General features: G+C 36.9%; 5 protein-coding genes across 5 annotated transcripts; 1 reads left to right on the forward strand and 4 right to left on the reverse strand.

The window, feature by feature from the left end:
- The first annotated feature begins 19,685 nt into the window (after positions 1-19,685).
- LOC132268804 (fumarate hydratase 1, mitochondrial) lies at positions 19,686-30,150 on the forward strand. Its single transcript, XM_059769650.1, has 18 exons — positions 19,686-19,863; positions 20,021-20,206; positions 21,886-22,003; positions 22,410-22,559; positions 23,477-23,587; positions 23,707-23,790; positions 25,283-25,381; positions 25,513-25,563; positions 25,703-25,752; positions 27,288-27,369; positions 27,580-27,674; positions 27,755-27,821; positions 27,975-28,025; positions 28,257-28,352; positions 28,944-29,042; positions 29,156-29,185; positions 29,313-29,378; positions 29,728-30,150. Exons 2-18 carry the CDS (start codon positions 20,049-20,051, stop codon positions 29,812-29,814), a joined length of 1,494 nt encoding a protein of 497 aa, XP_059625633.1. The 5' UTR covers positions 19,686-19,863; positions 20,021-20,048; the 3' UTR covers positions 29,815-30,150.
- Positions 30,151-31,357: 1,207 nt separating this feature from the next.
- LOC132268504 (putative receptor-like protein kinase At3g47110) lies at positions 31,358-38,428 on the reverse strand. Its single transcript, XM_059769341.1, has 3 exons — positions 37,729-38,428; positions 31,775-31,990; positions 31,358-31,662 (listed from the first exon to the last, which is right to left on the reverse strand). Exons 1-3 carry the CDS (start codon positions 38,426-38,428, stop codon positions 31,358-31,360), a joined length of 1,221 nt encoding a protein of 406 aa, XP_059625324.1.
- A 6,174-nt stretch (positions 38,429-44,602) lies between these two features.
- Positions 44,603-48,332, reverse strand: LOC132268805 (probable LRR receptor-like serine/threonine-protein kinase At3g47570). Its single transcript, XM_059769651.1, has 2 exons — positions 45,483-48,332; positions 44,603-45,272 (listed from the first exon to the last, which is right to left on the reverse strand). Exons 1-2 carry the CDS (start codon positions 48,190-48,192, stop codon positions 45,148-45,150), a joined length of 2,835 nt encoding a protein of 944 aa, XP_059625634.1. The 5' UTR covers positions 48,193-48,332; the 3' UTR covers positions 44,603-45,147.
- Positions 48,333-49,522: 1,190 nt separating this feature from the next.
- Positions 49,523-52,744, reverse strand: LOC132268807 (large ribosomal subunit protein eL19y-like). The gene is made up of 5 exons (XM_059769652.1): positions 52,593-52,744; positions 51,588-51,710; positions 50,736-51,049; positions 49,894-49,958; positions 49,523-49,814 (listed from the first exon to the last, which is right to left on the reverse strand). The coding sequence occupies exons 1-5, from the start codon at positions 52,702-52,704 to the stop codon at positions 49,790-49,792; spliced, it is 639 nt and encodes a 212-aa protein (XP_059625635.1). The 5' UTR covers positions 52,705-52,744; the 3' UTR covers positions 49,523-49,789.
- Positions 52,745-55,900: 3,156 nt separating this feature from the next.
- LOC132268505 (subtilisin-like protease SBT1.5) lies at positions 55,901-58,207 on the reverse strand. Its single transcript, XM_059769342.1, has one exon. The coding sequence runs from the start codon at positions 58,205-58,207 to the stop codon at positions 55,901-55,903; it is 2,307 nt and encodes a 768-aa protein (XP_059625325.1).
- Positions 58,208-72,089: the final 13,882 nt, after the last annotated feature.

The following is a 72,089-nucleotide window of genomic DNA, read 5'->3' on the forward strand; positions in this document are numbered from 1 at the left end:
TACATTTCCCAAAATAACAACATCAACAACCTCCTCAAGATGGCACATCATCATCATCTCATTCAACACAAAATATTTACATCGTCTAGCTTCCCTTCAAAATACCAACAAAAGTTGTTGTTTACAATACATAACCATGGCGTGCAAAATGCATACACTTCACTATGGTTTTGAGATTTTACAAAAATGTAGCAAATATACAAAAGATAACAATATATATATATATATATATATATATATATATATATATATATATAGTCCTCCTTAAGTTTGTGAAGGGTCTGCATCTCCTACTTCCTTCCCGAGTCCTGAAAAAAATGTTAAATAATGGGGTGAGCAATTTACTCAGTAGGTGGTGCCTAAGACACACTTCTTGTGATCCCGTGAATCCAAACAATGAATAGAAAGAGGAAGCGGGGTCATACTATGCCGGGAAGGAATACAACATTAATTCCTATTCCAAAATAACAATGCCGTGCCATGATCTGTGATGCTATGAATGTCGCTCCCCATTTTCAAAATCCAAATCCATCATTTTTCAAACTGTTAGTATAACCCGTCCGTTGGTGACTCCGCAGCGACATGAGAGAAAGATTGGCTACTGTCCCTGACCGTTGATACCTCCGCGTTGTCATTTGGAGCCAGATAACTCAATCACACTAGGGCAATCTCCCTAATTCCCTCTAGGTTATATTAACACCACGGCCCTTTGGTAGCTCCACGGCCACCAGGTTTTCTCAAAAACTATTTAATCAAAATTTCTTCCCAAAAATCCCTTTCACTTTCATTTCAAAACACTTTCCCCTTTTCTTTCATACCCAATGCTATGGATGTATGCCATGTATTTTTTTTTCAATAGTATGAAAATAGAGGAAATTTACACTTCACAATTAACATGCTTCTTTATAGAAATTTATAGGAAAATAATAAACACTATGACATGGAAATTAACATTTAGGCATGCTTCTCACATAATACCATCAACACATATAAGCATAAACTTTCTATTACAACAATTATATCATTTTCAAGGTAAACAATTTAAATAAGGTGTGATACCCCTCGGATCCGAGACACTGGTTGATCAGGCCCAGGCCCAAACCCGAGGGAAATATCATATAATTAATTTGTAATGTGAACACAGATGACAAAATGAATTTAAGAAATAAAGTTTAATAAGCTGAAAGAAACTAAAAGACAATCCTTGTAACATAGTTAATCAAATCCGACAATCCAAAACTCCATAAGTTTACAACTTGGGAATCCATCCATTGGACCCCTTATTAAAAATTCTCAAACCAAACTGAAATAATAGAAATAAAATCCAAAGTTAACATAGAGAAGATTCCTACATAATCAGAGGAATGAATATCAGTATCTGCTCTGCACGTCTAAGCTCTAACCCTGGAACTGACGAACACCTAAAAAATAAAGGAGTGGGTCAGGCCCACATGCAAGTCCTGATTTACTACAATCCAAACAGTAATTCGATACGCAGATACATCCTATGAAGACTCAATAATATCTAGAGTAGTCCATATATATAAATAATACATACTATAGGACGCTCGCTAGTCCAGTAGGTCTGTCTCAACCTGAATAGAAGACAACATGCAAATACGTACCCTAAAGTGGGCATGAGTTCATAGACCTATCAGGGAACAACACCTATGTCTAGTTATCCATCCTAGGCAATATATGCGCCCTAACCATGGTCATGAGACTCAAGCTCATACCACGGCACCATATAATATATATATAAAGTCTGTACTCCTCCTAATACAGAATATCTCCATCTTTGTAGTGGTCTGATATATGTATAACAAATCCCTCCTAAAACCATAGTAGGTCATTCAATTCACAATTGATATGACACATGTAGGTGATGGACTTAACCTTTTATGATTAATTCATACCTTAATCCAAATTTAGGTAGGGCTTAGTGTCTGAACTAATCCGTACCTAATATGACACCGTCACATACCGGTACATACCATCCTCCAGTTTACGTAATTAATAATACAGTATAATTATTTATTAACCACATTCCAGAATGAGCATAAATATAGTTTAGCATGTGTACAACCAATTTATGCATCCAATATAAGATTTAGTACCCCAATTACAGTTTGTTAAATTGATAAAATAGGATTACACAATCTACATCTCCAAACTGTACCATAACTGATGCAATGTAAAACAGATTTTAAACATCAGTTAATTCCAACCAAGCATACACATATTTAACTACTATATGCTTATATCACAGCTAAAAACATGTCTCGCAATTTAAGATTTTGCAGAGAAACAAAATTCCAAAAATAGTAGACAATAGAAATTAATTTTCAAATCATCCACACATGGGTTCACTGTTTAATCTTAGGTTAATCCCGTCCTCAATTCCTACTTGTAATCATGCTTCCCAACATTTTTATAAGTCTTAAACATTAAATTACAACATCCAGTAGCCTTTAAATAATTTTAGAAAATCCAATTTCAGCCAAAAAGTCCCTAAAACTTCAATTCTGTGCGTTTTAAGATAGAGCAGGCTCTAAAATTTGGAGCCTGCTCTATTTTTCTCTCGGAGCCGGATCTAAACCACTTAGAGCCGGCTCAAAGACACTTAGAGCAGGCTCCAAGTCTTTGGGAGCCGGCTCTAAGGAATTTGAGAACCTGCTCTCTTTTCCCTTAGCAACCGTTGTCCGTTCTAGCTTCGTCTTCTCCAATTCCGGTGATTACCAGAGCCTCTGTAATATGTTTTAATTCTTATTCTAGGTTCAATCTCAGTCCTAGGTACATATTTAACCACTGATATTCAATGATAGCATGCATGGAACATAGGTTTAGAAGCAACGATCACAGAACCATAGTCTAAAATTTTAAGCAACCCACAACAGATTAATTTGGTGAAATTCAATACTATGTTAATTACGTATTCAAGGGTTCGTTTAATGTCTCAGACCAATCCTCAAACATAAATATATATTCACAACAAGAATTTAACACAAGATTTAAAAACAATCCGCAACAAGATTTCAGTTAGCACTTTTAAGCAACACTAAAACAGATTAATTCAATGGAACTAAAAACTGATTTAAACATGCATACTAGATGAATCATACATTCGTTTCATCTATTTTAATCTTTGATTAATCCCTGGAGTCTTAACTAGGCATGCACAGAACACGAATTAACGGGAGAGAGAAGAACAGAGACTTGCCTGTAGTTTCAGATTTTGAAACTGTAATCCACTGTCTCTAAAGTTTCCGACAACGTCCTAGACTATCGTTGATAAGCGCCGAATATTGCATATTCAAGCGCCTTTAGCTGCATTAGTTAAATCCATTATTTGATTATTATTTAAAAATTATCTTCATTTGCGCTTTTTTTTTATTATATATTTTCAGGTTCATTGGCCAAAAAGGAGCAAAAATGGTGTTTTATTCAATCTTTGAATAGCAATGTGCTCAAGGCTAAGTTCTGGCAGCAGTGGAATCTGACTTTGCTTGCCATTTTTGACCAATCAAACTCGAGAACTGGACTTCCATTAAAACATGACATATTTATAGCTTTGAATTAGCTTTCCAAATCTTCAAACGGTTTGTCATTTGGAGTTCGGAGCAGAAAGTTATGGCTATTCAACCAAAGTAGTGCAAAACAGGTCAAGAGGAAGGAGTATACTGGTCCAACTTTGAGCGCTTGAAGTGCTTAGTTCGAGCGCTCGAACTATGGGCAGACTACTCTCCGGGAACCATCACTTCAGCCCACTTACACCTTGTTTCCCTCATCTCTGATTTCCATCTTTATGGGTTGGTTGGAGATGTCTTTTGGTGGGGTTTTGAGCCTTGTTTGGTGGAGAGGAATGTCTACAAAAGGAGGAGGACCACACATAATAAAGATATATCTCATCTTTGTAAGATTTTTGGAGGGAGAAAGAGGAGAAAAAGATAGAGTTCTTGAAGCCAAGGGAAGGGAGCTCGAAAATGGAGGTTGCATCCAAGCTTCTTCCTTCTTCTAAAGCTCCCATGGGTAACTAAACCTCCATCTAGGGAGGTGATGAGGCCCCTCCCTTGTAAGCATGTCCTAATTTAGGCTATATTTTGGGGATTACAATGTATATTCTTTGGTCTTTTCATGGTCTAGAGCATTTTGCCTTTTGTAATGGATCTTCATGTATTTAAATGATTAATGTTGAGTCAATTATCTATCCTTGATGGTTTATTCTTTTAATCATGTTGCTTGCACTCTCATGGTGACAATGGTAGTGAGATCATGGAATTGTTTTAATGGCATGGAGTTGGAGGACTTTGATAGATCATTGCTTAGGTGAAACCTTTGATGATTTATACTTATTTCTTACCTTCATGTGCTTCATCATTTTATCTAGGGCTTGATAGTCTTTCATTCAAGTAAATGTGGTTAAGCTACACCTTAGTTAGGTAGTCTAAACATGTTAACCTTTGATGGATTATGCTTACTTCAGATTTAATGAACTTCTTGAAGATATTATAACAACCAAGTGTTGCTATGTATCATGACCATAGTATATATTGTTTTTCCCCCAATTTAGCTTTAACCTAGCATGTGTATATGGATGGAGGCGGATTCACTTTCCTAGTCTTCTTTACTTGTATTTCTTCTCCCTTAAACTCTTGCAAATTTTTAATTTATGCACCTTAATTTCATAGTTTAAGTGACAATCAACAAATCCTCTATGAACACCCCTATCATTCTAAAAAGACTCTAGACACTTAGGTTGCCATAGATTAACGCAGTCCTAGTGGTTCGACTTACCCGACCAATAGCCCTATTTTACAATGATTCGTGCTATTGCGAAGGTTGATTTATAATTATAATCGACTTAACCGATCAATTTTTGGCGCCGTTGCCGGGGACTTACACACTGTTTAGCAACCGAAGTTCTAGGGATAATTTTAGTGTGATTGTTAATATTGTGTTTTGTGGATATTTCTTGTGTGGTTTTGACAATTCTGTTGTTGTAAGTTGTGTGAGATTCTAGGAACTTGGGGCTCACTAAGGGAACGCTAGCAAATTTGTAAGTTTAAGGGACTTCAGGTAAGTTTCTTGACCTTTTAGTTTCGAATTTGTAATATATTGTGCATGTGTTAACCTTAGTGATAATTTAGTTTTAAAGCCCTGGTTGAGGCTATTATCTTGTTTAAATTTCGTGTATAAGCATCGGTCCTTATCGTGACCATTTAAATTCTGTCTTGATAATTGAGGAGAATGGGATCATCGTATGTGGAGTTGTGAATGATGAATAGTAGCATTGATAGCATTATGTATTGTTGATGTTTGGCCGTAGATCGCTCTCCCTACCAACTCTTGACTCGTCAGTTGACATAAATTCACTTGAAAGAACTCTTAGACGAAACCTTAGGGAATCTACTAGCGTAAGAGAGCTTGAAACTGAATTTAACACAATGGCTGAAAATGTAGGAGATGTTAGAAATGAGGGAATTAGGGCTAAAATTCCAAATGAAGAGCCAATGACTCTTAGGGACCATTTCATTCCTACTACATATGCTTCACCTTCATGCATAGTGATGCCAAACATTGATGCGGCTCAATATGAGATCAAATCAAGTACCATTCAAATGCTTCCATCTTTCCATGGCCTTGATAATGAAGATCCGTATAAGCATCTTGATGAATTCCTTGAAATCTGTTCGACCATCCGGTTGAGAGGTTTTCCTGAGAATGCACTCCATCTGCATCTTTTCCCATTTTGTTTAAAAGATAGGGCAAAGTATTGGTTAAACTCACTCACTCCAAATTCCATCACTTCTTGGGCTCAATTACAGCAAGAATTCCTTAAGAAGTATTATCCGGTGAGTAAAACCAACCAAATGAGGCGTTCCATTCTTAGCTTTTCTCAAACGGATGGAGAACAACTCTACGAGACTTAGGAAAGGCTACAAGACCTTCTTAGAAAATGTCCGCATGATTTGATTCCAAAATGGCAATTAGTGCAAGCTTTCTATGCTGGCTTGACCGAACCCCATAGATTCATGGTTGACTCTTCTTGTGGTGGGATGTTCATGTCCAAGAATGCAGATGAGGCTTGGACCCTACTAGAGAATTTAAGCAAAAATTCACTTCAACATAATTCTCGTAGGGCTCCGACCTCAACCAATACAAAGAACACTAACCCGTGTCAACCAAAATCAATAAGGGAGGAATCATCCCAAGTGGATGCCATAGCTCATAAATTCTATCAATTGATGGCACCACATCTCTTTCCTTCATTATTTCAAAATTCGGCAAGTTCGGTATGCTTATCATGTACTAGTCCATTCCATCTCACGGAAGATTGCCCCACACCGGAGCAATATTCCAATCCAAATGAAGAGCAAGCTAATGCCATGTTCTCAAGATCCGGGAATAATCCCTATTCCAATACCTACAATCCGGGATGGCGAGATCACCTTAATTTTTCATAGCGGCAACAAGCCCCACAAAATTCCCAATTCCAAAATCAAGGGCATCAAAATCAGCCCCCTCCTCAATTTCAAAATTGGTAATTTCTAGCCTCCTCAAGCTACCGTCCTCCGTATAATCCAAATGTCTCTAATCAACCTCCGGTGTACCCAACTGATGAAATTGTGGCTGCAAACAAGCAAATGATGGAGTCATTAAACAAGCAAATCATGGACTCCAACAAGCAACTCTTGACATTTTTGCAGCCTATTCTTCAAATGGTTCACTCTCATACTCAATCCATAACTAAGCTCGAAAATCAAGTGGGCCAAATAGTTAACTCTGTGAACCAATTGCTTCAAAAGGACAAGGGTAAGCTTCCCGCTCAACCATTTGAAAATCCTAGAGGGATGCATGTGATTGATAAAACCCCTCCATCGAGTGGGCTGAGTCATGAGCATGTTCAAGCAATCACCACCCTTAGGAGTGGTAGAGTGGTTGACAAAAAGGTTGATGGAGACAAAAATGGAAAGAACCTCCTTTGAGAAATCCAAATTCAAGCTCTTCCAATCAAATTCCAAGCTCTTCTCGTCCAAATACCATTCACGGAAATCCCACACATGTTAACCCAAATGTGGAAACTACTTATGAGCCAAAAGCTCCGTTTCCGCAACGTCTTCAAGAGTCAACACATATTGGGAACAAGAATTATAAAATTCAAGACATGTGGGAAGTTTTTAAGCAAGTGAAGATCAACTTACCCCTTTTGGATGCTATCAAGCAAATCCCTCCCTATACGAAATTTCTCAAAGACTTGTGCACTCAAAAGCGCACTTCTAAAAGTCATTTGCCAAAAAAAGTGAGGTTAACTGAAAATGTTAGTGCTATCATTCAGCACAGCACTCCTCCAAAGTATAAGGATCCGGGTGCCCCCACAATCTCTTGTGTCATTGGTGACAACAAAATCGAGAGGGCCCTCCTTGATTTAGGAGCTATTGTGAATTTAATTCCATACTCAGTTTGCTTACAGCTTGGCCTGGGAGATTTGAAGCCGGCTTCCGTGGTTTTGCAACTTGCCGATAGATCGGTCAAGCATCCACGAGGCACTCTTGAGGATGTTATCATCCAAGTGGACAAATTCTACTTCCCGGTAGCCTTTGTGGTTCTTGACACGGAACCGGTCCACGATCCAAAAAAGCATATTCCAATGATCCTTGGTAGGCCATTCTTAGCTACGGCTAATGCATCAATTAATTGCCGAACCGGGGTGATGGACATTGCTTTTGAAAACATGCAAGTCAAACTCCATATCTTTCATGTAACTCAACATCCTTCCAATGAGGATGATTGTTTTCTTGAAACTTGCATGTCTCATTTCGAATTCTTAAACTTTGATATTGACCAATCCATCCAAGAAGTTAATTCTCTGCTTGATGTCGACGCTATCATGGATATTCCCCCTTGGAAAATTCCAAGAGAGCCGCTTCTTCAGCTTTCCACTACTCCTCCGGTTCCGTCTCTGAAATCTCCACCACTACTTGAGCTTAAGCCGCTCCTGGCCCATCTCAAGTATGTATTCCTTGGTTCAAATCAAACTCTCCCAGTCATCATTGCATCGGATCTTCTAAAGGACCAAGAAACTAACCTTTAAGCTGTGCTACAAGAGCACAAAGAAGCTATTGGTTGGGCAGTGGCTGACTTGAAGGGAATTGACCCCTCCATTTGTATGCACCGCATTCATATGGAGGATGACGCAAAGCCTACTAGAGAGGTTCAGCGCCGGTTAAATCCTAACATGAAGGAAGTAATAAAATTGCTAGATGCGGGAATCATTTACCCCATCTCTGATAGCAAGTGGGTAAGCCCCACACAAGTTGTTCCCAAGAAATCCGTTCTCACCGTTGTTGAAAATTCAGCGGGTGAGCTCATGCCACAACGAACCACCACCGGGTGGCGTGTGTGTATTGATTACCGGAAGCTCAATTCGTCAACTAGGAAAGATCATTTTCCATTACCATTTATTGATCAAATCTTAGAAAGGCTAGCCGGCCAAAGTTACTATTATTTTCTTGACGGTTATTCCGGCTATAACCAAGTGGCAATCGCCCCTCAAGATCAAGAGAAAACAACATTCACATGTCCCTTTGGAACTTTTGCATATCGACGCATGCCTTTTGGGCTATCCAATGCTCCTGCAACGTTTCAAAGGTGTATGATGTCCATATTTTCCGATATGGTTGAAAAATTCTTGGAAGTTTTCATGGACGATTTTTCTGTCTTTGGCTCCTCCTTTGATTCTTGTCTCAACAATTTATCTCTTGTACTCCAAAGATGTAAGGAGACAAAATCTAATTCTAAGCTGGGAGAAAAGCCATTTCATGGTCCAAGAAGGCATTGTTCTAGGACATGTCATCTCTAAACGGGGAATTGAGGTAGACAAGGCCAAAGTTGAGTTAATTTCTAATCTTCCTCCTCCGAATTCCGTCCGTCAAATCCGTTCTTTTCTTGGCCATGCCGGATTCTATCGTCGCTTCATCAAAGACTTTAGCAAAGTCTCACGGCCCTTGTGTAATCTCTTAGCCAAGGATGTTCCATTCGATTTTGATGAAACTTGTATGGAAGCTTTCATTAAACTTTGCACTCTCCTCTCATTTTCCCCAATAATGAAACCGCCTAATTGGTCTCTTCCTTTTGAGATCATGTGTGATGCATCCGACTATGCATTAGGCATGGTTTTGGGCCAACGTGTGGACAAGCTCCTATACGTCATTTATTACGCTAGTCGAACTCTTTCTGATGCTTAATTAAATTACACAACTATTGAAAAAGAGTTGCTAGCTGTAGTTTATGCCTTGGACAAATTTCGCTCCTATCTTCTAGGTTCCAAGGTCATAGTTTTCTCGGATCATGCCGCCCTTCGGCATTTGCTATAAAAAAAGAGACCAAACCCCGCTTGATTCGATGGATACTTTTACTTCAAGAGTTCGACACTGAAATCTGGGGTAAAAAAGGGGCAGACAATGTTGTCGCCGATCATCTCTCTCGCTTACTCATTGAAAAATCTTCCGATTTTGCCGTTGTCCGTGATTCTTTTCCGGATGAGCAACTCTTTCAGATTTCCCATGCAAATCTTCCATGGTTTGCGGATATTGTTAACTACCTTACGGTAGGTAAAATTCTAACTCATTAGTCGAAACAAGAGAATGACCGGTTCTTTTCCTAAGTCAAGCATTTCTTTTGGGAAGATCCGGAGCTATTCAAATACTGCCCGGACCAAATCATCCGGCGATGTATTCCCGAAACTGAGACCACAAGCATCCTCAATTTCTCTCATACTCTTGCTTGTGGAGGCCATTTCAGTGCCAAAAAGACCGCTCACAAAGTTCTTCAAAGCGGATTCTATTAGCCCTCCTTATTTCGAGATGCATATAATTTCTGTAAATCATGTGAAAGATGCCAAAGGCTCGGATCCATGTCCCAAAGAGACATGATGCCCCTCAATTCCATATTAATAATTAAAATTTTTGATGTGTGGGGAATCAACTTCATGGGACCATTTCCACCTTCTTATAGCTACGAGTACATCCTTGTAGCGGTGGACTACATTTCCAAATGGGTGGAAGCCGCAGCCATTAGAACCAGTGATCATAAAGTTATGATCGAGTTCATTCAATCTAACATCTTTAGTCGTTTTGGTACACCCTGAGCAATCATCAACGATGGTGGATCACATTTCAGAAATCGTTATCTTAAATCCGTCCTTTCTAAGTATTCCGTCATCCATAAGGTTGTTACACCTTACCATCCTCAAACGAGTGGTCAAGTACATTTTGGAAAAAACGGTTCGACCGGACCGCAAAGATTGGTCAATAAGACTAGACGATGCACTTTGGACTCACCGGACGGCTTATAAGACACCCATTGGCATGTCGCCATATCGACTTGTCTTTGGCAAAGCATGTCATCTTCTGGTAGAATTAGAGCACCGTGCTTTTTGGGCCATAAAAAGGCTAAATTTTGATCTCAAACAAGCCGACTTTAATCGTGCTTTGCAACTGAATGAACTTGAAGAAATCCGAAATGATGCATATGAAAGTGCCAAAATCTATAAGACAAAGACTAAAGCTTTTCATGACAAACACATTGTTAGCAAGTCTTTCGCCCCGGGACAAAAGGTTTGGCTTTTCAATTCCCGCTTGAAACTCTTTCCCGGTAAATTTCGGTCAAGATGGGATGGTCCATACATCGTCACTACTGTCTTCCCTCATGGAGCAATCGAACTTTAAGATCCGGCAAAAGGATCGCTCTTCAAAGTTAATGGCCAACGACTTAAGCCTTGCATTGACGGCATAGTCCCAACCCGAAAAATTAAGAAAGTCCTCTTGACTGACCCAATTTACGAGGATTGATGCCTGCTCTAGCTTCGTCTAGCTATCGACTTTAAATTTAGCAAAGCAAGGGAAGGAATTCTTTCTATTTCCAGGCTTCTCTACATTTCCAATTGCCTGAGCCTTGAAATTTTCTGGGAAATGGTTAAGAAAAGCCAAAACTTTAACCTTATCTAGAACTATTTTAAATTGTGTTCCCGCAATTCAGGCTGGTTTTCTTAGACCTTCTCAACCCTTGTTTTCATTCCCGGATGTTTCCATCTCTTTCCAGCAATTTCATCGGATCTTTGGAATGCTGCACATGTGTGTAACCTCTCATTTTTAATACATTGTTGGATCATGGTTCCCCAAATTCCATCTATGTATTGGAGTGATGTTGCAAAGTTCGAAAATTTTCTCCAAATTCCATCCATGCATTGAACAGATGTTGACAAATTGGCAATTTCAATCATTTTACCCAGGCTTTTGCTCACTGGTCAAATTTTGAGCACTCAAAACTTCCCATTTTTCATTCAAGAGCCTACTGCCTCAAGTTCGAGCGCTCGAAGACACACTTCGAGCGCTCGAACGTCCATAAAAGCTCACTGCCTCAACTTCGAGCACTCGAAGTATCCACTTCGAGCGCTTGAAACTCACTGCCTCAAGTTCGAGCGCTCGAAGGCCTAACTTCGAGCGCTCGAACCCTCCTTCCCCACTTTTTAAATCTAAACTCTCTCTCTCCCGCGTCTTTCCAGGTCCTCAACCCACGACCTCCTCCCTCCATTTCCAACTTCCTCTCTCCCATTACTTCCCTTCCACCCCCCCACTCCCTCCATCAACCCACAACCTCAACCTTTCCACCTTCCTCTCTTCCTCCATTAACTCTTAACCCATCCCACTTCTCTCCTTCATTTACCAATAACCCACGACCTCCAACCTTCCAACTTCCCCTTCATTCCATAATTCATCCACCCATTTCACTCCCCTCCTTCTTCTTCATCCATCCTTTTATATATAACCATCACCCCCACTCTTCCTCCTCATTCCATCTGTGCTTCTCTCTACTCCTCTTTCAAGGTATGTCTCTTCCCTCTTTCTCTTCAATCTTTGTGTTCCATTTATGTTACATTTGAGGAGTATGGGCATCAAATCCTTGGAGTTTGGTTGTGCTTGTTGCTATACTCTACCATAGAGAGCATTGTGTCTGAAAATTTTTGGGTTTTTTCATCAATTCCTCTCCTTCTCACATCCTCTCTTTCTTTATGCATACCAGGTGCTCGCTGAAATTCCCCAACCAAGTTCGCCTCTCCAAATGGCTCGTGCCGGCCCTTCCCGTCGTCCTAGACCCTCTGAGGATGTTCCCGTCGTTCCTTATGAACAGCCCCGAGCCCCTTGGCTCGACAAAAAGCTCAATTATGAGCTTCTCTTCCCGCTCATGGGTGTCTTTGACACTCTTCCCACCACTTCATGGGCTGCTACGGAACTAGTTAACCGGTGCCTTCAACACAATTGCCAACCCGTTGCAAAGGTCACCTACACCCGTGTGGTGTGGCTCTTCTTCTAGAATCTTAATTGCCCCGAAGAGCCGCCGGTCTCTCTCACCACATCCATTGATGGCATCCTTTTTTCCTTCACTCTTGCTGACATGGTGACGGTCTCTAGCTGTCCTTTGGAGTGCCCCGATGACATTGTCAATCGTGAGAATCTCCCTTTATATGAGGAGCCGGATACTTTAATTGTGGAGCAGGTTGTCGCTGCCATTTGCAACGTGGATGACCCTCATCGACCTCGGAGCTTTACCCTCAAATCCACTCTTCCGGAGCGAGTTTGGTTCTTTGACTCCGTTCTCAAGCATAATGTTTACCCCTTGGCGCACAACACCGAGCGCCGAGGCCTGATGTTGCAAACCTTGTATGCCATGGAACAAGGCAAATGGTTCTCTGTCCCGAAACTCATTTGGGACATATTTATGCGATTTTGGGACGAGTGTATCAACGCACGGCAGTAGCGTCTTAAAAATCGGCCTTTGCCATTACCATTCTTCGTTATCAAGCTCTTGAAGCACAAAGGCTTCATTGTTCCTCCTCATGAACCAAGGGGCAAAAAGATTCAAACTTTTACTCTCCGCCGGTGGACCAATGTTCTAAGCCATTCTCGGAACCTTCGGCTCGCTGCTCCTTCTTTGCCCTACTCTCCATCTCCTCATTTTTCTGAGGATGACCCCATGGCAGAGGACGCTGAAAGGGACGAGCCTCCTGTTGATCTTCCGCCAGACCAGGCATTCATCCGGGCTAGTCTTGCCCGTATTCATGAGCGGATGGATCGTTTTGAGATTTCTTTGGCCGACTACACTCGGACTGTGCGTGAGGACTACTTCCGTGCCGAAGAAGACCATCGTCGTGCTGCAGACGACCGTCGTGTTGCGGCGGAGGACCGTCGCGTGGCACAGGAGGACCGGCGTGAGACTCAATCTCTCCTCAATGCCATCTTCGCCCGTTTTTCCCCGGCCCCGTAGATAGTTGCCAATGTTGGACTTTATCGTTTTGTTTCGTATTTGTATATGTTTCCTTTCTGTTTTTGTTTTACTTTTCAACTTTAGGATTGTGCTATGCACAAGTTGCTCTGGTTCAACATGATTGACTTTTAGTTCCTTTTGTAATCATGTCATTATGAATGAAAATCCTTTAGCACTTCTGTTATCTTCTTTTCAGCAATTTTCCATCCATATTTTACTGTTTGTTACTATTTTTGTCGTTGTTCTACCTTTTCTTCGTGTCCCATTACAAGTGGCACATTTCAAGTTTGGGGGAAGCATTTTGCGCTTTTATATAGCTGGAAACCTTTGCCTTCGTCACTCCACTTGGTATTTTTGTTCCTTTTATCCCCTATGCCCTTTATTTATCCATCTTTGTCTCCCACATTGAAGACAATGTGTACTTCCAGTTTGGGGGTGCAAGTTGCATTGTTGGTTTCATATTTTTGCTAAGCAATGACAGTATAATTTGAAATTTGTCGGAGATAAAGCATATGTTTAATACCGTGTATAAAGCAATTGTAAATTTTTGAAAATAAATAAAAATGTGAATTTAAAGTGATCATGTGGATTCAAATTAATCTGTATAAATGTCTCAATTAGATTCTCGTTGGATTTTACACTCTTTTATGCTTCACAATGCATAGATGCACATTGGAAACTTAACTGTGAGGCATGTAACTTGATTAACCGTGATCTTGACCTAGTTAATCTGAATTGATGAACCTAATAGATGGATACCTTTGGTGTGAAAAAAAAAAAAAGAAGAAGAAAAAGAAAATAATGACCAGTTTGAGTTTATAGCCTTTCCAACTTGAGTTATTAAGCCCTAGGAGTGTCTCTACACTCAGCACCCTAAAGCCATCTGGTTTGGGAGTTGTTGGCCTAACGCTTGCGATATGGGTTGGTTAGAAAGCTTAAAAGACTTAGACATTGCACGGTCATTCAAAAATATTTTTATTGTAATAAACATGGTTCGTTGGAGTTCGTAGCCTTGCCAATTCGAACTATTAAGCCCTAGGAGTGGCGTCTCTACATTCAGCACCCTAAAGCCATCTGGTTTGGGAGTTGTTGGCCTAACGCTTGTTATATGGGTTGGTTAGAAAGCTTAAAGGATTTCAGCATTGCACAACCATTTTATGTATCATTTTTGAGTTAAAATAAATTGTCAACAAGCAACAAAGTTGTTTGTAAATTAATTCATGCCTTAGGGACTTCATTTAAAAGGGAATTCAATGATTTGAAGACTTGTGTCTTGAAATTGGAAAAAGAAAGTAAAAGCCGCATGTTGTGAATCCAATCCACTTTCACTGAAGGTAGAGTTGATTTCCAGTCAAGAGATGATAATTGAGTTATTTATATAGACTAGGATGTTGATGCATGTATATTGAAATGTGTTTAACCAATTTTTGTATCAATGCTTTATATATGCATGGTAGTCTACTCAATGACCCCGTCTCCAGTGTCTGTTTCGAGTTATATTTGAGCTATGTATATATTTCATTTTGCTATAGTTGATTTTGTGGTAGCATTCCCATTGTTGTCATTTCATTGAGTTTTTCATTTTAGTTTTGCTAAGGGACTAGCAAAATGTAAGTTTGGGGGTGTGATAAGCGCCGAATATTGCATATTCAAGCGCCTTTAGTTGCATTAGTTAAATCTATTATTTGATTATTCTTTATAAATTATCTTCATTTGCACGTTTTTTTATATATTTTCAGGTTCATTGGCTAAAAAGAAGCAAAAATGGTGTTTTATTCAATCTTTGAATAGCAATGTGCTCAAGGCTAAGTTCTGGCAGCAGTGGAATCTGACTTTGCTCGCCATTTTTTACCAATCAAACTCGAGAACTGGACTTCCATTAAAACATGACATATTTAGAGCTTTGAATTAGCTTTCCAAATCTTCAAACGGTTCGTCATTTGGAGTTCGGAGCAGAAAGTTATGGCTATCTACCAAAGTAGTGCAAAGCAGGTCAAGAGGAAGGAGTATACTGGTCCACCTTCGAGCGCTCAAAGTGCTTAGTTCGAGCGCTCGAACTATGGGCAGACTACTCTCCGAGAACCATCACTTCAGCCCACTTGCACCTTGTTTCCCTCATCTCTGATTTCCATCTTTATGGGTTGGTTGGAGATGTCTTTTGGTGGGGTTTTGAGCCTTGTTTGGTGGAGAGGAATATCTAGAAAAGGAGGAGGACCACACATAATAGAGATATATCTCATCTTTATAAGATTTTTGGAGGGAGAAAGAGGAGAAAAAGATAGAGTTCTTGAAGCCAAGGGAAGGGAGCTCGAAAATGGAGGTTACATCTAAGCTTATTCCTTCTTCTAAAGCTCCCATGGGTAACTAAACCTCCATCTAGGGAGGTGATGAGGCCCCTCCCTTGTAAGCATGTCCTAATTTAGGCTATATTTTGGGGATTACAATGTATATTCTTTGGTCTTTTCATGGTCTAGAGCATTTTGCTTTTTATAATGGATCTTCATGTATTTAAATGATTAATGTTGAGTCAATTATCTATCTTTGATGGTTTATTCTTTTAATCATGTTGCTTGCACTCTCATGGTGACAATGGTAGTGAGATCATGGAATTGTTTTAATGGCATGGAGTTGGAGAACTTTGATAGATCATTGCTTAGGTGAAACCTTTGATGATTTATGCTTATTTCTTACCTTCATGTGCTTCATCATTTTATCTAGGGCTTGATAGTCTTTCATTCAAGTAAATATGGTTAAGCTACACCTTAGTTAGGTAGTCTAAACATGTTAACCTTTGATGGATCATGCTTACTTCAGATTTAATGAACTTCTTGAGGATATTATAACAACCAAGTGTTGCTATGTATCATGACCATAGTATATACTGTTTTTTCTCCCAATTTAGCTCTAACCTAGCATGTGTATAGGGATAGAGGCGGATTCACTTCCCTAGTCTTCTTTACTTGTATTTTATCTCCCTTAAACTCTTGCAAACTTTTAATTTATGCACCTTAATTTCATAGCTTAAGTGACAATCAACAAATCCTCTATGAACACCCCTATCATTCTAAAAAGACTCTAGACACTTAGGTTGTCATAGATTAGCGCAGTCCCAGTGGTTCGACTTACCCGACCAATAGCCCTATTTTATAATGATTCGTGCTATTGCGAAGGTTGATTTATAATTGTAATTGACTCAACCGATCAATCGTTCCACTCCTCCGGTGCTCTTGGTTTAACCCAGAAACACTCCACTCCTTCCACCTTAAGCCTCTCTGTAAATTACTCAAACTCCCTCTCTGTTTCTCTGCCCTCACAACTCTTTGTATCCCTCTGTAACGTGAAAAGAGTTTATGTGTTTTGTTTTCTAAAACCCTAAACCTACATAAAGAATATATTTATAGGCTCAATACTCCAACCCTAATCCTTGTATAATTAGAGCCCCAGTCGACCCAAGAAAAACCTAAGTTTTAACCTATGTTGGCTAAACATACATAAATCCTTTAACTTAATTAAACTATAATTTAATTTAAACAAATAAAAATACAAGTAATCAAACTAAAACACAATTAAATAATAATTCAATTTAAAACAAATATTACAAATAAATCAATTAATTCAAATAATCAAGCAAATAATTAATTAATCAAAACAAACAAATAAATGTATTAAAAATACACATAAATAATTAAAACAAAGTCCAGAACTGTCCTTTAAAATTAGGGATATTACATAAGGTATGCTTCACAAGAAATTCTAAAAAAAATTATACATGCTTACATACATCATTTCTAGCAATTAGTAATACAATAGGCATAAGAAATCAACACTTAAGCATGTTTTTCATACACATCAATTAATACATAAAATCAAGAACTTTATACACCACAATAAAATCATTCTAGGGTTAATTAACATCAATTAAACATGTTAGTAACAATTAACAAGAAATTGACTCACAAAGGAACAAGAAATTGGGAATTAGGAACTCCTACCTCAAATTACGACAAAAACCCCCAAATGGGTCTCAAAACCGGAATCCCTAGAGTGCACTAAAACTGAAATTGCTTATACGGATGTGAAGATCTCGCCGTACTCTTCGAATTGCCGCAAATGGCTTCCAAAAATTCCAAGTAATGAAGGAGAAATTAAATTTTGAAGCTTGAAACCCAAAAGAAAGAAAGAAAAAAATAAACAAATCTAGAATGGGAGAGAGAGAGAGAGTTTAGCGGGAGAAGAGAAAGAGAAGTGAGAAATGAGGCCAAAAATGCCTCTTTGACTATTCTTAAAACATTTATGTGGGCCCCATCTCTATTTTTTTTTAAAAAACTTTTATTTTCTCTTTAATTTAAACCACAATTACTCACATATATACACATATTTATCCCCAACCACTTAAGACACATTAATTTAAAATAAATATGATGCAAGTGGACCCAATTAAAATCCTCGCATGCAACAATTCCGGTAGCGGGTCCCACGCGGGACTGTTCGGTTCAAAAAAGGGAAAAAATGCAAAAATGACTAACATTTGCATTTCAAAGAGTTCTGGACTCAATGAAATGCTCCAAACAATTCTCGGATATAATCGGCACACTCCGCAGTGTTCGGTACGAAAAATATGAAAAGACAAAAATGCCCTTCTAACAATAAAAATTCCGAAAAAAATAGAAAATGACGAAATTCAGAAGTATAACAATATAATTCTATAGAATTTATGGCATTTGAACTTTTGAAGTTTACTCTATGATAACAAAGTTGTGTTTTCATACAGGGCGAATGTAGGGGTGGGCTTGAGCCCAAGCAATTTTTTTATTATTATTTTTTACTATACTAATTTTAGTTGAGTCTAAAAAAAAAATTTATTAATAGTATTAGCCCACCCTAAAATTAGCTCACCCAATCAAGCCTAAGTCAACTCAGTTACCATACTAAAATTAAGGCCCAAGCCAAATAAGCCCAGGTGCGGCCCTGACCCCAAGGCGACAAAGGCGGTCCGCCTAGTGTCTCAAAATTTATAGGCCCATGGATGATGGGCCTCCTGGAAAAAAAATATTTTTAGGGCAAATCATTTCAGCCTCCCCAATCGCCTCCATCTCTATTCTCGTTCTCAACTTTCTCTCTCTCTCTGCAAACTGCCAATTACAAAATTTACAAGAATCAGAAGTTCAAAACCCATATATTTCAGTTTATCTATATGTTTGCAAGAATCAAAAGTTGAAAACCTATTACCTATATCAAAACCCATATCGGCATATCATTTCAGATTGTTCAAAAAATCAAAACCCATATCTTTCGGTTTCCATCACCCGTTGTTCCAATTCGGGTTCGCCATTCGCAAGCTTCAGCCGCTGGCCTGCTGTCTCTCAACTCTCAAACTTGCCCTCCTCTCTTTGCAACTGCTAACTTGTATGGATGGGTTTTGTTTTAAATTTTTTTCTAAGTTAACTAATCAAGGTCTGTAATTCTTGTTTTGCAAACTAAATCCTATTTGGTGAAATTTTTTATGATCTTTTTTTATATAATTTTTTTTTTTTTTACAATATAAAGTAACAAAATTTGCATTGCATTTTAGGTAATCATTACATTGCATTTTACACTGTGATCTACATTTTATTTCTGCAAAACAAATGGTATTTTTTTTTTCCTTTCATTTCTGTAACTTCTGTTTCGGTTTTTTTTTTTTTTTCTTGTCAATTATGTCTACAAGAAAATTTGAATCTGGGCATGACAAAAGGAAAAAAAAAAGAATCTGAATTGGATTCGAAATTTGCAGAGATTGAATCTGAAACAATTTTTATCAACATGCCAAGCTTTTTGAAGATGGAAATCTTTTCAGAACTAAAAAAAAAAAAAAAAATCATAACAAGAACTTTGACAAGCAAAAGTAGTTAATATAGGGTAAAGCTCTAAAGTTACTTCTTGAAAATTAAAATACTTACAAAAAGCATGCTTTTGAGTGAATTCCATAGTGTTGGAAGGGGCTTGCCATGAACTACCTCACACTCTGCTTCCACTAGTAGATTCACAAATAGGATTACTAAATTGGTCAAAAGAAGAGATAGGGTACTGAGTGGTGAATTGTTGAGAAATAAATTGATAATTTTTTTTTTATTAATTATCCAAATGGAATTTTCTATGCTTAATCAGTCAATTGTCTAAAGAAATATCATTAATTAACTAAAATTGAATTAAACAACAGTTAATTTTGGTTGATATATTTTGATTTAGTCCAACAAAGCAGCATGGAGACAGTGTATGTATTTTATATTTATACGTGCCAAGGTGATGGGCCTCTTTTGGTCGGGCATACGACGGCGCCGAATAGCCGCCTATTGGCGTCAAAGCCATTTGTTTGTTGGGACTTTGAAGTTTTTAACGAAGATTTTTTTTTTTGGAAAATGATATGCTTGATTATTGTTTTTATTTGACAAGAAAGCCCCCTTTTCTCTTAAACAAGTCCCGTCTAGGTTTCAGTCTGACCCCTCTCCCTGTTCGAGCTCGTCGACGGCAGAGTCTCCGCCGATTCAACCTACTTCAACAGTACAATTTAGATCCCACTCTTTTTACAACAGCTGCATAACATTATTTCTATCTTTCACTCTCTCAAGCTATATATATGAATGAATGTTTGTGATCAGTGATCTTTATTTCTATCTGAATCTTATCATTTTCCTCTCTGATGCTTTCGTTTTTGCAGGATTAGATTAGTTTAGAGGAACTCAGTTATGGCTCTGCTAGTAGCTTCTCGTCGTCTTTCAGGCGGATCGACGACGTCGTCGTTAATGGTTGGATCGCTACGTCATGTTCCTTTTTGGAGATCGTTTTCAACTTCTTTTAGGGAGGAAAGAGACACATTCGGGCCCATCCAAGTTCCCTCTGATAAGTTCGTTCTTTCTTTCTTTCCCTTTTGATTTCAGTTTTATGAACTTTTAAGCTTTTTTTTTTTTTTTTTGGTTAAAGGGGTAAGCTATGAATTTTAAGTTTCTTCTTTGTCAAATACATAACAAAAGTAGATTTATTAACAAAAAAAAAAGGGGTATATCATATCAATGTCCACATGTCCGTTGTTGTAATATGATATGCTTATGCTGGTATATACCGTATGGTCTCACAAGTAGTAATTTTATTTGATATAGATATGATTTGTAGTAAGGGGCCTTCTTGGTGTTCTGATTCGTTGTCACACCCATTTTATTTTGTTGGAAATGCTTTGGTAATTGACATGTACATGGTGCACGTTAATGAAGATATGAAGGTTTAGACCAAATTATGCAATTTTTGCCCCATTTTCAAAACCTTGTTTCTTGCCATAACAGGAATGTGTTCTTTCCCATCCCTCCATTGTATGGTTTGTCTACTTACATATTTACTTACCCAATAATTCCTATTGTACCATTAGTACTCATTGTCATCACAACAACTAATAACTACCTTATTATTTATATTAGTCCTAAAATGAAAACCAAATTATTTTAATCCTTCAATAAGCAATCCCATTATTATTGTTGCTTCACCATTCAAGGTCACGACAGCAACTTCATTTTTCATCTTTTTTCTCTTTTAAAATTAAGGATACACTATTTTCTTTTTTACTTTATTTCCTCTTAAATAAAGATGTATCATCACTCTTTCCTTCTTTTGGTTGGTTGAGGTGCATATTAGAATTGGGGTACACATGTTGCTTGTGCTATGAATCTTGGAGGTTGGACGAGTAGCCACTTAGGGCCTTCACATATTTTTTTCTTTATCTAGAGCACTGAAATTGTATTTAGATGGACACCTTAGAGTGGCTAACTTGGAGCTGACTCCTTGGCTAAAAAGAGGGGCAGTGATTCATTAACAATTTACTGATCTTCTACCCCATAGGAGTTGCTATTGTGAGGTTTGGTTCCTTTGCATTCTAGTCTCTTCTTAAGTTCCCTTTATTTCTTTTCATCTCAATGATCTGATTGAAGGATGACCTATTTTTCTTGTTCCAGTTATTTTGTTTTGAAAAATTTCTTCATTTTATTTAAAAAAATATTATTATAACTTTTAATTGCCTGAAAAGGTTTCACGTGGCTTGATTCACCATGGTCATGATATGTCAAGAGTAATAGATGAATGGTTTGTGACCCATAGCTATGGTTTGATTATAGACTTATAGTTGCTTGATTAAAGCAAGTTGTGTGAATTGTGAAATAGCTTAGAACTGATTATTACTTGGAAAGCGATATGGTTGATACGAAGTATGAATGACGTTAACTTCTTGGCCATCTGGAGAGTACTAATGAAAATGGATAGCCTCAGCTGGCCATCTCACTGTTTACACTGCAGAAATTTCTGCTTGCAATTTGGATTTATATTTACTGTGTGAAGTTTGAATACATTTTTACCTTAACATATTATAGCATTTTCATCTTTTTCTATGATTGAATTTGAACCTTAGTATATTGGGGGACAAACTTAAGCTGGCTTCAAAATTTGTCCCCTATATTAGTCTGTACACCGAATGATACCTTGGATTTTGGGATTTTGCTGTGAATGATAGTTTTTCTTTTTGTTGCAATTGATATCTTTCAGGTTGTGGGGGGCTCAAACCCAAAGATCATTGCAGAACTTTGATATTGGAGGCGAGCGTGAACAAATGCCAGAACCAATTATTCGTTCATTTGGCATTCTTAAAAAATGTGCTGCCAAGGTTGTTTTTAGTTTTACATAGTAACAACATCTCTGTTTGTTTTGCATATTTGCATCTTATTAAAGTTACATTCACAAGTGACTGTAGTTTATGGTTGGTTGTGCATGTTGCAAGAAGTTGTAGTTGTAATTTTAAACATAATATATTATACGTATGGTTTGACCACCAACGGGTAGTGGCCTAGCAGTATAAGCCTCTTACTTCCCAAAGGGAGGTCAGGGGTTCAAGTCTCACAAGAGACAAGTGTGTGTGAGTACCAACTAGGAAAAAAAAACATATGGTTTGACCTCTTGTATTAATTAAATATTTGATAGTATATTAACAGGTTAATAATATGTTATTCAATGTTGTTTACTGATTTAATTTTTTGGCTGATATGACATGTACTTATGGTATTCTATTTTAGGTGAACATGGAATATGGTCTTGATCCAACCATAGGGAAAGCAATAATGCAAGCAGCCCAAGAAGTGGCTGATGGAAAATTAAATGATCATTTTCCTCTAGTGATATGGCAAACTGGTAGTGGCACTCAGAGTAACATGAATGCTAATGAGGTAACAATAAGTTTAACTTTTAGGTCCACTGATTTGATGTTGTTTGGGCTTGTATGCAGCTGGGACCTTGGTGTTTCTCATTCCAAATTTAGTGTCATGATATGTTCTGTGGGTTCTCTGGTTTGGTTTAATCAAGAAAAGTGTGAGATGTGATGAGGTTTGGAGTGATTTACCTAAGACGCTTATCCAATGGAGTACCTGAACTGAGATCGTTGGATGTTGTGACAATAGCTTCATTCCCTTTACAAACTTCGTAATGAATTTTCTGAATGGTTAATTGCATGGGCCAATCAGAAATACACAAAGCTGCTGAAAAATTATATACTTTTAGCGGCACCATAGCTGTATTTTAAAATGGGATGGCCTTTATTGTAGAGTTGATTTTAAGCTATTTTCTGGTCTCTTTATCACTGTTGTATTTAGTGGAAAATTCAATAGATTGGATTATGATTATTATCGACTTTGCTTTAATTTTGGCTGGTTTTTATAGTATATGGGCTCTATGTGACATTTGGTCCTTCCTCCCTTGTTATGTGCAGTCTATGTTGGGAACTTGTCTGTTTCCAGGTTCCACCCTTCTCTGATTGCTATTATTTCTGTGATTCTGTTAGTTGTTTGCCTTGTCCTAGCCGGATTGCGCTGGTATATCTTATTGATGCTTATTGATTTGGTTTGTGGTAGCATTGGTCATGGCTAGGTGTACGAAGAATTGAACTTATTGGATATGTGTCAGGGATGAGCTGTGCTCCAAGTTACTTCTTTTAGGCTTTCCATGTTCCGTGTAAATGTATTGGTATTGGTATGGGGACACTTACCCAAAAAAAGGGGACTTACGGATACAACCTGTAGCATCATGATTGGTCATGAATATAACATATTTCTATTTGGATTAATTTTTTATTTCTGGACTGTTTCAGGTTATTGCGAATAGAGCAGCTGAAATTCTTGGCCATAATCGAGGTGAAAAGTTTGTGCATCCAAATGACCACGTGAACAGATCACAATCTTCTAACGACACATTCCCAACTGTAAGTGTCTTGAAGATGGATACACTTAAAGCATTTTGTAAACTGCTTAATAGATGCTAAATGCAGAATACTTTATTTCTTGCTGGGTTGTAATCAGTTGTGGTTTGCATCTTGTACAGGTAATGCACATTGCAGCTGCAACGGAAATAAATTCAAGATTAATACCGAAGTTGAAACAGTTACAAACTTCACTACATTCAAAGGTTGAAGTACTTTCTGTCAGACTAAAGAGCTAATTAATATACAATGTGAAATTGCATTTTTATTGCTATATATCACATAACATTTGCTGACTTTATCATTATGAATATATTAACTTGTTGCGTATTTGATGCATCAGATTTAATGGCAAAACATGCTTTGCACCATTTTGTATTAGAAAATGTATAAATTTTAAGGCTTCAATGTCTTATGAATTTTCTTATGTTGTAAGTCCTTGTCTTCTATTGCCGTATTTATATGTACTCGTGGACCTTGCGTGCTCCTTTGGTATATTGTATTATACATGCTAGACTGTAGGCAGGGCACAAGAGAGGATGCGATGTGGGAAGGGATTGCAGATTTTATTGGCTAATGGTTAGTTCAGCTTGTTAGAAAATGCCCACTGAAATGGTATCTCTTGAGTTCTACGATTAATCATAAATCCACTAATAAGGTTTTTTTTACCAGCTTTCTTGGCGCTCAAGAATGTTTTTATTCAATTGACATGTAAATCATTATATATTCATTTACAAAGGCAACTTAATGCTTACTTGAACTTGCAATTTTGTTTTGGATAGTCTGTTTTTACTCTTTCCCTTCTTGTGTAGGTGGACATACTTAATGGTAATGCCTAATACTTAGTAATTAGACACTCGACTCCTCTTGGGTGCAAACAATTCCATTTTTTTTTTTTTTTTTTTGGGGGGGGTGGTGGGGGAGAGGAATTACACACAAGTATAATAATCATCTGACAACGTCTAGATGCCATCATATATGCAATGATTGCTTTCCTTACTGGTCTCCTAGAAATAGTGAGAAAGTTATACTCCACAACTTTCATTCCGAAAAATCTTAGCCTTATTGTTCAAATAATGTGCAAGTTTGTCCTCTATCAGCCTCTACAATCATGGAGAGGTTTGACTGAGAACAGGCCTATTTTGTTCGGACTCATCCCAGAATGCTAATTGTGAAAGGTATCATGGGATTGCTTGTACTTTGTCAGGCTTATGATTGTTACTAGTTAGTGGGTTACATTCATTTTAAATGATTATCTGAAAGTTTGGGTCTGATCGTTCTTAATCAGTTTTGTGTAGCACTGGGAAGAGAGTTTCTTTTTACTCTGGTATTATCAATACCCTTAGATGCTCTATTTTGGAAATTGATAGGTGGTATGGATTGGATCGTCAAGGTCGGTGTTCTACGACTTGGTATGTGGGATGTATTGTCTAAAATAATGTAAATTGAGCAATAACTAAGGTGGCATAGGCAGCTTTTCTCATGCACTTAATGAGTCATAGAAATGTAATGGTTGGATCATTTCTTTCCCCAAGGTGGTTTTGATTTTTATTTGTTTTCCTGAGATCCTGACCACATATTATATACATGTATGCACACTTTAATCAGTCACACCTCTGTTACTTTCAATTATTACTATGTTACAACTGACACAACAACAAAAGCAATTACTAATTTTGCTTTTATTTATTATGCCAGTCAGTTGAATTCAAAGATATTATTAAAATTGGACGTACCCACACTCAAGATGCAACACCTTTGACTCTTGGGCAAGAGTTCAGTGGCTACACCACACAAGTAAGTTAGCTTTGCTATAACAGTTTTGCACTCTCAATTGTTACTATCAAATGGATTAGTTTTTGTTCACATGTTATTGCAAGCATTACTTATGCTGGGAGGGACTCGTGAAAATATCCTCTTTCTTGCAGGTGAAGTATGGAATTGACCGTGTTATGTGCACCCTTCCACGAATTTATCAGGTTGAAAGCTGTGATTTGTTAAGTTCTAGATGTTCTGTGCTCTCTGTTTTTTTGTTTTTTGTTTTTTTGTTTTTTGTTTTTTTTTTTTTTTTTTTTTTTTTTTTATGGTTCTCACAGCTTGGACATGTCATTTGAGCAGCTTGCTCAAGGTGGTACTGCTGTAGGGACTGGATTGAACACAAAGAAAGGGTATGTGTTGCAAAACTTTAAGGTTGAAGCACTTTTGCTTGTGTTTTCAGCCCCCTTTTGATGCTTATGATTATCCTATCCTTATGCAAGATTCTTTCTCTGTTTTCAAATTTTCATTCTTTTGGCTTAATTTCCTCTGAAATTGTGAGATTTCTACAACCCCTGTTCTCTCAGAAGCAACTTGATCAACATGTAATTTCCTTGTACATTGGTGAATCAAAGATATAGTTATGCATTTTCTTTTTTCTAATATTATGCCATATAAAAGTTATTTGACACGTTGATTTGATGTTAAGATAGCCTCCTTGGAGTCATATGCAATTTGTCATTCCTTTTAGTCCCATTGAGTACTTGGGAAAGAATTCTTTTTGCATATTAAGGATGCAGAAGGTGATGTATCCTAGCAGAGAACACATTGAGTAAAAGGGGAAAACGAGATTTTCTGCAAGAATACATTGCCAAACACCAATGCAATTCAAATTAACATTGGTTTAAAATAATGAGCTTCTTTTTCTTTCTTTTTTGGTTAACCCTTATTAATAAAATTCCTCCCAATTAAAATCCAAGGCCAATCCGTGGATGAAGTACTGAACAGGTTCTAAAAGTATTTGAGTTCTGTAATTGAAGTTGAGAATATTCTTTGATAGGTTTCAATGGTTGAAGGATGTTTTTGATGAAAATAAACTATGATTTGGACACTATAATGAAGAGGGCAGCTTGCATTTTGTTTGCTGTTGTAAATTCAGAATAGAACTCGGGAAAACCGACAAAAAAACAAAGAAGAGAATAAAAGAAGTATAAGAATCTGTTGTTGTGAACAAAATGTCGATAGCCGCAAACTTGACTTGTTTAATTTGGTAATGAAAAAGATGCTATACTAGTGATTTAAATTCAAATGTCATGTCTATGTTAGATTGATAAGCGAGTAGCACTCCAACTGGTGTGTTACGATACACTAAATTATTGTCTACATGTATTAAATACAGCAGTCTGTTTGCATGGTGGTGTACGTGTACCATGTAGGAAGCATCACCATGCCAACGAACAAGAAAGGATGCCACTAAATGTAAAGTTTATTGCTTCTTTACCTCTCTATGTGTACACACACACACACACACCGCTGATTTGGAAGGTCAGATTTATTTTCCAATTTTTTTTTTTAATGCTCATGATTTTGATAATTAACATAGCAATGGGCGTCTAAGAGGATGTTTCTGAATGTAATTACAATCCTAAGTTTATTTTATTTAATTTCAATTATTGCTGTTACCTTCAGTCTATATGCATAGACTTTTGTTATAGCTGCACTAAATTTTTTAAAACTACAACAATTCCTGGAAAAGGAACCCAGATTATCTCACAATAATATGTGGAGTGTTGGATTAGGAGGAAAAAATGCTTCTTCACCTGGTTACTCAGCATTGAAATCTAACCAATAATTTGCAAGTGGCACTTTATAATTTCATCTACGTATCTTTTTTTGTTTATTTAACTTTTATTTTTAGATGCTGATGATCAATTTTTGTGTCTATTAGGTTTGATGTAAAGATTGCTGCAGCAGTATCTGAGGAAACAAACCTACCATTTGTCACAGCAGAAAACAAGTTTGAAGCACTGGTTAATATCTAGTTCCTTTGAAGTTTGCTTCTGTTTTGTTATTGGATGGCTAGAAGGAAAATAATGTCGATATGTTGTTTTATACCATTTACATCAAAATAGTTTTACATGTTGTTTGTATATTTTTTATTGTAGCCGAGCCCAAGTAGTTGGGAAAAAGGCTTGTTGTTTTTATGTTCACATATATATATATATATTTTATAATACCAGGCTGCCCATGATGCTTTTGTGGAATCTAGTGGAGCCTTAAACACAATTGCTGCTTCTCTGATGAAGATTGCGAATGACATACGCTTGTTAGGAAGGTACATATGCTTGTTAGATAACCCTTACTGTCTTCTGTTACTTTCCTTTTGGGGTTTTCACATCCTTTTTTCTCATTCAGTGGTCCACGTTGCGGCCTCGGTGAGCTCATTCTTCCTGAAAATGAACCTGGCAGCAGTATAATGCCTGTAAAATCCCTAATCTCTACCTTAGTTTTATGTCTGTCAATACTTATCTAAAAAAGGTTTTATGTCTGTCAAGATTTCTTTTGCCTTTTGAAGCTAAACTTGGCAACTTCTTTCCCTTTTAATCTTATTCTGTGTGAACTAATGCTATTTCAGGGAAAAGTGAACCCTACCCAGTGTGAGGCTCTTACAATGGTCTGTGCACAGGTAAGATATAGCGTCATTCTGATTCATATGGATGACAAGATCAATTAGTGTGCTCACGCAATGTGTTCGCGTTCATGGAATTGTAATAATGTTTCTCCCGATTTATCTTGATTTATTTGAGTGATAGAAGATATTGTCATATAATATTATGTCAAAATTACTAAATTTTAGTTGGCATTACCGTCAAGTCTCTAAGCTCGTTCAATCAATCAACATTTTTCTTGCTTGCAGGTTATGGGAAACCACGTGGCCATCACAATAGGTGGATCAAACGGCCATTTTGAGCTGAATGTATACAAGCCAATGATTGCTAGTGGTCTCCTACGCGTATGTTCTTTTGTCATTTCATTATTATAATTTTTATTCAAAGTCATGGCAGAGAGCATGCAATATCAGTTCTTGCATGATTTGAGGAGGGCATCAAATTGACAAGGTGGTGTGTCTATTGATTTGTCATAGCAGTTCAGGCAAATCTGAATTTGCTTGAGAGGATTTCGGGCCAACATCAGACAGTGATGTTTGGGAGTAACATTAGAGAGCTTCTTGTTTACTGTATCTTGAAATGTTCTATTATATTCAACTGAATATTTTGAAAGAACAGGGTAAATAGTAGGGAAATGTTTTGGTTCTTTCACACTTTAGCAATTTGGATTATTTCATATTTGGGCTGGGTAAATGTTTTCTTTGAAATCTGCAGTTCCAGAACCATATGAAAAGTATGGTTTCCTCTGACCTAGTAACTTCAGGATGAAAATAAATAAAATTTGATATTATATTGCAGAGCTGCCTAGGATAGACATTATTATACTGATATATTTTATCATAATGGTGCTTGAAAGAAATTATTTGTTTATGTTCCCCCTTTACCTAGTATATTATTCTTTTACTCATCTCGGGTTTTTGGTGCATTGCTGGTAGTCACTGAGATTGCTTGCGGATGCATCAGCTTCTTTTGAAAAGAACTGTGTTAGGGGAATTGAAGCCAATAGGGAAAGGATTTCAAAATTACTTCACGAGGTAAGCTGGTGTCGGGTTACATAAGGTGTAAAATTGTGAAACATATTATTTGTTAAAACCCAAATCTGACTGATCTATATTGTTGCAATGTTTTTATCTTCACCGCCTTACAGTCACTTATGCTTGTCACATCTTTAAACCCTGTAAGTTTCAACTCATGTTCAGTTCTACATTCTCTGCAATTCCCCCTTCCCCCCCGCCACCGCCCCCCCTTTCCTCTGCTGGGTTCATCTGTTCAGAATAATAACTATTGCTGTTGCTTCATTATAGAAAATTGGTTATGACAATGCTGCTGCGGTTGCCAAGAAAGCCCACAAGGAGGGAAGTACATTGAAGGTGATGGTTTGTCTCATTATTATGCAGTGTTAAGATGTCTTCTATTAACATAGATAATTTTTATTCATAATAGCCTTAAGGAGCTTCAATTTTTATCTAATTTGAATTGGATAACCTAATAGGCCAGTCAAGGTCATCTGGTTTCCGTTAGTGGAAGCTGTGGTACTGAGCACAGGCATAACCTTTTAGCACTATTTGCAGAAAATGACTGTTCTCAGAATTGAACCAGCATACTTAATTGCTGATCTTTTACCACTAAATGAAGCAGTGGTCCCTTGAATTTGATAATTTAGTTTGCTAGAATCAAAGGGCAACATCTGTTCAAATCTGACGAAGTAAATCTTTGCAGGAATCTGCTTTAAAACTTGGAGTACTCACCAGTGAAGAATTTGATAAACTTGTAGTGCCGGAGAAAATGATTGGTCCTTCTGACTGAGAAACTAAGATAATTTAAAAATAGAAGAAATTGTCTGCAGACTTTAGCATGAATGCAGTGCTATACCCGTTGTGCAATGTTCTCTTCTCAGTCTGTATGTGGAATAAAGATCCAGTGGCGATTTCATTTTTATAAGAAAACAATATTCTTGAGGTTTTCCTTAATTGTTCGGCTTTTGTCTTTTCGAACATTCAGGCCATATGGCAGTTGGTAACTGTAATAAGGGGAAAGCCTCCCACATTTTTGTAACAGTGGATTAGAGGAATATACACATCAGAATGAAATAAAATATTCTTAGGCAGGGAATTAATTTTCCCTATGATTTTCTTCTTATAATAGTGGCTGGAGAATTTGCTTTTAAGAAGATGCCTTTACCATTTGTAATCATTTCAAAAACATGGGCAACCTCTCTAATTAATTTCCTTCATTTTTTCTTGTAAGCAATTCTCATCTACCTAGCACTAAACAGAACAGGCTGTTAACTAAAAAAGTGAGATCTTATTGTAACAGACCGCAGCAGGGGTTTCAATGCATGAAATTAAGAGCTTTCAAGTCTTGAAGAAACTCGGGAGCTTGTGGGTAAGAGAGTAAAACGTAACCAAAATGGAGAGCAGCTGACCCATTGTGCGTGCTTGGCTGGAGTCATATTCTAAGAAAGCGTGTTCTTAATCAATTTCAATTCCTCAGTGGCATGAAGAATATTCATTAGCTCCCTAGGTGCCTCGGTAGAACATGCTACTCCAATCTGAATATTAGAATCAAGCACTCATGGATGCATCCGGACATGGTCGCTTCCTCTTCTTCCACACCCAACTGAATCTGATCCACAATCTTCGCTTCCTCTTCTTCTATGCCCAACCGAATCTGATCCACAATATCCATCACTTGTTCTGGCAAATTTGTGAAGGTTGAAACCATCTATAAGCAGCTATCAGTTGGTCTTTTGCCAGTGAACATTTCCAGCAAAAGGATTCCATAGCTATAAACATCCCCATGGGCTGGCACCTTGCTCCCCATGCCATATTCTGCAAAATTCAGGCATTTCATATTACAAGGTCACAATGTTTTCTAAAATTCAAGTTATATTAATTTATGTGAAATTATAAAAAGCACACAAACACACAAAAATAAGTTTGATTACCTGGGGTTGCGTATCCAATAGTTCCCATGATACCCATGGAGCTGGTTTGATTTTGAGAAGATCCATTGTTGTGTTGCTGTATGAACCTTAACGAACCAAAATCACCCAGGCAGGCAGTCATGTCACTATCAAGATGAATGTTGCTTGGCTTTAGATCACAATGAACAATTGGCAAGATAATCCAAAGCAGAAGCCACATCAATAGCCACGTTTAATCGCTGAAGAAAGTTCAACCTCTTAGGTTCCTGATCAGGTACCGGATGCAACCAAGTCTCAAGACTCCCATTTGGCATGAATTCATATACCAGGGCTTTGAAATCATTGCCGTGAATGTCAATACTTGAGCATGCAGTTAAGATGTTGAGAAGATTTTGATGCCTCATGTTCCTCAATACTTGGCATTCAGCCTAGAAACTCCCGGATGCTCCTCCCAGTAATGGCTATTTTACTTGGATCAAGAATTCCTTTGTACACTAAACCAAAGCTTCCCGTACCAATCAAATTCTCTGACCTGAACCCATCCGTTGCTTTGAGGAGCTGTCCATAAGAAATAGTAAGATACGGTTGCATCAAATCAAATACCGAAGAAGGATGGCATTGTTTTCTCTTCTTGACAAGCCAACCAAGGAGTAGAAAAACTATCCCAATGACTCCACAAGCTGTGGGGATTATTAGCTTGAGAACAAGAAGAGATGTTTTCTCCTTTCCTGGTTTATCAGTAGAGCAACTGTAGTGCAGGTATACCTCCACAAAGCCTTTTGTTTCCATAAATTGAAATTGCACTTGCATTCTCAAAAACTCCTCTTTTAGGTACCTCACCCTTAAGATCATTGAAAGAGAGATTTAAATTCCGCAACAAGCGAATGCTCCCTAGATCTTTTGGAATTTCACCAGAGAGGTTATTGTGTGAACGGTCCAATGCTTCAACGCCTTTCAGATAACTCAAAGACCCTGGAATGGCTCCTTCAAAGGAATTATAGTCCAAAAGAAGGTGTTCTAAACTTGAGCAGCTACCAAGACTGCTAGGAATTTCACCTGATAACTCATTGTGGGAAACATTTAATTCAACAAGATTTTTCAAGTTACCCACCTCTAAAGGTAGGGGACCGCTGAGACGGTTTTGAGCAAGGCTCATTGTGGGAAACATTTAATTCAACAAGATTTTTCAAGTTACCCACCTCTAAAGGTAGGGGACCGCTGAGACGGTTTTGAGCAAGGCTCAGGGATCTTGTTAAAGATGACCAATAACTTCTGGGGTTATGGAACCACTCAGGCTGTTATCATAGATGCAACAGAGATAAACACTTGCAATTTCCGAGAGCTGAAGATGTATGCTTCCTTGAAGATTATTTCCCTCTAACAAGAACTGGTTCAACAGAGTTAGATTTCCAATGGAAGAAGGGATTTCCCCTGACAGTTTATTTTTACCAAAACCTCATTGTTGTAGCTTATGAAGTAGTCCCAATAGAGTTTGGAATACTTCCTTCCAATTGATTGTAATGCATATCTATAGCCCTCAAGTTCTGGAGATCTCCAATCCCTGTTGGAATGTTTCCAGATATTTCATTTCTTCCCACTACAAAATATTCGAGTTTGTTTGACAGGTTGGCGATGGAACTAGGTATGTAACGACCCGGTCATTTGCCTTCCTTTCCTTTTTTCTGAAATTTTACGAAAGAATTTTTTTCGTTTAATTTTCTTTTCTGAGCTTTGTTTCGTGTCCCTTAGTGTCATCTCGAGTACTCAGAATTGGTTTCTGAGACTCTTTCATGTGAATTGACAACTTTCTTTGAGGACCGAGTCATTTTCGCATTTTTCGTTTTTCGGACACTATGCGCTATTTCGTTTTTTCCCTATTATGTCATTTTCCCTATTTCGTCTTATCTCCGTTTGTTAGTTTTTGGCACAACCTCACTTCTCATGCTCGGAGTTGGTTTTTGACTTCACGTGCCTTCATCTTGAGTGGTTTTCTCGAAATACGTATCTTTACTTTTGCAAAAAAGTACTCTGGTTGCTCCCGGTGTCCTTAGGGGCATAGATGCACAATTCTTCAGAATCTTTTTCATTTCTTGGGGTATTTTTCGTAAATATCTTTTGAAGATATTTTATTTCAGGGGTATCTAAGAAAATATATTTTGGAAGATATTTTCATTATGGGGTAATTTCGCAGTTAACCCTTTTTGTAGGGGCTATTGTGCAATTAACGAAAGTTATTGCAAAAATGTCTCGTCTGGAGCTTGGATCTTCGTACGGGATTCATTTTCACTTCTCGTTGAGTTGTAAATTCATAAAATTTCCTTCTGATCATTTTTCTCCAGTTTCAGAGTTTCTAGACCCAGTTGCTGCCGAACTTGTTCGGGGCATAACTTTCTGCTCGGGACTCAGTTTTCAACGCCGTTTCTTCCGTTGTTCATATTTTCTCATTTTAAATCTTTTTTGTTCACAGAGTTTTACTATTTGAGTGCGTTTGCTCAAAATCTACTTTTCCGGACCCAGCGGGGCCCTTTCGGGGCACTTTTTGAGACTTACTATAAATATGGGACTTAAGAACAAAAAAATCAGATTTCTTCTTCTTCTTCTTCCTCTCCCATGGCCGGCCAAGCTCCCTACCATGGCTGCCACTTTCTCTCTCCTCCTTTGATCCACTTTTCTTTGATGAAAAGTCTTCGGCCTTAACATTTGTTGTTCGCCTCGTCGTGCTCTACCATTACCCCTTATTAGAAACCATTTCTAACCAAATTTTGAGTTCGGGATTGAGGTTAAGTTTGGATTTTCATGGGGCTTCTTGGGGATTCATATAGATCGTGTTGTCCCTGACAAAACCTAGGAGTTTCGTTGGATTCGGAGCCGTTTCAATTCGGTGGGGATTTGGGATTTTCATCTCAAATTGAGGTAGGAGGTGTTATAGGTTTAATTCTTGTTATATAACATGCTATTGATGCTTATACAACTTGATTGCATGCTTAAATATGAAATCTAGAGATTTTATTATTTAATTTTCTTGTATTGGATTTGATTTTCCCGATTACTTATGATTTGTTTTAAACATGTAGCATGGTAATATAATACTCTATAATATGGTCATTGACATATATTAAATTGAGGAAAATTGAACAAGTAATAAAGATTTTATTTAATATTTATCTTGAATAAAATATTAAATCATGTGGCCTTAACTAGCTCAAAATCAATATGTGTTAGTATATTAAATTAGGTCTTAGCATGCTCTTCAACATAGTTGAATTTGAAAGTAATTGGAGGTGTTTTGAAAATTAGTAATTATTAATTAATTTAATTAATTAATTTGCCCCGAGTGCACTATTTACTCTATTTAAATTCCGACTTGATATTCTTGATTTACATGCCATATAGTTTCACATATATTTGATTTAGAATATTCGGTTAGGTTTTGAAACTTTTTATTTAATTAAATTACATGTTTAAGATTTAATCCTCATGGTGATATACAACTTGGAATTATATTGTGGCATGCTAGAAAATTAAGCTTAGGTATAGTTGTTCACATATATTAAATTGGGATTAATTGTATGAGAATTGCAACTTTTAATTTATATTTAACTTTAGTGAAAGTTTAATTCACATGGTCTTAAATTGAATGAAATAAACTTGTAATGTGATATTACATTAGTTCTTGGCATGTTTTCCAACATAGGTTAATTTGAGAGCATTTGGTTAAGTTTGAAAATCAAGAGATTTTAATAAAAAGAATTAATTAAAATCTATTTTGTGGTCCCATTAGCTTAATTAAGGTTTTAACTTGATATTTGTATTAGCCATGACTTGTTTACTAGTATATATTAATTTGGAACTATTTGAAATTGTTTTAGAACCTTGAGATTTAAATTAGCATGATTTAATTAAAGTTCTACCTTGTTGTTGTATTTAAACTCATGAGTTTATGTTTTCAATATTGAATGTATTGTTATCTTGTGTAATGATTTGCACACTTCATATTTAACATCATTCATGCATAGCGTGTAACGAATCGCACACTGAAGATTCGACATTCATCATATCATATTAGTTGTGAATTTAGAGCATGTATTGTATAGGTTTCCAAATTTGGTTGTGCTTGGTAGATAGTTGATCATCTTGCATATTCCTGTTGATATATGCGTTGTTGCACAACTTGTTGATATAGGAAACTTGGGGATGTCGTTGTTTGACTATGGCTAGGACGTGGTTCTAATACAGGGGATAGTCCCTCTATGTAGTCTAGTGCGCACATAGGGAGGTTACCCATGGGCTAGTAACCCTAAAGTAACTATGTTGTCGGTCTGATCTGGCGTGACGTTCGAGTATCCACTTTGTTTGATTTCGCATTTCATTTTCAAGTTGATAACTAGATCATGTTGTAACTTGTTGTTCCTCATTTGTCGTTCCATTTTAATTTACATGATGTTAACTTTGCGAAATTGTGCTTTATGCGTTGTATTGGAAGTTCAAATGTTGGTTAAATTGCATCGATATTGAAAATTGTGTTTTGCCGTTCTAACAAAGCTTAGGATTGATCCTATTGATTCATTTATAACTTAGACGTTAGGTGGCATGACCCACTTCTGTTGTTTTCGGGCTTTAGATTTCAAGCTGATAACTTTAAGAAATTGTATTTTGTTGCCTTGTATAATATGCTTTTATGTGGTTAGATTGCATTGAAGTTGTAATTTGCGTTTTGATTGTTCAGCATGGCCTAGGATGATTCCTTAGACTTATTTAGAACATAGACGTTAGGTGACATGATCACTTTAGTTGTTTCTGTATTTGAGATTACAAGTTAATACCTTTAAGAACCTATATCTTGTTACTTTGTATAACTAGCTTCCATATTGTTTAAATGGCATAGATAATGTGATTTATGCTAGAAACACTCTAAGGTAGCTTAGGATGCTCCCTGAGTCTCATTTCGATATAGACGTTAGGTGGCATGAACCCCTTTAACATGTTTCACCTTAAGGTGATAAATTTGTAAAATGTTAGGTCGATGCATGCTCGTCTCCTACGAGTAGCTTTACGTTACTCACCCCTACGATACTGGGGCATAATTCAGGTACGAAGACTTGGTTCGTGACGCCTAGCATTCCTTGGATGTCGCGTAGCTTTCAAGTTTCCATTTCATGCGAATGTTAATATGAAATGTAATTTTGTAGACTTATATGTCAAAATATGTATATTTGATTCCATGTATGTAATGTGTACTTAAGTACACTCCTTTCAATGTATTTGATATGTATGAGATGAGGCCGGAGGCCAATGACCATTATATTGCATTCTATGTACTTTTTAACTTCATGAAATATTGTGAAAATCTTAAAAAATCGCAAGTCATTGCTTCACCATGGTTGCATCGGGTGTGAGAATTCCATTCTCATTCTTTCATAGGGTCTCATTAATCTTGTATGAAGTGTGGCCAAGGGCCAAACGGTCAATTGACTCCATTTTGTATTTTTGGATTCCATGTTTTCCATTCCAAGTCCATTTTTGCCTTTTTGCCCGTTGGGGGGTCGGATTTTGCATCGGCTATGTTTTTAAGCTATGGACCATTGTAACGCGTCTAAATAGGTAAGTTACGTTTGCGTGGATAGTCGTTTTCGGGCAAAACCTCATCGTTTGTGTTTTGAGCCTCCAACGGACTCATTTTGCGTTTTTGTTGCATATTCTGATCGAGGGGTATTCTAGACTTTTCAATTCAGTTTTATTTCCTTCTTTCAACATGGTTGAATAGAAACATGATTTTAGGGAAGGTTTCTTTTTCGTGTTTTTCCAGAAAATGTCGTCTTGGTATCGGAAATTGCTTACGAAGTTCAGCTATCAGATTTTCAATTTAGCAGCTTTTTGGACCTCCATGACCGGATTTCATGGAGGGGCATTTTGGGCATTTCAAAGTGCATATTTTTCATTTTTTCTTGAGAGTCACGTAGAAAACTTAATTTTGAGGGGGGTTTCTTCTTTGTGTTTTTCCAGAAAATGTCATCTAGGGCCTCAAAATCCCATTTTTTCCGGAAAAACCCCCACTGCCAGGATTTCTTGCTGCCCATTCTGCCCCCTTCACATCTAAACGGTTAGATGGGGTTTCATAACCGGTTACACGTGTATGGGCAGTGTCTTGGTCAAGTTTTGGTCTCCTAACCGGTTAGGAAGGCTTGGTAACCGGTTAGATGACCTAGGATTTGCACTTTTTGACCGTTTTGCCCCTTCATCTTTCGTTAGCCATATCTCCTTCATCCGGACTCCGAATCAAGTGATTCTTGAGTCTAAATTCATTAATTTTTTGTTGTCTTTCCAATGGTGTGCTCAGTGGCACCCACTTTTAAGCTGAAAATGACTTTTTTGCCCCTAGGTCCATTCTTGTTCGTTTTTGAAACGTTTCTTCCGCATTTGTTTCCTTTGGGTTCTGTGACCTCATTGAGTGTCACATTGGTGTCTTAGAGACACGTTGTATCTCTAGAGACCGTTGTTTCATCTTTTGCTTCCGCATTCTTGATCCAGTTCGGTTCATCACAGGACACACTAGGTTGAAAAATCCAGGGTCGTCACAAGGCAACCCCCTTACAAAATAGAGATGTCAAGCAATTCAAGTTTTGAAGTAGTGAAGCCGGAATGAATCCATTAAATTTGTTTCCCCAAATATTAAGCCATCGAAGATTAGGAAGAGTGAGTCCTAAATTCTGAGGAAAAAATCCTTCAAGTTGATTGTCTACTGCACTAAACACAGTATTATTTTGAAAGATTATAGATAGATGGAGGGATCTTACCAGATAGTTCATTCCCTCTTAGCACAACATGTGTTAAGCTTGTCAGTTGGCCTAGTGAACTTGGGATACTTCCTTCCAGAATATTGTTTCCCATGCGAAGAGCTGAAAGGTTCCCAAAAGAAGGTGGGATTGCTCCTGTCAAATTGTTGAACAAGATATGTAGCCTCACCAGCTTGGACAAGGATCCAACCTCCACAGGAATTTTCCCTATGAGTTTGTTGTATCCTATATCAACTACTCTCAGGTTAGAACAGTGAGAGAGGCTGGCTGGAATTTGTTGCTCCAACAAGTTGTTGGACAATAATAAACCAATTTCATGAGGGATTCCTCCATAGAGGTTGTTGTTTGATAGATATATAGGTCTGAGGAAACTAAGGTTTCCAATGAAAGGTGATATAGAACCAACCAAATTGCAGGACTGCGAGTTCAAGACGGTGACTCTTTGATGGCAGTGGCCACATGAAACACCATGCCATTGGCAGAAATAGAGAGAGTCATTCAATGAGCTAGTAGTGACCTGCAGCATAGGATCATCAGTCATCTTAGCCTTGATGGTAAGCAATGCTAGCCGATCTGTCTCATTTCCTCTAAACATGGTGGTGGTGGTGGTGGGAGAAGCATTATGTAACAAAGGCATGAGTATGCACAAGATAAAAACAACAGCACAGGGAACAAATGATTGGTATATCCCAATGCTCATGGTCGAATTAATCGTCGAGTATAATTTGTATAAATATTAGCTCACTGTATTACAACAGAGAAGGTTATTGAACTTTACAAATTTGTAGCCATATTTAGACAACTGTTTTCAATTCATAAGCAGTATTGGTGGTACTTCTTGTTAATTATTTGGGTTACCTTTTGTGGACTTTTGGCTTGGAGTGTTTCAATAATAATCACCATGAGGAGCAGTTTTTCTTCGAGTTCTTAAATTGCTTAGTGACCAAATGACCATAAATATCTCCATCTTTGGATGAATTTGTTATGAATATTAATATTTTATGCACTAATTCATACTACACTAGAAATTACACTTAAAAAAAAAGAAAAAAAGTAAGTTTTTCCAAAATAAATCAAGGGAAACATTTTAGTTTTGTAAGCTCTGTTATATGGACTCTTCAAAAGTAGTGAAGTACTCGTATCGGATACATATCCCTTGGACATGAGTATGGGATATGTGTCCGACACTTTTGATTGGACATTGTAACGACCCTCACCCTGGCCAGACACAATATTGTCCGCTTTTGGCTCACCCAGACCAGAGACTTCCCAGGGGGTCACCCATCCTGGTACTACTCCAAGTTAAGCACGCTTAACTACAGAGTTCTGATGGGTTCACGGCCATCACGGCTTTAAAACGCGTTGTGTCATAGAAGGGTGTTGAATCTGCATATAGCACTTGCCCCATCCACACCCAGACGATGTGAGATTGTGCACCTGTAGCTCGCCCAGTGTGGTAGCCTACTGGTGCCCCCTGCACACGCTCACACACACCCGCTCACAAGGTCGCCACAATCACCCCCCCTTTGGGGCCCAACGTCCTCGTTGGCCACACTTCCGGCTGGGTCAGGCTCTGATACCATTTGTAACGACCCTCTCCCTGGCCAGACACAATATTGTCCGCTTTTGGCTCACCCAGACCAGAGACTTCCCAGGGGGTCACCCATCCTGGTACTACTCCAAGTTAAGCACGCTTAACTACAGAGTTCTGATGGGTTCACGGCCATTACGGCTTTAAAACGCGTTGTGTCATAGAATGGTGTTGAATCTGCATATAGCACTTGCCCCATCCACACCCAGACGATGTGGGATTGTGCACCTGTAGCTCGCCCAGTGTGGTAGCCTACTGGTGCCACCTGCATACGCTCACACACACCCGCCCACAAGGTCGCCACAATCACCCCCCCTTTGGGGCCCAACGTCCTCGTTGGCCACACTTCTGGCTGGGTCAGGCTCTGATACCATTTGTAACGACCCTCTCCCTGGCCAGACACAATATTGTCCGCTTTTGGCTCACCCAGACCAGAGACTTCCCAGGGGGTCACCCATCCTGGTACTACTCCAAGTTAAGCACGCTTAACTACAGAGTTCTGATGGGTTCACGGCCATTACGGCTTTAAAACGCGTTGTGTCATAGAAGGGTGTTGAATCTACATATAGCACTTGCCCCATCCATACCCAGACGATGTGGGATTGTGCACCTGTAGCTCGCCCAGTGTGGTAGCCTACTGGTGCCCCCTGCACACGCTCACACACACCCGCCCACAAGGTCGCCACAATCACCCCCCATTTGGGGCCCAACGTCCTCGTTGGCCACACTTCCGACTGGGTCAGGCTCTGATACCATTTGTAACGACCCTCACCCTGGCCAGACACAATATTGTCCGCTTTTGGCTCACCCAGACCAGAGACTTCCCAGGGGGTCACCCATCCTGGTACTACTCCAAGTTAAGCACGCTTAACTACAGAGTTCTGATGGGTTCACGGCCATCACGGCTTTAAAACGCGTTGTGTCATAGAAGTGTGTTGAATCTGCATATAGCACTTGCCCCATCCACACCCAGACGATGTGGGATTGTGCACCTGTAGCTCGCCCAGTGTGGTAGCCTACTGGTGCCCCCTGCACACGCTCACACACACCCGCCCACAAGGTCGCCACAATCACCCCCCCTTTGGGGCCCAACGTCCTCGTTGGCCACACTTCCGGCTGGGTCAGGCTCTGATACCATTTGTAACGACCCTTATCCTGGCCAGACACAATATTATCCGCTTTTGGCTCACCCAGACCAGAGACTTCCCAGGGGGTCACCCATCCTGGTACTACTCCAAGTTAAGCACGCTTAACTACAGAGTTCTGATGGGTTCACGACCATCACGACTTTAAAACGCGTTGTGTCATAGAAGGGTGTTGAATCTACATATAGCACTTGCCCCATCCACACCCAGACGATGTGGGATTGTGCACCTGTAGCTCGCCCAGTGTGGTAGCCTACTGGTGCCCCCTGCACACGCTCACACACACCCGCCCACAAGGTCGCCACAGACATGTACTTAAAAAGTATATCCAATCATTCAATTATATTATATTATTACTTTAAAATGAGTTAAATGCCTATATTGAATATTATATTAGACAAAAATATTACTTTACTCTAGAAAATAAAATAAAATAATTAATAAAATGAATATTCAGTCGTATTCATGTGTCCTTCTGTTTGGAGATTTGACACATCCAACGCATGGATACATACCCGTGTACAACACTGGTACCCGAGTCCATGTAACATAGTTTGTAAGTATTTAGTTGCATGCATATATATAGGCAAAAATAATATAGTTGTTACAGTTCATAATGAGAGAATATAATGAAAATAAAACAAGACAATAATTAAAATGAAGTTGTAAAAAAGCTGGCAAAAACACTGGCCTGATGTAGAGCCATAGAGGCATGTGTTGAACACGTTATCCTAATGTTATAGCAGTCTCCTATGTTCAGCAGCTACAGACAGTGTTAGTCAACTCTAAAATACAACTCAAATCAACTTTCAATTCATTTTTAATTTTTACTCATCTTTGTAGTGCATGCACGCGTCAACTTGTATCAATGACCATTGATATGTATCAAGAGTGTAAACCTGGCTTAAACTAGAACAACAAAGCGGTTAAATCACACATAATAATTTTCTTTTGAAATAATATAAAGTATACTTAAATATTTATATGCTACCGTATACAATAAGTAATTTCAAATTAATTCTTCAAGTGGCACATTATTATAGAAATATGTATACATAAAATAACACATTAAAATAGCAAGTCTCTAATTTATGCCATATAACTGCATTCTCATAATAGATTTTACCTGAGTAATAATGAAATATATAATTGATAGTAACTGAATATACCCCACATTTCAAAGTCACAAAAATAAATAATAAATTTCACAAGATATATCACAGTAATCTTAATCATTCACAAAAATTGAATCATTTTCAGTAAAATCTAGAAAAGGATGACAATGCATGCTTTTGAATATTCTCTTGGTGATGATGGAAGTACATAACCCAAATTGGGTCTTAGAACAAAGCACATCACATAACCATTAATAAATTTAAAATTGTGACATTTTGTCTTGCATGCATTGATTACTGATCAAATTAACTAATGTTACATGACTAGCAAAGCACTCAATTGATGAACAATGACCACAAATTCCCACAAAACATTAGGATCTAATTTTGGTTTATTGAACAACTCAGAAATTACAATAAGCAATGCGCGCCCCATTGCCCAGTACCATCCAAATATTTGGGAAAAGATAAGAACTTAGGATGAGATGAGGAAACTGATCGCAAACCTGTAGCGACAGCAAGGGCATACAATTATTATTATTTTGTATGATTAAGAGAATTGGGAAAGAGATGAGTAAGGCATGCTAATTATTCCATCTCATCTCAATGGACTCGCATAAACATAACACATGCTGCTATCCATAATCTTTGTAATTAGTTACATACAAAACCTTAATTTGCAACTTCGAAATATCAACTAAAGTCAAAAGTGATTGTGATATTAAGAAGAAACAAAATAATTACTGCACACAAGAGATCCACAGCCACATTCTCAAAGCCCTAACAAACTTCCACACCTAAGGTCCTGCGCCAATGCAACACTTAGTAATTGTAAGAGTAAGACGCAATGCTTCATTGACTAAGTAGTTACTAGGAGTCCTTTCCCAAGTAAATAATGATGCACACAAGCATACATATAATTTATCTCCACAAGTCTTGACAAGATGGGATTTGTTACCTGAAGCAACATATCCAGTAGATCCCTTTACCCCAATTCAGCTGATCATTTCAATCTCTTTTCCCGGCAAATTTGAGCTCAGTTCTTTATGAGGAGAATCAAAATTTTATTTTGACCAGATCTTTTTATCACTTAATGAGCCACTCATCCCATAATATTACTTGATTTTCGCATCTATGATGCAGATTATGTAACGTAAATATTAGTATTTGAAGAAACACTGAATCCGGTAACAACAAAGGAAGGAAGGAAGGCATAACGTTTCTACCGAAACCAACAATTAAGGTGTGGAGGTGACCTGATGATGATGACGGAAGAAGGATCCCTTGAATATTCTTGCATTGCGTTCATGCCATATGGGGTATACTGATGCGGCTAGGGCAAGCTTGTTTTAAAAAGTCTTGGCTTTCTCCAAGCGACGACGACGACGACGATGATGAGATCATTCCAATTTGATGGTTTGTGTTGGATGTGGGATTGTGATTCAGCTGACCAGAGGCATAGGCTACACAAAATTAGGGTTTTGGATAAGCGCCAAGGATCCACGGTCGAGGGTAGCAAGCTGCTTGTACGTGGGATACAATCCAGAGAATGGAAAAGGAAAATGGAAGGCCAAATCAAGGAAGGAAAAAGGAGAAATGAAGAATAAGTAGAGGAAGGAACTGGAAAAATTCAACCTAAAATTGGTAGGGAGTCCTAAACTACTTTATATGCTTTACAAATCGTGGCCAGGATGATTAAAAGCTCTCAAGTCTGAAATAATCTACTCATCTTTGCATGCATGCCTTAATGTGTAATGCAATCACATCACACAGGAGGCTGAGTCTGATGCCTTGGGCTTAGTATCCTTGCGATATTGCACCACTTATATGCTTTGCAATGATGCATTATTCTAGCTGATTATATTTCTCACCATATATTACAAATATACTGTTCATGCAAAATTAAAAAAAATTATTTTCATAATTCTTTTGATTATATTGTACCTTCAACTTTGTTCTTTGTCATTAACCACATTCCATCTATTATTTCCTTCTTTTAGAACCAATTCCCTGCCCTATTTCTCTTTTACATCAAGCCCAACTAGCTGAAAGCTTTCTTTATGACAAAAAAAGGAAGGTATGTAATCTCTGTTAGTCCTTTCTGTATAAGTAGCTTCCATAGCTTTGGTATAGTACTATTTTCAGATATGTAGTCAGATGGGAAAAGAAAATGTTCTTACAGACCATGTAACACTTCTTAATTTAAGACTATTTAATCAAACTAATATATATATAAGTAAATTTTATTTCATATAAGACAATATCATAATCTTGCTTTAGACCCCTAATAAACATAGGAGATCGGAAAGTAACAAATAGAACGTAAAATTGCTGGTCCATCTGGACTATGCATATATTTAGTTTGACACAGGAGACAATCTAAACTGCATTTCCAGCTTCAAATGGACCTTTGAAGTATATATATATATATATATATATATATTTTTTTTTTTTAAAAAAAAAAAAAAAAAACCAAAGTGTCTAAATTGAGAATCTAAAACAGGCATATTTAATTCCATGATATATCCAAAAGAACTGCATATCAATTTAGTCTCAGGTCTGCTTGCAGTTCATACATGTAAGTCCACTATTCCTTGAAAATGAATATACCATTATGATCTACGAGCCAGTACTTTACATGTGTCCAAACCCTGTTTACACCTGCTGCATCTTTCTATCACAATAAACAAATACAGTGAATAATCATATAAACTGAAACCATAAGCAGCCACAACCATAAGTGATCAGATTTAAGAAATCAAAACCCACTAAAAAAACTAAAATTTAACAAAACAAATTGGACCCAAGAACTCAAAACCAACTAACAAAAGAACTAACCAAAGTAAAATTAACGTAGCATCAGGATTTTAATCTTTCTTTCATCTTAGATTTGAAGTAATACAGTTCAAAAGAAAAATGAACATACGGGATGAAAAAAAAAATACCAACTGCTATGGTAAGAAAGTGAATTATAATATGTTTACACAATGTATTATTTTCTGTATATTTTTTACTCTAATGAAAGTGACTGGAGATTGTAGTTTTAAGAAGATGCCTTCACCATTTATAAACATTTGAAAAACATGAGCAACCTTTGTAATTTATTTCCTTCATTTTTTCTTGTAGGTCCTAGCAGCAAACAGAACGGGCTGTTAACTGAAAAGTGAGAGCTTATTATGACAGACTACAACAGGGGCTTTCAATGCATGAAATGAAGAGCCTTCAAGTCTTTCCACATGCTTCACACTCTTAGCACTTAATATTCTCAATACTAACTCCATGAAAAAGAAAGTCGTTAAAAAAATGGACAAGGCATAGTTGCCCATAACATATTGAAGAAACTCAGGATACCTTGAGGATAAGAGAGCAAACCGAACCAAAATAGAGAGCAGCTGCCCTATTGTGCATGCATGTCTAGAGTCCTATTCTGAGAGAGCATGTTCTTAATCAATTTCAGTTCCTCAACAGGATGAAGAATGGTCATTCGTTCCCTTGGTGCCTCCAAGGAACATGCTACTCCAATTCTGAATATTAAAATCAAGCACTCGTGGATTTTATCCCTTGTCACTTATGTCCTAGAACTGCTGCTGGCCAAGATTGCTTCCTCCTCGTCCATACCCAACATCTGATCGACAATCTCCGTCGCTTGTTCTGGCAAAGCCGTCTTAGCGAATTTGTGAAGGTTGAACCCATCTGTAAACAGCTATCAGTTGGTCTTTTACCCATGAACATTTCCAACAAAAGGATTCCATAGCTATATACATCACCATGGGCTGACACCTTGCTCCCCATGCCATATTCTTCAAAATTCAAGCATTTCATGTTACAATTTCACAATGATTTCTAGAATTCAAATTATATTTATGTAAAAGTATAACTCAAACACAAAAATAAGTTGATTACCTGGCGCTGCATATCCAATAGTTCCCTTGATACCCATAGAGCTGGTTTGATTTTGAGAAGATTCATTGTTGTGTTGCTGTAGGAACCTTGCTAACCCAAAATCACCCAGACAAGCAGTCATGTCGCTATCAAGAAGAATGTTGCTTGGCTTTAGATCACAATGAACGATTGGTATTTGGCAATGATTATGAAGATAATCCAAAGCAGAAGCCACGTCAATAGCTACATTTAGTCGCTGAAGAAGGTTCAACCTCTTTGGTTCCTGACCAGGTACATCACTTGTTTGCAGAACTGGATGCAACCAAGTCTCGAGACTCCCATTTGGCATGAATTCATATACGAGGGCTTTGAAATCATTGCCGTGAAAGTCAATACTTGAACAAGCAGTTAAGATCTTGAGAAGATTTCTATGGCGAATGTTCCTCAATACTTGGCATTCAGCCATGAAACTCCCAGATGCTCCTCCGTGTTGCAAGTTGAGTACTTTCACTGCAATGGCTATTCCACTTGGGTCAAGAATTCCTTTGTATACTGAACCAAAGCTTCCCATACCAATCAAATTGGTCGACTTGAACCCATCCGTCGCTTTGAGGAGTTGTCCATAAGTAACATTAAGAAATGGTTGCATCAATTCAAATACCGAAGAAGGTTGGTGTTGCTTTCTCTTCTTGACAAGGAGTAGAAAAGATGACAGCAAAATTATCCCTAGAACTCCACAAGCTGTGGGGATTATTGCCTTGAGAATAAGAGATGTTTTCTTCTTCCCTGGTTTATCAGCAGAGCATACTGGCAACTGTAATGCAGGTATACCTCCACAAAGCTTTGTGTTTCCATAAATTGAAATTGCACTTGCATTATCAAAAACTCCTCTTGTAGGTACCTTACCCTTAAGATCATTGAAAGAGAGATTTAAAATCCGTAACAAGCGAAGGTTCCCAAGATCTTTTGGAATTTCACCAGAGAGCTTATTGTGTGAAAGGTCCAATTCTTCAACGGCTGTCAGAGAACTCAAGGACCCTGGAATTAGTCCTTCAAAGGAATTACAATCCATAAGAAGGTGTTCTAAACTTGAGCAACTACCAAGACTGGTAGGAATTTCACCTGATAACTCATTGTGGGAAACATTTAATTCACCAAGATTTTTCAAGTTGGCCACTTCTAAAGGTAGAGGACTGCTGAGCCCATTTTGAGAAAGGTTCAGGGATTTTGTTAAAGATGACAGACCAATAACTTCTGAGGGTATGGTACCACTCAGGTTGTTACCATACAGATGCAACAGAATTAAACTCTTGCAGTTTCCGAGAGCTGAAGGTATGCTTCCTTGAAATTTATTTTCCTCTAACCAGAGCTGGTTCAACAGCGTTAGATTCCCAATGGAGGAAGGGATTTCCCCTGACAGTTTGTTTTTACCAACCCCCATTTCTTGTAGCTTATGAAGTAGTCCGATAGAGGTTGGAATACTTCCTTCCAATTGATTTCCTTCCATATCTAGAGACCATAAGTTCTGGAGATTTCCAATACCTGTTGGAATGTTTCCAGATATTTCATTTCCTCCCACTCCAAAATATTGGAGTTTGTTTGACAGGTTGGCTATGGAACTAGGCAACACCCCTACAAAATTATTGTCGCCTAGAAATAAAATCCTCAATTTGGTACAGTTAGTCAAAGATGAGATGAAATTCAAGTCATTGGCTTTCTTACTCCTCTTAAGAATATTATCCATACTAAGCCAGTACAGGTCCTTTAGTTTTCCAAATTTAATGGGCATCCCACCAGAAAATCTGTTCTCCGAGATGTCAAGCACTTCAAGGTTTGAAGCATTTGACAGTGAAACAGGAATGGATCCGATAATTTTGTTTCCCCAAATATAAAACCATCGAAGATTAGGAAGAGTGAGTGCTAAATTCTGAGGAAGACTTCCTTCAAGTTGATTGTCCGCTGCAATGAACATAGCAAGTGTTGAAATATTATAGATAGATGGAGGGATCTTACCAGATAGTTCATTCCCCATTAGCACAATAAGTGTTAAGCTTTTCAGTTGGCCTAGTGAGTCTGGGATACTTCCTTCCAGCATATTGTTTCCCATTCGAAGAGCTTCAAGAGATGAAAGGTTCCCAAAAGAAGGTGGGATCGCTCCAGTCAAATTGTTGGATAAGATATGTAGCCTCACCAGCTTGGATAATGACCCAAGCTCCACAGGAATTTTCCCTATGAGCTTATTGTATCCTATATCAAGAACTCTTAGGTTAGAACAGTGAGAGAGGCTGGGTGGAATTTGTTTCTCCAACGAGTTGTTCGCCAAGTTCAGAATTTGCAATCTGAATAGAAAACCAATTTCATGAGGGATCCCTCCATGGATGGTGTTGTTTGAGAGATTTATAATTCTGAGGAAACTAAGGTTTCCAATGGAAGGTGATATAGAACCGACCAAATTGCAGGACTGCAAGTTCAAGATGGTGACTCTTTGATGGCGGTGGCCACATGAAACACCATGCCATTGGCAGAAATGGAGAGAGTCATTCCATGAACTTGTGATCAGCATAGGATCATCAGTCATCTTAGCTTTGATGGCAAGCAATGCTAGCCGATCTCTCTCATGTCCTTCAAATATGGTGGTGGTGGGAGAAGCACTATGTAACAAAGGCATGCATATGCACAAGAGAAGAACAGCAGCATAGGGAACAAATAGTTGATATATCCCCATGCTCATGGTCGAAGAAAAAACAACAGTTTACTCAATTACAACATAGAAGGTTACAATTTTGGGAGCCATATATAAACAACCTTTTTCAATATTTCTATTTGGTTAATTTAGGTTCAACAATATTGCGTGTCTATGAGATACCTTTGGTGGACTTAGGCTTCCATAAGGGTTGTTTTTCTTCAAGTTCTAGAAATTTATTGGTTCTACAAGGTGATTATGACCCAAATGAGCATTAGTTTTTTTTAGTGGAAGACTTGAAGTGGAGATGATTTTGGTGGAGATGATTGTGATATTTAGAAGAAACATGGTCACATTATCTTAGGCTTCCATGAGGGTTGTTTTTCTTCGAGTTCTAGAAATTGATTGGTTCTACAAGGTGATTATGACCCAAATGAGCATTAGTTTTTTTTTGGTGGAAGACTTAAATGGAGATGATTTTGGTGGAAGACTTTTAGTGGAGGTGATTATGATATTTAGAAGAAACATGATCACATTATCTTAGGCTTCCATGAGGGTTGTTTTTCTTCAGTTCTAGAAATTGATTGGTGCTACAAGGTGATTATGACCCAAATGAGCATTAGTATTTTTTGGTGGAAGACTTGAAGCGGAGATGATTTTGGTGGAAGACTTGAAGTGGAGATGATTGTGATATTATCTTGACCGTCATTCCACGAGATCCACATCATTCTCAAAGTCCTAAAACTTAAGTCCTACTTCATCATGTAAAGCTTAATTGAAAAGTGAGCTTGCAAGGAGTGTCACTTTGGACTTTGAAGTCTTGCAACCTTATACTGTAAGACGCAGTGCTTCATTAATTAATTGGTAAGAGTCCCTTCCAAAGTAGTAATAGTAAATTTTAAAAGCCCTCAAGCCTACGAGATCTCATAATTAGTCAAGTGATTCACACCAGTTATATATACTTGTGAAGCACACATCCCATAAATTTGAATATCAATTACCTTCATCATGAAGAATTGATTTTCCAATTTATGATGAAGATTAAGGTAAAACTAACATAAGAGATCGGGAAGTAACAAATAGAGCATATTGAATCTAAATCAGACATTTAATTCCATGACAGCCATTAATTGCATGTAAATTTGGTCTCAGCAAAAGACACTTATTATTTTCCATTCTCAACAAGTGAGTTCAAATCTCTTTGGGAACAAGGTGAGTGCATGTAGGACCGCCAATACCAGATCGGCATGCAACTACCCAATACTTTACACGTGTCCAAACCCTGTTTACACCTGTTGCATCTCTCCATCACTACGAACAAAATACAATGAATAACCATATAAACTAAAAATAAAACCCTGAGCAGCCACACAAGTGATTAGATTTAAGAAATCAAAACCAACTAAAATAAAACAAATTGACCTCGAGAATTCCAAGACAACTAGCAAAAGAACAAAACAAAGTACAATTACCATAGGATCGGGATTTTGAAGTCTTCTTTCATCTTTAGATATGACGTAATACAGTTCAAAAGAAGAAGAAAAAGAAAACACAACATAAAAGTTGAAAAGAAAAAACTAGCTAAGAGGACATTATAATGATATGGAAACGTCAAGCCTTGATTCGATGCTCTTCAGTGCAAAGTTCACTTCTTGGATTTCTTAGAACCCCTGTAAAAAGAAATGCTTCTCAAAATCATATCGCAACAACCTAATTTAGTAATAGCAACATAATCTCCTAATTACTTACTGAGTTGGTTGAGCTGGAGGGGCAGATGCTGCTGCAGCTGGGGGTGGTGCTTTCTCTCCGGGTCCCTTAATTGAAACACAATAATAAACAATCAAAATTCCAAGAAACATAAACTAAGCTAGACCTCTGGTACACTAATCTTACTCAGATTAGTACATATAACACAATACGAAAAAAAAAAAAAAAAAAAAAACGAAGAAAAAAAAAAACCAAAAATTTAGGTGAACAAGGTGACTCTTTTTTTTTAACTATACAAATACATCCAGGCCAACATGAAATGAGAAATCCCCTAAATATTAATGAATGAAAATGAGACTTATTCACTGTTGTCCTAAAATAGTATCAGTAGGAGTGATTGAGAGTCCACTAATCACATGGTATCTGTACACCTCCACAGCATTTAAGCCAACTATGATCATTGCCTCAGCAGGCGATTCAAAAAACCTGTAGTTCATAACTAAAAATAATTATGACACGATTAACTAAACGTGTTAGATAAACGTTTCGTGTTCATGTAAAAAATGACTCATTTAGCTAAGCGTGTAGAATAAACATGTCGTATTCGTGACAAAAATGACTTAAATGTGTATTTTCGTATCATATCAAGTCTTGACTCATTTATTAAACAGGTTACGCGTGTTGTGTCGTGTTACGCGTGTAATAATCGTGTCGTGTTCGTGTCAACCATAATCGTGTCGTGTTCGTGTCATAATCGTGTCGACACGAACACAACACACCAACACGAATTGCCACTCCTACTTATAATAGTAAATATATACAAAAAAACATCTCTTACTTTAAGTAAAACAAAGGTTCCCAAGATCTCCTGCTATGCATTTTACCTGGGCTAGACGTTCCTCTCTCCTGGCGAACTTCCTTTCCCTGCTAGCTTTATTCTTTGCTCGCTTTGCTTCAAACTGGTCAGACAAGGTCTTCTCTCTTGCCTTTTCAGCCTTGGACTTGTGGATGCTCTCCATTAATACTCGTTTGTTCTTAAACACGTTACCTTTCACCTTCATGTACATGTCATGATACATGTGCTTGTCAATCTTCTTTGATTCCCGATACTTGCGGAGCAAACGCCTCAGCACCCTCATCCTCCTCATCCATAGTATTTTTGTGGGCAACCTTGCCTCCCTTGTACCCTTGCGTTTACCTGAAATCATTCCAATAAACAGCATCAAAGAGAGTTTCCACTCCACTCAACCACAGCTGTGGCAAGAACAACAAAGTGCCAATCAACATTGCATCTATCTATTAGAGGCTACAAGAATAAAAGTGAATGACAACAGGAAGTATAGCCAACAGTAACAAAGATTTCTACTTTATCATGACAATAATTTTGTTTTTGTTTTTGTTTTTGTTTTGTTTTTTTTTTTTTTTTGTTTTTCCAACCTTTTCCCTGCTTGTTTACTGTTAGAATAAAGTGTTATCCAATGGTTATTTTTGGATACAAATATGTTCATAGTTACAATTTCTAAAGATGATTTTGGGTGACTTCATTCTATAAATATGATTTTTACCATTAATATACATGTCTTAACAGAACACCTACCCATCTAAAATCAATATAACACCACAAATTTTACAAGATACCATGAACTTTTAAAATACTTATCAAAAAAAAAAAAAAAAAAAGATACCATGAACTTAAAACAAAATTGTTGCAATTCAGATATTAAAAAATATAATACCATATCCAGAGTGACGGCCCTTTCTCTTGGCCTCCTTCATTCGGCGAGCACGAGATCGTGAGTGAATCTTTGTCGGTTTCCTGATGATAAAACCATCCTTGACAAGCTTCCTGATGTTTTGACCTGCAGGCAATAAACCAAATAAATACATTAACATAAACCGGAATAAAAGGAATAACGATAGACTCCGGATGAAGATAAATGACCTAACCAAAAAATAATATATTAATCTTATAGTAGAATGGAAAGAAAAGGGTTCATATAGCCATACGTAATCTGTAGTAAGGATAAAACTTTGTTGAACTGAGTAATATAAATTTACAAAATTAAACCTAACCTAGAAAGGCTAGAAATATAACACTTGAGCAGCTTATAGAAGTTTTAACTTGTGTATCATATAGGTGAATCATCCAACTTAAGGCCTTACTTTGAAATTACCAACACTATATGATTAACGGACGGGAGCAAAGACCCAAGTTTGGCCTCTTTCTAAAAATTACAACAATTCTCTTTTATTCCAATAATAATTCAATCATCAACAAATGTAGGAAATAAATAAATCTGCAATCAAACCATAAGTTTAGATTCACAAAAAATCATCAACGCCTACATATAGGTATGAAAATACAGAAAGTGACCTAACGAACTTTATTCATCTGAATTTTGCAAAACCCATTGAAATCACATAGTAAGAATCTTGCTTATAAATAACTTTGCCATCTTATTTTCCATTCTTAAAACTAGACTAGATTCAATCGCGTGTAACAATCTAGAACTGAGATGCAAGTTCATAATAGTAACAGTTAAAAATATTGCAGGCGAAGATCGGGCTAAGGTTATTGATTTCTATTTTAATGTAAAGGAGACAATATTAACAAAAGTAATGGAAACAAATCGACTAAAGAGCGAACAGATCTTCAAGAAACAATTAAGAAAATGTGTATATATGTATTTAAAAAAAAGTACATAAACATATATATCCATATATAGATATAGGAAACGTACGAGAATTAGCCATGGATATTTCGTTAACTTCATTGGGATCAAGCCAAACCTTGCCCCTCCCGCACTTGAGGACGCTGGCGGAAAGCCGCTTCTGGAGCTTCAGCGACACCATCTCTTTCTGTGTGTGCTGCGAATGAGAGGAGACAAATGAGAAGAAGATTAGGATTTTATATCACAGTGAGCCCTAGGGTTTTTTGAAGGGCTTTTCTTTATTTGGGCTTTCTGCTGGGCTTCGTGGACAATGAGTCCAACCCAACCCCGGTACCTTGTCAAGAAGCTAAAATTTGAAGTTAAACGTTAGAGCTCAGTCCAAGGATGTTGCTAGCCTGCTGCTGATTAGTTCTTCAAAATAATACAGATATTCATTTCTTGACTTATTGTAACAAGGTTTATTTGTGCCGCATCGAATGCGGATGGAAAGATAATTGGGTATATATTGGTGAATTTGTAGCACTACCTAACAACTTGAATTTTTGGGTAAATGGGTAAGTGCTCACTCGTTACAGTTGGTATCAGAGTTAGACTCAAAGCGTAAGCAGGGTGGCCCGTTGGTAGTTTGGATCCGGATAGAAAAGTGATTAGGTATAGATAGGTGGGTATGCAGCACTACCCAACAACTTAAATTTTTTAATAAATAAACAAGTATGGAATTAATTTACACTTAGCTTAATGGGGGCTTAAGCATGAAACTTAATTCGACAAATTTTTTAATTGATATTGCTGCCATGGGGAGATATTCAGATTTTTATTAGGCACATGATACATGGAAACTAGTTTTTGTCAAGAGCATAGTGTGAGGCTTTTTGATAATATTGTCATTGGAGAACCTCTCTATTTTTATTTTACATTCTTTTTAATTTGATTTTTAGTCTCCTTTATTACTTATGTTAATCAAAATGGAATAAGAGAAAATCATTCTCTATATTGTTCTCTGTTTTTATTTTATATATTGTCCTTAAGTAATATTATTATATATTGATCGTGTTCTTAAAATTTCGATCAACAATATTGATAAACTAAATTCTCTACATTTAAAATTTTTACTTACTCCATCTGATTGAGTAAATATTCTACAATTCATTAAAGATTTTAATTTTTTTTAGTTGACAACGGCTTTCATCAATTCAATATGTTCTTGTATCACTGCCTCCTCTAGGGTTCAGTTCATGCCTTGCTTGAATCGTGCTCTTTTTAGGACCTGTAATGTAGAATTTTATTATTCCTTGCTCTTAAAAAATTAATCCCTACAAATTATTTATTTATGAATTCGCAGCTAAATTGATGGATTAAAAAACTAATTTGATCCACAGAGATATGATCGGGATCACAAATCAAATGAACACTCCTATCGTAGAAATGTTACAATGTCATAAAATGAAACAAGACATACGAGTGATAAAATAAAAAATCTAACAAAATATGCCAACTTAATTGATAAAAATTATACCAACAAAATTATGCCTACAAATAATATCATTTCAATAATAATTGACAAAAATTACTTTGCAGTTCTTAAATGAAGCATATGTGTTTACGGATTTGCCTGGTCAAAACTTTTATGTTATGCCACAAGAAACGATCGAACACAAAATAATAGATTTTCGATCTATTTGTCAATGCGGCTCAATGTTTATGGTTGATTAAAGAGTAAGTATTAGGCTCATAAACAAACTTTTAAGTTTGATAATATGACAGTCATAAAAAAATAGTGGAGGTTGGATAGAATTTTCCTGGAGAGATTGAGAAAGGTGAGAAAGGTTAGCCCAAAGTCAAGGCTAGAATAGAAATAAAAAAAATTTGGCGTGTTTAATTATTATCATTTCCTTCCTAGAAACACAAAATCTTGGCTCTTAACTATTGTCCTTTTGGTTTAGATCCAACTATGTTTTGTGAAATTGATGTTAGTATGATTTTTATTTTCTCTTTGTTCTTTATTATTTTCTTTATTTTTCGATCTTCTACCCAATATTGTCCATCTTTCTTCCTGCAGGCCTATCCACACCATACCTAAAAACCTTTAATGAATTTGACAAAATATAGTTGGATCTAGACCAAAAGGAAAATAGTTAAGATCAAAGTGTTTTTTTATTTCTATTCTAGCCTCGACTTTGGACTAACCTTTCTCACCTTTCTCAATCTCTCCATCCTCCATTATTTTTTTTATGACTCTGTTATATCTTATTCACGAATTTCTACTCAAATCTTGATTTTGCATTCACCATTAATTATTGGATTTCTTCATAAAAACTCTATCCAACCACCATTAGTTTTTGATAATTTCGTCTTATCTTATTCAAAAATGTATACTATAAATTGGACTTTGCGTTCACCATACTTGATTTGTCTATAATTTTCACTCTTTTTTTATCGCTCCTTCTTTTCTTATTTCTTTTTTACGATTTTTTTATACTAATCTGGACTTTGCTTTTACTATTATCGATCTCTCAAAAAAAATTATTCAACCTCCACTATTTCTTGATGATTTCGTCTTTTATCTTATTTCAAAAAATTGATGTCTCCTGTGTAACCTAAGCATGGAAGGTTATAATAAAATCAACAGAGATCTACTACATCTCTCACCTACCACAATCTATACTCTCAAAAGTATATATTTAATTAACATGTATTGATAGCATGAGTTCTCTTATTTAATGGATGAAATTGACTTATTGCGATTGCCCACAACCCTTAGAAATGTACCTAATATCTGCTATTATGTTTCATTTTGAAATACTATGTTAAATAAAAATATTAATTATCTCAAAAAAATAAAAATAAAAATAAAAAATACTTTGTTTAATGAATCTGATAGAGTAGTTGATGAACACCCTTGTCAACCAATCAAACCCTAGTGGGTAATCCATCAAGTTAATGGGACTAGCTTTTTTGTTCGTAGATATTATAGTGACCCCATAGTTATAAGTTGCAACATCCAAGATTTCCAAACATCCGACAAATATTTGAAAATAAAGAAATGTTTTTTTTTTTTTTTGAAGAAAAAGAGTAGATTATATTATAAAATATAAGGTGCACTCAATATAAATTGATTCATTAACTTGACATTGTGTAATACGTTGTAATAGATTATTTTGATTAATGGTATAAAAACTAGATATGATACCGGACTATAAAGATGAATAGATATTGCAGAATCAAGTTCAAAATTTTGTAGTATAACTATAGAAGATTAATTTTATCATCTTAAATGGACTTTTTTGGAGTCGTTCAGAAAAATAGATATCTCCAAAAATTATATCAGGCCTTTTATTTGTAATTCAGTACAAATTCACAAAGTATCATTCATACATCTATTGCCACGCGATCACCACAGGTGAATTGACGTGGTGCTTCCCGTCTGTCCACGTCAACTTACCAAACTGATTGTAAATGATCCCAGGTGGCGAATTCGATTTTCCAGCCGAAATCCGAACCACAAAGCTCTTTTTTTGTCCCCTCTTTTTGAACTCCATCTTTGGGGGATCAACGGTCATGATTGCACCTCTTGGATTGGAAACTTTAACGTGGTAACTGGATGCACCGTGGCTAACCTGTGTCACTGTTCTCTTAACTACAACCTCCGAGGATGGTGCTGATGCATTAAAAACAACCGCGATTGCTGGGTAGTTTATATTCCACGGTTTATTTTGCTTGCTTCTGCATTTCACTGGTGTATGTGTGACTTGGATCATTTCACGACGGCTATAATTGGAAGCGCAAAGAAAGTCCAAGTAATCATGCACCGTCAGATCGTACACCAAGCCAGGATCCATTGCCTTTTTAGGATCCACATGTCCTGCACCCATGTCCTGCACCGTTACTTTCTTTAAGGATTCCTCATCAACCAAGGGCTTCCCATCGTGGTCGTGCATGTACGCTGTGGTCATCATAGCTGACCGGATCATAGCCGGTGACCAATCCGGGTAAACCCCTTTAAGTAAAACCGCAATTCCAGCCACATGTGGGCAAGACATGGACGTACCCGAAATTATATTAAACGCCGTGCGTCTCTTATCGAATGGTGATTCCGTTGGAGGCGCGAGATCAGTCCACGCCGCTAGGATGTTGACACCTGGCGCAATTATGTCAGGTTTGACCACGTAATTGGATATAGTGTTGGGACCTCTTGATGAAAAGGAGGCAACCATAGGTGACGGTTTCACTCCGACCTGGGTCCCGCGAAAGATGATTGTTGCCTTCGGGTTCGATGAAGAGTTTATATAACGTAGAACTGTTTCACGGGCTGAATGGGCGATACTCATTCCCGGAATCACATGAGGATCAGGAGATATAAATTCATCTCCTGATTCGATATTGGCAACAATCACTCCGGCCCCACCAGCTTCCTTTACGATCTCTCCCTTCTCGACACGTGTAATCAAACCTCTATCACACAACACGATCTTGCCGCGTACGCGATACTTTTCCAGCGTACCGTTCAAACAAAGCCCTTCCCCTTTCCTGATATCGGCTGCGTAAATCAGGGGCAAATACGTCTTTTGAGGTAATGGCTTGCCACCATACAAGGAAGCTCCGGCTATAACCTGACCGTTTCCTAACAAAAGATCCGCCGTAAAGTTCCTGTCTATTGTGCTGGCACCGACTGTGGTGATCCACGGAGCTACATTCTCTACCGTCATCTCAAAGGGACCATCGTTACCGGCTGAAGCAGAAACAAGAATTCCTTTCTGCATTGCCCCGAAGGAGCCAATGGCAATAGGGTCGTCGTAATAAGGAACCGTGGAGGCGCCGAGGGAGAGAGAAATGATGTCGACGCCGTCTTCCACTGCCCTGTCGAAGGCGGCGAGTATGTCGGATTCCTTGCAACCGTTGTACCAGCAAACTTTGTATACAGCGATTCTTGCTTTTGGTGCGATTCCGGAGGCAACACCTTTTGCTAAGCCGAAGAGGGAGGCATTGCGGACGAGGTTTCCGGCGATCGTGGATGCGGTGTGACTGCCGTGACCGTCCGAATCTCTAGCAGACCTGACGCCCGTACTGATGTTAATTCTGCCGTTTTCGGCTTCGTAACCGGCGGTAAAGTACCTCGCTCCGATGATCTTTCTGTTGCAGAGGGTTTTGGAGAACCTTTCTCCTTCTGTACACTCTCCCTTCCAACGAGAAGGGACGGGTCCGAGGCCTTTGTCGCGAAAACTACGTCGTTCTGGCCATATACCAGTGTCAAAAACTCCAACTATGACGTCATCACCGAAATTTGCCTCTGCTAAGAGGCCGTTTGGGTTGGTTGGGGAGAGTCCAAGGAATGCAGGTGATCGAGTGGTGTGAAGTTGATGAAGTCGGTCCGGTAAGACCGCAAGAATACTTGGGTGTTTCTTCAATTCCTCTGCTTGTTGTGTGGTGAGACTGGCAGAGAAACCATGGAAAACAGTCTTGTACACATGCAGGAAGTCTTGGTTGATTGTTTTGGGCTTTTCAGAGTTTAAAGGGTTGGAATTAAGACTTTGAAGGGTAGTCTTGTACCAATGTTCAACGCTAGAAAACACAGATGGTTTCAAATTGTTATCAACTCTAACTATGAAGGTTTTGGTATTGCTGTCACCATAAATGACTGAGAAACAGAGAAAAACAGTGAAAGGCAGAGCCCATAAACAACCCATTTGAGAGAGAGATAGACGATGATTAGGGTGGTTTATAAAGTAATCAAGTTTGTGACTATATAGCATGAAGATATTTAAAAATTAAAGAGACAAAATAGAGTTAAGAGATGGTGGCAGATGGGATTGAACTACCGCCGAGAGTTTCGTAAATTATGGTAATGGAATAATGGATTAATGTAATAGTACAACCAAATTAATGGGTTACATTGAAGGAAAGAAGATTTCTTTTCTGTACCTAATAATTTTACCTAGTCTTTCCTTAATTATAATTAGGAGATATTTTCAAAATTAATTGTCTTTTGTGCATTAAAGTATGCAAGAGGAGAGAAATTAGCTGGATGGGGTTTTTACGAAAATGGAGAGAATTCGTTATTTTAGAGTGAGATATGCACAGTTCATTTTCCTTTTTCATTTCCATTTCCATTTCAAGTTTTATTAGGAGTTAATTTGATAATCATGGTCTTCACAAAAATGTTACCTTATTTAACGTCCAATTTTTCTTGTTAGGTAAACTTGCTTCATATATATATATAGTCCATTATCCTTTTTCTTTAATAATTTACAAATTTATTTTTTCTCCCTCTATTTTAATATGAACTATTTTAATTATCAAATCATAAATCATAATCAAATCACTATTTTTGATAAATATATCTATATATATATATATGATCATTTTTGATTTGGTAATTAAATGTTACATATTAATTTATTATTGGTCCAGATGAATATATTGTAAATCCTCACTAATAAAGACTAAGTATTATCCTTAAATTAACGTAAATTTTTAAATTTTAAATGGTTTATGAATTTTAAAAAGGAAACATGCATTGATTACACAATTTGCGTCTTTCTTAAAAAGTAAAAATTCGTAAAGTAATAGTATAATATTAGGAGTGAGGTAGTATATACATATATATAGAGTAATGATAGGAATCCTCTCCAACGTATTATGAGCGGACACAGATGCCTTCCAAACAAGGAAACAATTTAACTATTCGAACGACTCACATAAATCAATCAAATTGTTCTGATTCCTAATTTTTAATTAATTAATAATAATAATTATTATTATTATGTTTGTGGACGGATGAGTAGTTCAAAGCGAGGTAACTCATTTATAATATAATTAGTTTGCATAATTGAAAGTTTAGAAAATAATAAGCCAACTACTAGAATGATTTTTAATAAGTGGAGTATAGATTTATTTCATTTCTAAGACAAATCACGACGAATATACAAATGCAAATTTTATTAGCAAAAATAATTTACAGTTCAAAAGTGTAACCCAATGATACAGAGTGAGATGTGAGTTGGGCTCTCTTTGGTTATTTAAATCATTTTAGCGTGATATTCTTGCAATATGTATAGAGTAGGATCTTGTGTCGAGTAGTTTTGCATACAATGTGTACCCTTATGTCATTGTAAGTATAGTTGGAGGAGTGTTACAGGGAGTCCCTTAAATAATTGTCCCTTTACAGTCACTTTTAGAATTTATTATTCAATAAATCACATTACTAAGGTGTTATTTGATTACTCAATTTAATATTTAGTTTTGAATATGTATCAAAAGTTTATTTAATTAAGTATATTTTATAACACATTTTGAATATTTTTGAAAATGAAAACGTCACTTAAAATAAAGTAAAATTTTAAATGATATGGATATAAATTATCACTAATTATTATTAAATTAATTTGATAACTCATTTTGAATATACTTGAAAACGGTAAGTCTCACTTTAAAGTGAAATAAAATTTTAAGTAAGATGAATATCAGTTATCATTAATAACTGAGCTCCACGCCCGTATGGAGCGATGAAGAGATAGAGATGAGAAAGACTTAAAATGATAAGAGAAGAAATGCTTCAAAGGACTTAAAAAGGGTTATCTCAAAAAGTGACATTTTTAGAGCCCCATCCAAATAGGATACAAGATTAATTGATGTGTTTAAAAATAAGTTTTCTCATTGGTTGAATAACAAATTCTAGAAGCCATCGTGGAGGGACAGCCACATAAGAAAGAATCTATTTACATAAGTTTTTTTTATTTTCTTCTCTAAATCGATCACAACATATGGATCGAGATGAGAGGAAAAACAACAGTGGTGAATCCATCCAATGTGAGCGCATATATACTAGCAGTTAAAAACAATTGAAAAAGTAAAGGAAGGAATGAGAAGGTTATATTTGTGTGTGTGTGTGTGTGAGAGAGAGAGAGAGAGAGAAATGAAAGAAAGAATTTAGAAGGATAATTTAGTTTTAAAAGTTTAAGTTTTAAGATTTCATAAAAATATGAATTAAAGAGATATTAATGAGGGTAAAGAGCAAAAAAAACTCTTAAATTATTGCACTCTAAATAACATCCTGAACACATTACCTCTTAACTATTGATTTGTTATAGCTAATGACAAATCCTTTATAAAAGACTATTTTATCATTTCTTATTAAACTATTTTTATTATCTTTTCCCTTGTCTAAATATTAATTATACCATTTATCTTTATTTTATTATTAGTATAAAAAAATAAAAAAATAAAAAAATATATTTGTAACTATTATTTTCTAAAATGATAAACTTATTATTACAACTTTATTATTTATAATAAAATCTTTTATACTCACTTTAAACATTTTAGCATAAAAATACTTTTTTTAATGCAATATATTCATGAAAAATTAATAAATACTTGTCACGACCCTAGACCGTAATCCAGGTTGTGAACATAAAACAAAACAAAGAAATACTCATATTCAGAAATGTCTGACTGAGTCCTGGAACACTGTCTAAAAATTTTTGATAAAACTTTGACACTCAAGGCTGATAATAAGAAAAAATAAAAGTAGGTTTCATACGCAAAACCCCATAATCCTTTAATTATAATAATTAAACAAAATCTATTTGGAAGAATATTTACAAATATACATGTTGGTCTCAAAATATACATTTCCCATTTATACAAAGATATATAACCAAATAGAACCCAACATCCATCCATGGCTGTGGAGGAATTCCCTCTACGACCTCTTATCCATAACCTGAAAAAAAATGTATATATAATAGGAATGAGCAACCACAGCTCAGCAGGAAATGCCTAACCACCACTCCTTAATACCCCCATAAATCCAAACAAAGAATAGGAAGTAGAAACGGAGTTATACAAGTTAAGGGGAAAATAATCATCATATCATCATGCTGTCTCACAAAACAGTCAACATAGGAGAATATGAAGTGCCATATACACAGAGTCTAAACCATTTCCCTTATTACAACCTTCTATACAAATAATCACATTTCTCATTATCACAACCATCAGTCTAAAGGTATGCCCCTGTATCGTGAAAAGACTATCCCTCTATTAATACCTAAGGAACTCTTTAGTATTAATGATTTACTGCACCTAGACAAAAGGATAACCACTCATGTTTAATGATAAACACAAACTGAGAATATTCATCTCTATTACTCCATAATTATTCTTTCCAATCAATATCTTAGTTGGTCCTATGCTATACCAGGAGAAAAATAATCACAATATCACATTTATAAACCAAGTCATGAATAAATATGCCATGCAATGGGTGCAATGTCATGCGATGTCGCTCCCCATTTTTCTAATTCACTTCAAGAATTGACTTTTCAAATCGTTAATGTAACCTGTTCCTCGGTACCCCCTTGGCGACACGAGAGAAGGATTGACCACTGTCCCTGACCCTTGGTAACCCCGCGGCGTCATTTGGGGCCCAGTTGGCTCAACCATGCTAGGGTGATCTCCCTAATTCTCTCTAGGCTACATTAACGCCACGGATCCTCGGTACCTCCTTGGCATCCGGGTTTTCACAAAATCTTTTTCTCAAAATATTTCCCCAAAAAAAATTCAGCTTGCTTTCCAATCAAAACTCCTCCTTAACAAATCAGTTTTGTCCCATTGCTTCCTAATGTAATACATGATTGACACATGCTTCACAATATTATAATACCACATCATTACTCACATCAAAATCCAATTCTGTAAACATACTTTGGCAACAAATTTATCATGGCAGCAAGCTTCACAATGACATACTATCACAGCCTTCAAGAAATCAACATAAGCATGTTTTCATCTAATCTATATAACATAGAAGTTATTAGACATAGAAAACATATAGAAATTCTATGGACACACTTTGGCAGCAAATTTATCATGGCAGCATGTTTCAAGGATAATGTATCATTCAGTTTTTAAACACTATTACAACACCAAACTTATAACAAAATAACCCATAATTGAAGTGAACTAAATATATGATTTCCAACTTGTTAAACAATAACAATACAACCATTGTGATTACTAGAATTTCAGTTTTTAGGCACATAAACATCAACAACATTTTAATAGCTCAAATTTCATATTTAAAACACATAACACATCATTCTGTCTAAGCTACAAAATTTAAGATTTTGATTACACTACATGCTTGTAAAGAAAGCCTAATTCAAGTCATATAATGGTTCAACTTAAAGGATTTAATTCACAAGGAAACAAATGGTGTGAGGGTTAAAACAACCCCTACTAGTTGTTAACAATTCATACGCAGCTTGTTACCTTCATCTTTGAAAATTCATAACAATTTCAATTCTAAGTCAAATTGAGTGATTTCAAAGCCTAATGAAAGCTTAAACAATGTACTTTGAAAGTGTCAATTTAGTTTAACAAAATCCCTTCCAAATTGGAACAGTTTTGACCCAAAATTTTGAAATAAAATATGCCCAGAAACTGATTTCTAGCCTGTAGCTTCCATCTTTGAAAAATCATAAAAATCCCAATTCTCATCCAAATTGAGTGAATACAAAGGCCAGTGAAATTTCAAAGACTATATTTTCAAGATAAAATTTTACTTCACCAAAATACCTTACCATTTAAAGCAGGTTTGATGAGAAAGACTCGGACAGAATCTGCCCCAACCCAGAATTTCTAGCAAGAACACTCTAACTTCAAAAATTCATAGTAAATTCATTTCTTAACCAATTTATGTGAAGCTAATTCTCAATGAAAGCTAATTAACTATATTATCATAATATCAAATCATCTCTAAATGATAAATTACGAATTTACAGGAGTTTGAGCAAAACAGTAGTGTGTAATTTCAACCAAACAGTTTCAGCATGCTTCAGTTTAATTTTTTTATACACTTTACAACTTAATTTGAAAGAGATTAACTCACTAAAGACAAAGAAATTGAGGGTTAGACAATCCTATCTCAAGGGAGTTCAAACCCTTGGAACAAACACCTCCAAGCTACCACATGGATGGATCAAATCACCAAAATGAAGAATAAACACTCATTTGTTATCAATGAAACTCCTCCCTTTTCAACCAACTTCTGAAATGCTGTAATAAAGGAATGGACACACCTAATACACCAATGGAAAGCTCACTCTCTCTAGCTCACTTTTCATTCACATGGGAACCTTTAATTCACCCCATAAAGTTCTCAATTTTGGGCTTAAAACCATGTCCTATAATGGAGGATAATGATGGACGAAGGTGGAAGGAAAATTACAGAAGCCATACATAGCCTAATTATGCATAAATGAGTCATACAAGGTAAGCTAAATGAATGTCATGTGGTGTCCATGTGTCCATGTGTCAAGCCCACCATGAGTCAAATGTGTGACCATGATAAATGACCAAAATGTCCCCACCTCTTCATTTAATTACCAAAATGCCATTACAATCCTCAAATGGCCATTCCACCCTCATGAATAAAACAAATGACATCCAAGGTAATTATTTTTCAATTAAGAAAATAACTCCAAAACCCAAAAATCTCGACGTGGGACCCACACGAGTCGCTCGGCCCAAAAATCCAAAACTGTCTAAATGATTCCCGAAGCATATCGATGCATCCCAGACTAAACAAAACATTCCAGATCATTGTAAAACCTTTGTGACACACAATGACAAGCATGACACGTAACCCGAGGTAATGAAATTATCACTTATACCAAAACGAGAAATGCCCGGGAAAAATTAAAAAAGTGATGGACATCATAGTCTACCCTTTTTAAAAAGATTTTGTCCTCGAAATCTACCCTCCTTAGATGATGTGCTTATCACACTCACAGAACTCGCCAAGAACTCTAACCAGTATCACCACACAATCTGCAAAGCCTATGGATTCACATCATACAACATACACAACAGTCTATAAAATCCCCTTCAACTTTCCAGATACTAACGAGGAAAAGTGGACACAAAATCTCGTGATAAATGCATCTACTATCAACTGACTCTAATCTGCGAATCCAATGCTTGACAAGTCTGTGCCCTCAAACAATAATGGATTCGAATCTCACAAAACCGAGCTAACGCAAATCATAACTGTCAAGATACTCATAACATTGTTCCCGACGTCTACTCTTAGCACCAGTTAAGGTAAAATCAAACTTTAGCATCAATCAATCCTTATTAACAACCGGTATTTAACCGCAATGCAAGTCAATTAAATGATAACCCAAAACATCACCATATTACTCTACTATCGTCACCATCCTTATCCATATTCCAACCCAGGAATTCATAATCATGACATTCTATAGAATTAAGAAATCCATAACACAATTACTGTTACGAATGCCAATGTGACAATCCACCCATCTAGCATAACACCAATGAAAAACTGCCAATCCTCAACCATCATAATCATGAAAGAATACAGCTTACCATGATCTGCTAGTCTGACTAGCGACTAGTGTCTGTCAACACACACTCATAAGAACGGTAGCCTCGTCGGCGTTTAGAGCCCGCCCACACATACTCGTCAGCATGGTAGCATAGTCGGCAACTAGCGTCCGCCCACAACATCCTTATATGTAATGTGGTATCACCAGTGCCTAATACAATCCCATAACATACTTTTTTCCTGAGACACCTGTGACGTCACCTGAAATCGTAAGTGTCTCCTATGACACACCAACCGTCATCTTTGTCAGTGTCTTAATATTGTGTTTAGAGTCGGGTATGGCCCACAATGTCCGGCCGGTCCATTTGGCTATCCCATGCCCAAACAACAATTACATTATCACTAACCCACTTTCTTTGAATTATAAGTCACTAAGACTCAATTCTGCAATCGAAAACTTTTCTAACATCAGGATCCAACTCTGGACTCCTTACCACTAATCATACCTGAACGTTCCGCTGTTACATACATGAAACACCCACATATGCTAAACACTAATCAGTGCACATCAAAACTATATCCTCATTAGTAGAACCTCACAATATCAGCCAAGTCGTGTACAATAAGGACATCTGACAACGATGCAAAATGCCATGATACCCACACATGCTTATGCTGATAAGCCATCCACAAATGACAACGCTACTGGCTTCAGTCCTACCACTCATTTCCAAGACCTCTAAGTGTCTGACCTTTCTTATGAGGTGACATACTATAAAGAAATACAAGTCAACAACAATGACACTATCCACAGTCCCAAATTGACTCACATGGATACAAGCCGTTAAACACATAGAATACATTATCTTTAAACAATTAAACAATTATCACGTAAGTACATAAGCATGCTTGCAAAGCCCAAACCAAATAAACACATAGCCACTTAGGCAGGTAAGCATGCTTGCAAGACAAGTAACAAGTAAGCACGTAAGCATGCGAGACAACACAAACCAGAAAACCCTTAATCGTAGACAGACCACTACCCGTCGTCCCTAAGTTAGACAAACAATGCTCTGATACCACTTTGTCACTACCTTAGATCGTAATCCAGGTTGTGAACATAAAACAAAACAAAGAAATACTCATATTAAAAAATGTCTGACTGAGCCTTGGAATATTGTCCAAATTTTTTTGATAAAACTTTAATACTCAAGGCTGATAATAAGAAAATCCCTTGTTTCAAAAGTCATGTTAAATAATGTACCCTATCCCAACATGCACACACAAAGTCCATTTCCCTATCCACACATTATCTGAAAATATAAAAGTAGGTTTCATACGTAGAACCCCATAATTCTTTAATTACAATAATTAAACAAAATCTATTTGGAAGAATATTTACAAATATACATGTTGGTCTCAAAATATACATTTCTCATTTATACAAAGATATATAACCAAATAGAACCCAACATCCATCCATGGCTGTGGAAGAATTCCCTCTATGACCTCTTATCCATAACCTGAAAAAACATGTATATATAATAGGAATGAGCAACCGCATTTCAGCAAGAAATGCCTAACCACCATTCCTTAATACCCCCATGAATCTAAACAAAGAATAGGAAATAGAAAGGGAGTTATACAAGTCAAGGGGAAAATAATCATCACATCATCATGATGTCTCACAAAACAGTCAACATAGGAGAATATGAAGTGCCATATACACAGAGTCTAAACCATTTCCTTTATTACAACCTTCTATACAAAGAATCACATTTCTCATTATCACAACCATTAGTCTAAAGGTATGCCCTTGTACCGTGAAAAGACTATCCCTCTATTAATACCTAAGGAACCCTTTAGTATTAATGATTTACTGCATCTAGACAAAAGGATAACCACTCATGTCTAATGATAAACACAAACTGAGAATATCCATCTCTATTACTCCATAATTATCATATTCTTTCCAATCAATATCTTAATTGGTCCTATGCTATGCCGAGAAAAAATAACCACAATATCACATTTATAAACCAAGTCATGAATGGATATGCCATGGAATGGTGCAATGTCATGCGATGTCGCTCCTCATTTTTCCAATTCACTTCAAAAACTTCACTTTTCAAATCATTAACGTAACTGTCCCTCGGTACTCACTTGGCAACACGAGAGAAGGATTAACCACTGTCCTTGACCCTTGGTAACCCCGCGACGTCATTTGGGGCCCAGTTGGCTCAACCACGCTAGGGCGATCTCCCTAGTTCTCTCTAGGCTATATTAACGCCACGGACCCTCGGTACCCCCTTGGCATCCGGGTTTTCACAAAATCTTTTTCTCAAAATATTTCCCAAAAAAAAAAAAAATTTAGTTTACTTTCCAATCAAAACTCTTCATTAACAAATCAGTTTTGTCCTGTTGCTTCCCAATATAATGCATGATTGACACACGCTTCACAATATTATAATACCACATCATTAGTCACATCAAAATCCAATTCTATAAAACATCTTTTGGCAACAAATTTATCATGGCAGCAAGCTTCACAATGACATACTATCATAACCTTCAAGAAATCAACATAAGCATTTTGTCATCTAATCTATACAACATAGAAGTTATTAGACATAGAAAACATATAGAAATTCTATGGACACACTTTGGCAGTAAATTTATCATGGTAGCATGTTTCAAGGACAATGTATCATTCAGTTTTTGAACACCATTACAACACCAAACTTATAATAAACAGCCTATAATTGAAGTGAACTAAATATATAATTTCCAGGTTGTCAAACAATAACAATACAACCATTGTGATTACTAGAATGTCAGTTTTTAGGTACATAAACATCAATAACATTTTAAGAGCTCAAATTCTATATTTAAAACATGGAACACATTATTTCTGTCTAAGCTACAAAATTTAAGATTTTAATTACACAACATGCTTGCAAAGAAAGCCTAATTCAAGTCATATAATGGTTCTATTTAAAGGATTTAATTCACAAGGAAACAAAGGGTGTGATGGTTAAAACAACCCATACTAGTTGTTAACAATTCATATGCAACTTGTTACCACTATCTTTGAAAATTCATAACAATTTCAATTCTAAGTCAAATTGAGTGATTCCAAAGCCTAATGAAAGCTTAAACAATGTACTTTGGAAGTGTCAATTTAGTTTAACAAAATCCCTTCCCAATTGGAATAGTTTTGACCCAAAATTTTGAAATAAAATCTGCCCAGAATCTGATTTCCAGCCTGTAGCTTCCAGTTTTGAAAAATCATAAAAATCCCAATTCTCATCCAAATTGAGTGAATCCAAAGGCCACTAAAAGTTCAAAGACTATATTTTCAAGATAAAATTTTACTTCACCAAAATACCGTACCATTTAAAGCAAGTTTGATGAGAAAGACTCAGACAGAATCTGCCCCAACCCAGAATTTCCAGTAAGAACACTATAATTTCAAAAATTCATAGTAAATTCATTTCTCAACCAATTCATGTGAAGCTAATTCTCAATGAAAGCTAATTAACTATATTATCATAATATCAAATCATCTCTAAATGATAAATTATGAATTTACAGGAATTTGAGCAAAACAGTAGCGTGTAATTTCAACCAAACAGTTTCAGCATGCTTCATGTAATGTTATGCTTTATATATATATATATATAAATTTTTTTAAGCCATGGGACCCACAAAACTGTTTTAACCATTTTAAAGGCCATAAGGCCATTACACAGACGGACTGTATCTCTCTCTCGCACAGTATCTTTCCCTCTGTTTTCTTTTTCTTTTTCTTTTTCTTTGAGCTTCAATTTTGCTCCTCCATCTTCCGGCCAATCGATCGGGTTTCCGGTCATGGTTCCTTGACGGAAAATGTTCCTCTCGTCGTTCTCTATCACATAATCAAATGATTTAATTTTCTGAAGAGTGGTAATTATTTTACAAATTTTTGAAAATTTTCGATCTAAGGCTTTGGATGGGGTTTTAGGCCATTTGGAGTCGGATCCCAGAGCTGACCTTTTGGAATAGTAGAATCTCCTCGTCGACGGCTACGTTCCCACAGAACAGTTTTTCGTTCCACCGTCGTTGACTGGCGTTGACTTTTATTGACCGATGTTGACCAGCATTGATCGCGTTGATCGGCGTTGACTTTTCCGGCCGGGGATATATTTTGGCTACTTTTAAGGTAGGGGTGCTCTAATTCACATTTTCTTTGGTTCTATGTGAATTTTCCTTCTTAAATTGAGTATAAGCATGTTTAATCTCAATTATTTTGACTATGTGATTGTAGTAGAATATATGTAAAGTGGTGGATGTATACTATATGATAAATGAGTTTGTAAATTTAGTTACATCCTTGCAGTGAAGAAGCATGCTTAGAAATGACAAGTTGTTTACTTTATGTATTTCAATTGCCATGAAAATTTGATGTCATGATCGTAGAAATAAATGTTTAAAATATTATTTTACAAGTTGTGATTATGATATGGGTAAAATATATGGAATATAGTTATTGAATTTGGCATTTGAAATCATGAAGTATTTATGCATCCATTGGGAAAGAAAAAGGGGAAAAGTATATTTTTAAAAAATCAATGAAATTGTTTTGGGGAAAAGTTTTTGAAAAGTGTTTGTAAAAACCCGGACGCTTAGGAGGCGCCTAGTGGTCCGTGGTGTTAGTGTGGTTTAGAGAGGGGACTAGGAAGAGACCCTAGTGCGGTTGAGCTAACCAGGCCAGATACGACGTCTTGGAGGTGCCTTGTAGTCGTGGATGGTTAGCCAATCCCCCTTTCGTGACGCCTTAGAGGTGCCTTGGGTCGGATTACACTAACGGTATGGTTTCGGAAACGGGGAGTGACATTGCATGGTGTGGCACATCATTGGCATACGTGGTGCATTTGATAATTGGTTGAGATATGTATGTTTGTTGATGATACAGTGGTTTTACTTGACTCCCGAGATATGATCCCATTCTCTTGCTTTCTATTCTCTATGTGGATTCATGGAGTTATAAGAGGTGTGTCTTAGACACTTCCTACTGAGCGTTTAGCTCACCCCATCATTTTAACATTTTTCAGGTCACGGGAAGGAAATGGCGGACGACGTTCTCCACAGGTTTTGATGGGTTAGTGAACTGTTTGACATATTTTGTAGCTGTGATCTCAATTTATTATTATTATTATTATTACTATTATTATTATTATTATTATTATTATTATTTATAAACCCTGGGATGACACTTATATTATGTTTTGATGTAGGAAAGGATGGTAACGTCTTTAGTTAACCTCGGGTTCGGATAAAGACCCGGTTAGCGATTCGAACCCTCGGGTTCGGATCGTTACACTTCAGTTTAATTTTTTTATACACTTGACAACTTAATTTGAAAGAGATTAACTTACTAAAGGCAAATGAATTGAGGGTTAGACAATCCTACCTCAAGGGAGTTCAAACCCTTGGAACAAACACCTCCAAGCTACCACATGGATGGATCAAATCACCAAAATGATAAACAAACACTCATTTGCTATCAATGAAACTCCTCCCTTTTTAACCAACTTCTGAAATGCTGTGATGAAGGAATGGACACACCCAATACACCAATGGAAAACTCACTCTTTCTAGCTCACTTTTCATTCACATGGCAACCTCTAATTCACCCCACAAAGCTCTCAATTTTGGGCTTAAAATCATGTCCTATAATGGAGGATAATGATGGACGAATGTGGAAGGAAAATTACAGAAGTGTAATACCCCTAATTTTCAAAAGGATAGTCTCGGTATTTTGTTTAATTGTTTTCTGTTCATTAATTGTTTTTGGTTTATTAATTGTTTTGAATTATGTTTTAATATATTTTAATTGGTTTTTTTTATTATTTGATTTCCTTGCCTTATTTGTGTTATTTGAATTAATTAGTTGGTTTATTTGTTTTCTTTGGGTTTAATTAATTTATTTGATTTATTTACATTAATTATGTGTTTCATTGTAATGGTGTTATATTTAATTTTTAATCAGTTTGTAAGCCGTCGTAGGTTTCTCAGTATGTTGGATGGGCCGGTTAGGTTTTCAGTTGGGGGGCTTAGGGTTTAGTAAAATCCTATAAATATATGTTAGATGTTTGGTTAGGGTTTGAGAAACATAACAAAACCAAGTATACGACTGTGGAGACAAAGGAAGAACAGAGGGTTCACGTTGGTTTTCGTCGGACCTTTAGAGACGGCGTAGAGATTTTTGGACAAAGATCTCAAAGGCAAGTTCTAACCTTACTCTCTCCCTTATACTCGTGTTCTTTGCTTACTCAATAGTTCCAGGATGAATTACATGTTTAAAAAAAAAATAAAAACGTTAGCTGTTCATGTTCAGAGTTTCACTGAAACTGAATTTGTTTTAAAATTGTAAACTGTTTAAACTTTGAACTTTCTTGTTTAATTCTTGGTTTAATCCATATTAGTAGCGTAATAAGGACTGAATTAAGGGTTGGAATCTTCTGGGATTAAGTTAAACTCTCTGAAAACCTATACTGTGAAGTATCGGAGGCGTAAACGGCGACCGGAGAGGAGAACACGAAGAAGATGAGGGAGAGAGCCGGCTCCTATTGGATTGGAGCCGGCTCTCCTTGGACTGGAGGCGGCTCCAATGGTCTAGGAGCCGGCTCCAGGGCCATTGGAGGCGGCTCCAATATTCTGGAGCCGGCTCCAGGTTGTTTGTTCGTGGGTTTTTGGTTCTGTTGGTTGTTTTTCCACTTTTCAGTGATTAGGCTTCCTAGTGATTGTTTTAATATGTTTTAGTGGAGAATGAATACTGTAATGGATGGTTTAGGAGTGGTCTAGGGTAAACATAAATATGCAAAGACCAGATTAACATAGAATTGGACACAAAGCATTAATCATTAGGATTACATGGAGTTAATTACGAATGTCTTGTAGACTGTGTGGATTTGGAGTTTCTAATTTCTTAATTATATTAGAAATTTTCTGTGAGAGCTTGTCCACTCGAATTATATGTTCATGGAAATAGAAATTATGCTAAAAATTTATATTTCACTGAAAATTAGTTGATGATTAAATTTAACGGTTAGTGCGTCAAGTTGTTGGACAGGAAACTATAAGTATAATAGATTACTTATATTTATTTTGCATGCTATAGATTTGAGTGGGAAAATATCTATTTAGGCTCTGTTAATTCTATGGAAACTGGG

This window comes from Cornus florida, unplaced genomic scaffold (genome assembly GCF_030987335.1).
Source record: "Cornus florida cultivar Cherokee Brave unplaced genomic scaffold, ASM3098733v1 CherokeeBrave_3.0.0_Hap2_Chr08, whole genome shotgun sequence".
Lineage (NCBI taxonomy): Eukaryota > Viridiplantae > Streptophyta > Magnoliopsida > Cornales > Cornaceae > Cornus > Cornus florida.

What these genes read in the sequence shown, in the direction of transcription:
- LOC132268804 (XM_059769650.1), top strand. Translation starts at nt 20,049, where the DNA reads ATGGCTCTGCTAGTAGCTTCTCGTCGTCTTTCAGGCGGATCGACGACG. An exon ending in TCAGTGGCTACACCACACAA is followed by an intron (nt 25,382 to 25,512) that starts GTAAGTTAGCTT and finishes TCTTTCTTGCAG; the next exon opens with GTGAAGTATGGAATTGACCG. An exon ending in TTTCAAAATTACTTCACGAG is followed by an intron (nt 29,043 to 29,155) that starts GTAAGCTGGTGT and finishes ACCGCCTTACAG; the next exon opens with TCACTTATGCTTGTCACATC.
- LOC132268504 (XM_059769341.1), bottom strand. Translation starts at nt 38,428, where the DNA reads ATGAGCATTGGGATATACCAATCATTTGTTCCCTGTGCTGTTGTTTTT. An exon ending in AAGAGGGAATGAACTATCTG is followed by an intron (nt 31,991 to 37,728) that starts GTAAGATCCCTC and finishes ATGAGTTATCAG; the next exon opens with GTGAAATTCCTAGCAGTCTT. An exon ending in CTCTTTCAATGATCTTAAGG is followed by an intron (nt 31,663 to 31,774) that starts GTGAGGTACCTA and finishes CTGATAAACCAG; the next exon opens with GAAAGGAGAAAACATCTCTT.
- LOC132268805 (XM_059769651.1), bottom strand. Translation starts at nt 48,192, where the DNA reads ATGAGCATGGGGATATATCAACTATTTGTTCCCTATGCTGCTGTTCTT. An exon ending in TATTGGATATGCAGCGCCAG is followed by an intron (nt 45,273 to 45,482) that starts GTAATCAACTTA and finishes AGCTGTTTACAG; the next exon opens with ATGGGTTCAACCTTCACAAA.
- LOC132268807 (XM_059769652.1), bottom strand. Translation starts at nt 52,704, where the DNA reads ATGGTGTCGCTGAAGCTCCAGAAGCGGCTTTCCGCCAGCGTCCTCAAG. An exon ending in AATATCCATGGCTAATTCTC is followed by an intron (nt 51,711 to 52,592) that starts GTACGTTTCCTA and finishes TATTGCCTGCAG; the next exon opens with GTCAAAACATCAGGAAGCTT. An exon ending in GAGAGGAACGTCTAGCCCAG is followed by an intron (nt 49,959 to 50,735) that starts GTAAAATGCATA and finishes GTTTCAATTAAG; the next exon opens with GGACCCGGAGAGAAAGCACC.
- LOC132268505 (XM_059769342.1), bottom strand. Translation starts at nt 58,207, where the DNA reads ATGGGTTGTTTATGGGCTCTGCCTTTCACTGTTTTTCTCTGTTTCTCA.